General features: G+C 35.9%; 1 protein-coding gene across 2 annotated transcripts; it reads right to left on the bottom strand.

Annotated features, from left to right (window-relative positions):
- Positions 1-27,519: 27,519 nt before the first annotated feature.
- Positions 27,520-31,322, bottom strand: LOC112790516 (cinnamoyl-CoA reductase CAD2). 2 transcript variants are annotated; one of them, XR_003196660.3, is made up of 7 exons: positions 30,435-31,012; positions 30,180-30,349; positions 29,897-30,088; positions 29,518-29,686; positions 28,862-29,048; positions 28,224-28,283; positions 27,520-27,912 (listed from the first exon to the last, which is right to left on the bottom strand). XR_003196660.3 is itself a non-coding variant. In XM_025832955.3 (6 exons), exons 1-6 carry the CDS (start codon positions 30,553-30,555, stop codon positions 27,768-27,770), a joined length of 984 nt encoding a protein of 327 aa, XP_025688740.1. In that variant the 5' UTR covers positions 30,556-31,322; the 3' UTR covers positions 27,520-27,767. The 2 variants fall into 2 exon arrangements, 1 of the variants encoding a protein (XP_025688740.1); XM_025832955.3 differs by lacking the exon at positions 28,224-28,283 and having other exon boundaries at positions 30,435-31,322.
- Between the last annotated feature and the right edge of the window lie 32,351 nt (positions 31,323-63,673).

The raw sequence follows: 63,673 nt of genomic DNA, 5'->3' as shown, positions 1-63,673 counted from the left end.
TCCATTGGTCTTAATAGTATCACAGATATGCAAGAATTCAGTTAAGAACTAAAAAGGATCTTTTGATGGAAGTCCATGAAACTTGCAATTCTGTTGCATCAGAGAAACTAATTGAGGTTTTAGCTCAAAGTTGTTTACTCCAATGGAAGGGATTGAGATTCTTCTTCCATGAAAGTTGGAATTTGGTGCAGTAAAGTCACCAAGCACCTTCCTTGCATTGTTGTTGTTTGGTTCGGCTGCCATATCCTTTTCCTGTTCAAAAATTTCAGTTAGGTCTTCTTTATAGTACTGTGCTTTAGCTGCTCTTAGCTTCCTCTTCAAGGTCCTTTCATGTTCAGGATCAGCTTCAACAAGAATGCCTTTTTCCTTATTCCTACTCATATGAGAGAGAAGAAAACAAAGAAAGTATGGAATCCTCTATGTCACAGTATAGAGATTCCTTTATGTAAGTAGAAGAGAAGAAGAGTACGAATGAGGAAAAGAGAAAAATTTGAACACATAGGTGAAGAGAGGGTTCAAATTTTAAGATGAAGAGAAGTGTTAGTAAATAAATAAAATAAATAGAAAGAGAGAGAGGGAAATTTGAAAATTAGAATAAAAGAAAAGAAAAATATTTCTTTTATTTTAATTATTAGTTAGAATTCAAAAATTATGAGAAGAAATAAAATTAAAATTCAAAACAATTAGTTAATTAAAAAGAATTTTGAAAAAGGGTGAGGAATTTTCAAAAATTAGAGAGAGAGAAAAGTAGTTAGGTGGTTTTGAAAAAGATAAGAAATAGTAAAACAAACAAAAAAGTCAATTAGTTAGTTGAAAAAGATTTGAAAATCAATTTTGAAAATATAGGAAGTTAGAAAAGATTTTTGAAATCAAAGTTTGAAAAAGATATGATTTGGAAAAGATATTATTAAAAAGATATGATTGAAATTTATTTTGAAAAAGATTTGAAAAAGAAATTTTAAAAAGATTTGATTTCGAAAATTGAAGTTGATGACTTGACTAACAAGAAACTAAAAGATATGATTCTAGAATTTAAAGATTGAACCTTTCTTAACAAGAAAGTAACAAACTTGAAATTTTTGAATCAAAACATTAATTGTTAGTAATAATTTTGAAAATTATGAAATAAAGATAAGAAAAAGATTTTGAAAATCAATTTTAAAAAATTTTCGAAAGTATATAAAAGAAAAATGAAAAAGATTTGATTTTTAAAAAAGTTTTGAAAAGATAAAATTTTTAAAATTAAAATCTTGACTTGACTAACAAGAAGCAACTTATTTTTAAAAATTTTTTACTAAGTCAACCTAAAGATTTCGAAATTTATGAGAGAAACAAGGAAAATATATTTTTTTATTTTTGAATTTTTAATGAGGAAAGAGAAAAAAAAGATATCATTTTTGTGTTTTTCTCTTTTTTTTTCAGTAAACAACAAGATTGACACAAGACATGAAAAATTAAGATCAAAACACATAATGCATGCAAGAACACTTTGAATGTCAAAATGAACACCAAGAACACTTTGAAGATCATGATGAATACCAAGAACTTATTTTTGAAAAATTTTTAAGAAAAGAAAAACATGCAAGACACCAAACTTAGAAATTTTTCATGTTTAGACACTAAGGATTCAAGAATGCATATGAAAAACAAGAAAAGACACAAAACAATAAAATGTAAGGATTAAATAAGAAGACTTACCAAGAACAACTTGAAGATCATGAAGAATGTAATGCATGAATTTTTTCAAAAAATGCACAAATTTTAAAAAACATGCAATTGACACCAAACTTAAAATTTGACACTAGACTCAAACAAGAAACACAAAATTTTTGGTTTTTATGATTTTATTAAATTTTTTGGATTTTTCGAAAATTATCTTTTTGGAAAAACGAAAAAAAGAAAAAAAATTTTTGAAAGATTTTTGAAAACTTTTTGAGAATAAAATAAAGGTTAAAACAAGAAGAAAATTACCTAATCTGAGCAACAAGATGAACCGTCAGTTGTCCAAACTCGAACAATCCTCGGCAACAGCGCCAAAAACTTGGTGTATGAAATTGTGATCTCAATGGCGCCAACAACTTGGTACGCACAATTGTAATCTCAACTCTTTTTCACAACTTCGCACAACTAACCAGCACGTGCACTGGGTCGTCCAATTAATAAACCTTACGTGAGTAAGGGTCGATCCTACGGAGATTGTCGGCTTGAGGCAAGCTATGGTCATCTTGTAGATCTTAGTCAGACGGATTCAAATGGTTATAGAGGTTTGATAATTAAAAGATAAATAAGCATAGAATAAAGATAGAGATACTTATGTAATTCATTGGTGGGAATTTCAGATAAGCAAATGGAGATGCATTGTTCCTTCTGAATCTCTTCTTTCCTATTGCCTTCATCCAATCCTTCATACTCCTTTTTATGGCAAGCTGTATGTTGGGTGTCACCATTGTCAATGGCTACTTCCTGTTCTCTCAGTAAAAATGGTCCTCTACAGTTTCTGTATGGCTAATCAACTGTCGGATTTCTTGTCTCGGATGAAAAATACCATGCACAGATATCGTATGGCTAATCAGTTGTTGGTTCTCAAATATGTAGGAATAGGATTTACTATCCTTTTGTGTCTGTCACTATGCCCTACAGTCGTGAGTTTGAAGCTCGTCACAGTCATCCCATCCCAGATCCTACTCGGAATACCACAGACAAGGTTTAGACTTTCCGGATCTCAAGAATGCTGCCAATGGATTCTAGCCTATACCACAAAGATTCTAATCTCAGATTCAGATGCCCCATTATCAGAGGGGAGTCGATGTGAATCGTTGATTAGAAACACAAGAGATATACATTCAAGCTTGTTTTCATGTAGAACGGAAGTGGTTGTCAATCACGCGTTCATGAGTGAGAATGGTGATGAGTGTCACACAATCATCACATTCATCATGTTCTTGTGTGCGAATGAATATCTTAGAATAAGAATAAGCATGAATTGAATAGAAGAACAATAGTACTTTGCATTAATACTCGAGGAACAGCAGAGCTCCACACCTTAATCTATGGTGTGTAGAAACTCCACCGTTGAAAATACATAAGAACAAGGTCCAAGCATGGCCGAATGGCCAGCCCCCAGAACGTGATCAAGAGATCAAAAGATGATCAAAATATGTCTAATACAATAGTAAAAGGTCCTATTTATACTAGACTAGTTACTAGGGTTTACAGAAATAAGTAAATGATGAAGAAATCCACTTCTGGGCCCACTTGGTGTGTGCTTGGGCTGAGCACTGAAGCTTTCAGGTGTAGAGATTTTTCTTGAAGTTAAACGCCAGTTTGTAACTTGTTTCTGGCATTTGACTCTTGCTTGCAACTTGTTTCTGGCGTTTAACACCAGAATAGTGCAGAAAGTTGGAGTTGAACGCCAGTTTGTGTCATCTAAAATCGGGCAAAGTATGGACTATTATATATTTCTGGAAAGCCCTGGATGTCTACTTTCCAACGCAATTGAGAGCGCACCATTTGGACTCTTGTAGCTCCAAAAATTCTATTTTGAGTGCAGGGAGGTCAGAATCCAACAGCATTTGTAGTCCTTTGTCAGCCTCTGAATCAGATTTTTACTCAAGTCCCTCAATTTCAGCCAGAAAATACCTAAAATTACAGAAAAATACACAAACTCATAGTAAAGTCCAGAAATGTGAATTTTGCTTAAAAACTAATAAAAATATATTAAAATTTAGCTAGATCCTACTAAAACTATCTAAAAACATTGCCAAAAAGCGTATAAATTACCCGCTCATCAGTAACACTTTACTGATTAAATAGAAATCAATTATGTTATTATTTATAAAATAGTAACATGCATGAGTATTAATTCAGCTTGCTAGCATTAGGAGAAATATATGCTTTTATACATTTGTTTGTTCTAGACAGAGATTTATTATTCCATCTTATTTTTATATCATAAGTTTCATACAAATTGAAATTCTTTATTTGTCATGCAGGTTTTGCCACCATCAACAGGGCCAAAATTTCCTTCATTTGGAACGTTGAAGCATCTGGAGCTTGACTTAGTTGTTGGTGAAATTTTGTTAGTCATACTTCTGAAGTCACCAATTTTCAAGACTTTAATTTTAAAGGTTGATAATTATTTTAATTAAAATTAGAGACACTATTCTACACTCATATAAGTATCACAATGATTATGTATCTCCTAAATAATAGATTTTATTAATTTGAGAAAATGTTTGGTTTATCAATTTTACTTTGATTCTCATCTGGACTTTGTTTAATGATTGATCATCATCAGGGACTAAAATCTAAATTTGACAAAGAGCTTTTTAGCTCTACTGATGTGCTTTAAGTGTTTACAAAATACCTTAGAGGTTGTGAAATTTGGAGAAGTACATGGACTTGAGCATGAGTTGTGGTCAGCTAAATTTGTGATGGAAAATGGTTTGGTCCTGAAGAGGATGAGTTTCTCTGTTCCTTCCTGGTTAGGCAATTTTAATGCCATTGAAGAATTTAAAGAGAAGCTATTCTCTTTCAAGAAACCTTTTAGTTTTGCTTTTGTTGAATTCTCATATCCTCAAGGTTAGATGAGTTTGTAATTACATTTTGGTTTAGTTTTTAAAGTAAGGTACCTTTTTTTATTAATATAATTATATGATTATTTTGATTTGAATCTCGATGCTGTGAATATGAATTTTTCTCTTTTAAATTATTATTATAGAATTGTAATTTTTTAGTTATTATTATGCATTCTAATTTTCTCCTTTTTTTTTTAAATTGACAAAGGAATAGGCCACGCTTTGAAAGCGTGGCTGTATGTGCTCTATCGGCATGCTTTCAAAGCGTAGCAAAAACCAACTTTCTTGGCACGCTTCAAAAGCGTGGTGATATGTGAACTTTTCGGTACGCTTTTAAAGCGTACCGATAGATTAACACCTATGGCCACGCTTTTAAGCGTGGCAAGAGTTGAAAGAGTGGCCAAAAAGAAAGCGTGTCGATAGATCTGCAAAAGTGTGGCGATAGAGCAACCGGCACGCTGGCGGATGTGACCCTTTCAAAAGCGTGCCAATAGCTCAAAAAGTGTGGCGAAAAGCTATCGGCACGTTTTTTTTGCATTTTCGGCACGCTTTTAAAGCATGGCAGAAAGCTTATTTTCTTGTAGTGCATGTTTAAAATAATTTCTAAAAGGTTACTGTGTATTGGTTTGGCCTTCTACATATTAGATGTTTCAAATTAATTTTAAAAAGATATAACAATAAATAAAATTGCTAGTGTGAATTAGATTATAAGGCTCATAATTATCTATGACATGTGATTATCTAGATGATAGAATGACTAATATAATTATGATTTTATTTTTTAGGAGAACTAATTTGAGGCTCTAATCTTTTTATGATTAAATTAATCATTCTTTGATTGCAATTTTATCACTAAAAATAGGCATATCATTATTTATATGTATAGGATAAACTTGATGATCTCCAAAAAGTTGAAAAAACTCCTACTAATGCATTTCAAAAACTGTTTGGTAAAGAGAATTTAGGAAGGGTTCGATATTTTGGAAGAACTGTTACAAAACTTCTCTTAAAAAAATAAAGAAATAGATGAAATCAAAAAACAAAGTGAAGACAAGGTAACAACTTTAAAAACTGAATTAGACGACCATAATAAGCAACGGCTGCAAGGATTGGAAGATATGGTGAAACTTATATTGCAACAAACTTCTCCTGGTATGAATGTTGATGAAGCGCTTTCTCTCTTGCGATCTAAGCAATCGTCTGCAAATAGTGCCCAAGATCCAAATTTGATTCCTCGACATTCTCTTCGAGCGACTCATATACCAAATCATGATTAGGTATATGTGTGCTAAATTGTTGTAGCACTTAAATATACATGTTATTGTTAAGCTGATGTTTTGACTATATTTTTTTCCATTTAGATTTCACTACAACTTTCTTATGGTTGAATGAAGTTTTCTGAAGAGATAAGGGTGACTCTTGACACAATGGTGAAGCACAAAGTCTTTTTGGTTTCAAATAAAAAAAAACTAGTTTCTTTTTTGTTCAATTTCATCATGAGAAAAACATGTATTTTGTTTACTTATGTTTATTATTTATTTGATTTGGTAACTAGCAAGTATGTTAATTGGTACTTGGAAGACCTTTCTATATATATGCAATATATATTATTAGCTTATTCTCCTTATATTGATTAAACTGAATTTAAATATTTAAATATTATTAGTGTGTGCTATATATCCTTTAAATGTCATATAAATATAATAAAGATAAAAAATATATTGCTTTATATATAAAAAAAGAGAGAATTTAAGAAAAACTCAATATACTTTAGGTATTAGAAAAAGACAACTGCAAATAATCTTAGATAAGTGTTGCTTTAGGTCTATGAAAAAGGCAACTTAAATAAACTGGACAAGTGTTGCTTTAGATATATGAAGAAGGCAACTTAAAAAAATCTGACCAAGTGTTGTTTTAGGTATTGAAAAAACAACCAGCAAAAACTTATACAAGTGTTGCTTTAGGTATATGAAAAGGCAACTTAAAAAAATCTGGACAAGTGTTGCTTTATATATTAGAAAATACAACTCGTAAAACGTGTTGCCTTAAAGTCTTATCTAAAGTGTTGTCTTTTGGTGCTCTAAGGTGACCCTTTTGTAGAGTTGCTTTTTTGTAGAAAATGCAACATTTTTTGAAGATTTCCATAAAAAAGGTTCTCTTTGATACACAAAAGCGTTGCCTTAGACCAAAGGTAACAGCCGTATAGCCAACCCCCCAAAAAACGTTGCGTTTTGTCAAAAAGTGTTGCCTTTCATTAAAAGAAACACTTTTTCTTATTATAGGCAATGTTTTTAAAGGGTTGCCTCAGTCTGAATTTGTTGTAGTACTAACACTCTCAATATAGCACACACTATATTTCTAGCAAGGAGTGCTTTGTAAGACAGCCCTAAAAATACCCCATATCCTAGCTAATGTTGTGTTGTGTTGTTCAGTTTTATTTGTTGTGTTAATGTTATTTGAAAACCAAACTAATTCTAACCAATATCATATATTAAATTACTTGTACGTATCATTATTTGCTTTTTTATCTTTAAATTTAAAAGTGTTTAACTCGCTAGGATATCTTTTTTTTTCATTTTAAAACAACAGATTCTATTGTAGATAAATAATAGTTGGTTTTGTGTGAAAGTAAAATGAGAAACAAAAGATTTTATATAAATATCTAATTGTTTTGAAAAGATTTTAAAACAAATAGTATGTGTTACTTAATCACTTAGAATCTTAGATACAACTTGTTAGAATATAATTAGGATCAATTAAGATCAATTAGTATCATTCATATTTATATAACATATCTGTATATTTATTATAAGATTTTATGTTTTTATTACTTTGATTATTCTAGCATCTATATATACTATGGTACATTGTACCTTTGAACATACACTTAATAATACACTCTTCAGATTACTCTCTTCTTTCTAACATGGTATATATTAAGAGCATAGGTTTTTTTTTCCATAGAAATTCAATCATAACCCCTGGTTTTTCTTCTTCTGGTAGTGTTCTTTGCCCTTATTTTTCGATCATTTCCCGACGCTTTGTTTCCTCATAGCCCTTACCGCCGTCTTCATCTCGTCATTGCGAGATAAACGAGTCTAACATCATCGCTAGAAACCACCGGACACACTACCTGAAGCTCACTGTCTGCTTCAAGTTCTCCCTCCCCTGCAGATGCCTCCAGTACCATTGGATCCACTCCCAGGGTCAACCGCACCGCAGTGCACCACGTGTCCCGCCAGCAAACCCATGGACCCGCTTTCCCCTGTGTCACGCTCGACCCGAGCCGCCTCCCAATCCGCGTGCCACCCCCTCGCCGTGTCAGTGCTGACGTGTTTTGCTCTTCTTCTCACGCATTGCCACGTGTCCTTCCCCTGCTAACGTGGCGGCTGACATGGCAGACAGTGGGATCTTTCTTAAGATTTTTTTGTGAGATCTTTTCGATTCTACCCTCCATTTTCTCATTTTCTGTCCCGAATTTGCAGTTTCTTCTCTTTTTCATCTTTATTTCTGTTGTTATGGAAAATCTGAATGTTTTTTAGCCTATTCATGTTATCCTTAATGGATCCAACTATGCCCATTGGGTTAAAGCTATGCAAGAATTTTTTAAAGGACGAAAATTATGGCGTTATGTAAGAAAGATGTTGAGAAAGACTTTGCGGAGTAAGTAGAAGATTGGGATAGTAAAAATCATCAGATTTTCATTTAATTTTGCAACACTTCTACTCGAGGCATTCATTTATAGTTTGAGCATTTTAAAATTGCTAAAGAGGTTTGGGATCATTTGGCAAAACATTACACTATTTCTGATCTCTCACATTAGTATCAACTGCTAAAAGAGCTTCACAGCCTTAAGCAAGAACGTGGACTAGTGGTTTTTGATTTTCTTGCTCAGATGGAAATTATTTGGGATCAATTGACCTCCTGTGAGCCTGTTCTTAAAGATTTCACTAATGCTAAGGCATATGAGAATTATCGGAACTGAACATGTCTCATACAGTTTCTTATGGCACTTACTGATGACTATGAGCTGGTTAGAACTTCTCTTCCTTATCAGAATCCTTTGCCCAGTCTTGAATATGCTCTTCCTCGTCTTAAGTCTGAAGAAACGCACTTGGGATTGACTCACCCAAAGAGTGAAACTTTCTTTACTGCCACAGACAGAAAGGGTAAATTTTATCGGTTTTAATGTCAATTTCTCTATTTCTGGTTGTCATGGTAGGATCGTCGGACGAAAAAGATCATCGGGACTGGATATAAGATCAAAACATCGTTTGAGCTTAAGCACCTTCATGTTCCTTCTCTGTTAAATCTCTGTTCTGTTTCCTCTCTCTCTACTCTTTGCTTGTAGCACTACCATCTTGCCTATAGCGCCTTAGAAAAATTGCGAACTCTTATGTCTACGAATGTTTTAGGTCAAGTTAATAATGAGTCTTTTGATTGCATTTCTTGTTAAACTGCAAAACAACATGTTTTATCTTTTTATAATAATTCCTCTCTTGCTTTCTCTCTTTTTGATCTTATTCATTCTGAGGTTTAGGGCTCCACTCCCACTACTTCTATAGGAGTGATTCAATACTTTGTAGTCTTTATTGATGATTATTCATGTTTTACTTGATTTTATTTGATGACTAATCATCATGAGTTGCCTCATATTTATATTAACTTTGCCTCATATTTATATAAACTTGAACCTCGCGCTTGTATGTGTTGCTTTCTTGGTTATGGCACTGAACACAAGGGTTATCGTTGTTAGGATCCTATCTCTCGACATATTTGTATATCTCATCATGTTGTATTCTAGGAGCATCACATGTTCTCTAGTTTTTCCTCTTTTGAGTCCATTCCTTCTACTCAGTCACCGTTTTTCACTAACCCCAATGTTAATCTTTTTCCTAGTGATAATACTATAGGTTCTATCTCAAGTCTATCCCTCGAGTCCCCTCCTCTTCCGTCTTCTCCATCTCCTAATGATTCAAGACTGGACGATGCTCCTACTCTTGCTGTCATGCCTCCTCCCTCCACTCGTTCTTTTTGGGTAAGAAACCCACCTCCTCATCTTCTTGATTATCATTATTTTTTTACTATTCTTCATCACCATTGTAAGATACCAAATTTTCCGAAAATTAAATAATAAATTATTTATTATATTTATGCGAAATTATATTTTCGGTGATTTTTATATTAAACTGGGCATTTTCTTTTTTATGATTTACAACTTTATAAAATTAAAAAACAAATAATGAGAGTTTTATATGCTTTAATTTTAATATTTTGATTTTGAACTTTATTTATGATTTTAAAGGAAATTAATTTAATTATCTTTAATTCTGGAATTAGAGTATTTATTTGAAAATAATAGTATTTTTATTTATAATTGTTGTTGGATTATAAATTGATTTTCAATTACTACTTTATACCATAATTATATCATTAATTTTCCCTAAAACAAACCCTAATTTTATACTCACTTACCTAAACCCTAACATCCACACACTACCGCCGCCACCCTATCCCTTTCTAACACATACACATGGCTAGGAACCAAAGAAAAAGAAAAGGCGGAAAATGGGAACAGAAAAGAAAGAAAGAAAGGGAAAAATGAGAGAGAGACCCGAGAGGGAAAAGGAGACGGGAAGAGAGGGAGGGTCGCGATGGGAAAGAGAGAAGGAGAGGGGCGAGACGCCATAGCCATCGTCGCCACACAGCAGTCGTCTAGTCACTGTTGTCGTTGTTCCAGTGTCACTATCTGAGGAGCTTCCATGGCTGCTACTGTCGAGCTCGCAGGTGAGAGAGAAAGAGAGTTCACGGGTGAGAGAGGAAGGTGTCGTACTAATTTTGTCAGATCTCTGGCGTCGAACTCGTCATCGCTGCTGCAATGGAAACGCGAACGGAGGAAGTGTGAGAGGGCGCCGTCGTGGAGTTTCGTCACCATCACATTGCTGGGCTCACCGTCGTCGCATCTATGTTGTTGTTACGCCACCGTTTGTCGCTGCTCAGTCGTTACCGAAGCTTCGCGTCGCCTATCTGACCATCAGAAACTGCCGCTGGAACCCCTGTCTACTAGGGTCGAGTTCCGATTCTTGCATGCTGAGATTTATGGTTGTTGCTTGCGACATCAAGCTGCTACGTCGTCACCAGAGCTGCTGCTGCTCCATTTTCTCGGTTATTCATAAGTCCGGTAAGTTGTTCCTTGTTCCTAGTCACTATTTTTGTTATATGTTGCTGAGAAATTTGTGGCATTATTCGGATAAGGTTGAGTTTTCGTGGTTGCATGTAGCGATTAGAGTTGCTGTGGTTGTTGCGAAAGTGGAATGAAGCTATGGTTGTGGCTACCACTGTTGCAGGCTGAGAAAAAGGGTTTTTTATAGGCTGTATAGCTTTCGAATTTTGACTATTCGAGATAGAGATTTTGCTTAAAACTTATTTTCTTTTACGGAATTGTTATAAATAAATTAAATTTGATGTGAAAAATATATTTCTGTGATTATGTGAGTCTTATGGATGTGATTGATTGCTTGATGGAATCATTTGCTTGAGTGGTATGTGGTTGCTGATGAAAATAAATTTGGAAAGTTGATTTGATTGAGTATTATGAAAAGTAGTTTTCTTGGTTTTAGAGTTGAATTTATATTGAAGAATGAATTAATACTAAAAATGGTTGAAATTGAAAGTGGTTTGATATTGAACCTGATTTGATGTCAGAATTGGTTTAAAAATTGGAAAGGATTTGATATTTGAAAATTGTTTGATATTGAAAATAGTTGAGAATGGTTTGGTTTTTGGTTTTGATGGAACCCGTAAGGGTGGCAAAGTTCAAATTTTAGAGGGGATGCTACCGAAATTTTTATAAAAAATGGAGGCTTCATTTGAAATGGTTATTTAAAAAGATTTGAATTTAAGGGTGATACGATTTGATTTTGAGCTATTAAGAAAGTGATTACGTTTTGAGTTTGATTTATTTAGAAAAGAATGAATTATGTTTTGAGTTTGGATTATTGATGAACGGAATGGGAGGTGTGATGAGGATGAGTGTGACAATAAGGAATGATGATGATGGAATTTGAATGAAGGATGATAGTATTGATTTTAAAGTATGATTTTTAAATGAATGGAATGATATTGATAATGGATTTGAAAATGAAATTTGAATTTGATTGAGATATATGTGACCGGGTAAGAGGAAATGGCGTTGTCCACTTACTCCGGATAAAAGTTCAAGACACCGGGTAAGAGGCAAAGGATGAGTTCTGTCACCACTTGCTACAGGTTGAGAATTCTAACACACCTGGGTAAGAGGCAAGTGGTGAGGTGGTCCCCTTACTCTAGGTATTCATGTCAGATGCAAGAATTGTGGTTTGGTCCTACTTGCTCCGTGTTTGGTGTTCCTATCCAGTGTTCGCTACCGGACATGTCGGATTTGGCTATATAACCGACAGATGAGACTCATCAACCATAGGGCAGACATGCATCATATGCATTTGTATACTTTGTTTGGTTTTGAATTTACTTTGGTTTGCCTAATTACTTAACTGTTATTAACTACTATCTGAGCTATTTGCTATTCTATCTCGTTTTCAAATAAAAAGTATTTCCGGTTTATAAAAGAATAGTTTATACGGTTTCGAGTTTTACAAAGGCTCCTATTTTATTATTAAGTATATGAACGTCATCGTAATACTCCTCGCTATTAGAGTGGCACAGCCAGAAGTATGAGATTCTGGTAGTAAGGGTGTTACAACTATGAACCTAAGTCATTCCGAGAAGCCTCTACAAATCTAAGTTGGCAGCAAGCAATGCAAGAAGAGATCTAAGCACTTGAAAAAGCACACACTTGGGACTCCTCTTTTTTATCAGGAAGTTGTAGATAGTAAATGGGTATACAAGATCAAGACTCACTTTAATGTTCTATTGACCGTTATAAGGCACGATTGGTTGCTCAAGATTGTACCCAGGAGTATGCTATTAATTATGAAGAAACTTTTGCTCATGTTTCTCATCTCGCATGTAACACCCTCACTCCCAGAATGTCACGCTTCCGGCTACGCCACTCTGATAGCAAGAAGTATTACGACTACTTTATATACTTAATATTAAAATAGGGGCCAGTGACTTGACGATGTATCGCTGACTTAATTGAAAACCGAAAATAAATTCTAAATAGAAAAAAAAACAAACAAGCATAGGTTTATATACAAGACTTCTTACATAATAGCTGATAACATAATATACATATAAAACATACAACTCCTACCCCTCTTACAAAATTGTAATAAGATAGACGAGGAAAGAACAATTATCTAATTAACACAACATCATATAAACCAATACGCGATATAACTCTCCATAATGCTCCTTCCTCCGATTCCTGAAAAGGTAAAGCTATAGGGGGTGAGAACCCAACCACACGGTCTTACCACGGAGTTTTAGAATTTTCATAAGAAGATATTTAATAAGAAAACTGTTTTCAATCTCAGTGATTATCATTGCCTTATGAATCTTTTAAAAACCAATAGCTAATCATTCAAAACCTTTTCAAAGAAACAATGTTTAACCTTTCAGAAATCCAAAACCTCTCTTTTCTTATAAGAAAATCTTAATCAGAAACCAACCACACAATCAATCAACACAATCATTAATTCAGCACCAAAGTCCATTCTCAAATGTAGCACATCAGGACAAACATAGGTAAAACAGACAAGGAAAACACAAGTTTAGGTAGCAGTTACAGCAAATAGTTCAGGTAGCAGTTAATGACAGTTTAACAACTAGGCAAAGCATACAAATGCATATGATGCATGCCCGTCCTATGGCTAATGAGCTCATCTGATCGATTATCCAGCCAACCCGACAAGTCCAAAAACCTTAGACTGTCCCCCAACGTGCATCCCATGAGTCTATACATAGCTTTTTCTCATATATATATATATATATCAAATCGCTTAAAGGGGGTTACCATTTCCAGGAATTTATAGTGCCCAGTCACTCTTATGTCGTAGGGTCAACAGAGTATCGAGTCTCAACCTGGAGCAAGTGGTGGCAAGCCACTGCGTCTACCCAGGAAACCCGTGTCTCAGATAATTCAAATTATATGAATAATCCATTCATCATTCATCGATATCTAAGCCATTCTCAAAATCATCACCATTCGTCAATCCATATCTCATTTCTAAATTCATTCAAAAGTCATATTTCAAATCAATCCTCATCATCCTTCTTTCCATTATTCAACAATCTCAATCTAAAATATAGTTCTTTCTTTTCTAAATAAATCAATCTTAAAAATATAACATTTAAAAACTAAATCTTTTTAAATAATTACTTCAAATGAAACTTCCAATTTTATAAAATTTCAGCAGCATCTCTTCTAAAACTTGGATTCTGCCACCCTTTTTGGGTCCCAACCAAACCAAACCAAACACCTGTTAATCAGTCAAATAACTTCTAATAACCATTATCACAATAACAACACTTAACCCAAGGAAATTACAAAATCCAGAATTCAATCAACCAATCCTATCAATCGCAATTTTAACCAACTTCAACCAACAGCATCAATGAATAATTAAGAATTCTTGATCTTCTCTAAACAGTTTCAAACCAAACCGTTCCTCAAACACTTTTTGATTCATTTCCAAAATAGCAAATCATTCTCAATAGACAAACTGTTTTCAAATATTAGGTATTTTCTAAATTTGTTTTAAAATCAAATTCCGATATTAAATCGGGTTCAATATCAAATCAAATTTCAATATTAAATCTTTTATAGAACCAAATCATTTCCAAAATGAAACTAAATGCCAATATTAAATCTCTTCCAATAATTCAAGGAAAAACACTTTAACAACATCAGTCAACCAGTTAGAATATTCAACTTTCTCATTTGATCAATCAATCAAACTAACAATCTCATTCATCCAAAACAACTCAATTCAATTCATAAGACTCACGAAATCACAAACATGTATTTTACGCATTAATATTGATTTATAACAACTCTGAAAAGTAAAACAAGTTTAAGAGAAATGCCTCTACCTCAGTTAGTTGAACCTATCGAATTTAAATGCGATGATCCCATTTTTGTTAATTTCAGCAGTGGCAGCAACTCTAATAGCTCATTAGTACCATTAATACTATCACCTATGATAATTCCATCAGAAAACAGGGAAGGTAGAGCAGCGGTGTAAAACAGAAACATAGGTTTTCTTTACTCAGAATAGAAAAAGACTAAGAAACAAAATGGAATCAGAGTAAGGATTAAAACTTACAGGTTCAAAAATAGGAGAATCAAAACCAGAAGAAGAAGGTTGGTGCTACCTTCGACTCTGATGGCGGTGCATGACTCACCGGCGACCGTGGCAGCAACAGCAAGGACGACGATGAACCTTCTACGGCAACAAGTAGAACGGCGGCAGAGAAACTCGTGGTGACCGTACAACCTGGCACAGGCAATCTCAGCGACAACTCTCACGGTAAAGGTAAACTTAACGGATAAAGAAGCTAAAGCAGGGTTAGGGCTTACCAACAGATACAGGCTTGAAAGGTGGTTTCCAGCACCAGTAGCGGCGCCGAGGAACTTTGGCAATGCAGCAGCCATCCGGCAGAACGACGGCGAGCCCATCAACGCGGCGGCAACGACAGCTTCGCGACGGTTTCCTTCGCGCGCGTTCCCTATTCGTGACTCCAACGGCGACGGATCTGAAGATGATAACATGTGGTGGTTATAGCGGCTTTCAAGCTTCAGCGACGACGTGGATGGACCCTCAACGGCCATGGTTTCCCCTGCGCGAAGCTGACAGTGCAAACGGCGGCAACCCTCCGTGGACCCTCTCTCTCTGTCCCATCTTTCTTCCACGACGGCGCAGCTAACAGCGTTGAGGACAGACGGCATAGGTGGCGAGTGCGGCGGCGACCAGCTGGTAGCGGCTCCCTCACTCTTCTCTGCTCCCTCCAATCTCCCTCTCTCTTCTCTTATCAGATCCCTATCTCTTTCTCTTTTTGTTTATTCACAGTCAGTGCTGTGTTGTATTTGGGCTGAGGGGGAAGTTGAGTGGTGAGTGGCGGTGAGGTGAGGTTAGGTTAGGTTAAGGTTAGGGTAGAAAATTAGGGTTTCTGATTGCGAATTTAGGATTTGATTTGGGACAAATTGGGATTTTGTTTAATTTTAATAAAATTAAGAGATATTATATTAAATTAAATTCTACATTAATCCTTTAAAATTATTTTTGAAAATATTATTTAATTATCAATTTGTTAATTGACTTTTAATTAAATATTTTAATTTAAAATATAAAATAATATAATTAATTTTCTTTGTTTATAAGAATTAAAGTATTAAATTCTAAAATCTAAATTATTTAACTAAATCGTATGAAATTCTTATTCTTTTACAACTGTTAAGTTGTATAATTTAAATATATAAAATTATTCAATAATTATAAGATTAAGTAAAATTTTTAATTTAATTATCAAAACTTGATTTAATTACTTTTAATAAAATAATTTCTAAAAATAAAGTCTTTAATGAATAAATAAATTAAAATTAACTCAAAATAATATTTTTTTGAAAATTATGGGTCTTACATCGCATCTGTTCGAGTTCTTCTTGCCATTGTTGAGGTTAAGAAATAGCCTCTCAATCAGATGGATGTGAAGAATGCAATTCTTAATAGGAGTTTGAAAAAAATGGTCTATATGAAACCACCTCCAAGATATCCTTGTCCTTCTGGCAAAGTCTGTCTCCTTCGCAAGGCACTTTATGGTCTTAAACAAGCTCCTCGTGAATGGTTTGATAAGTTTAGCACCACTATATGCAATTTCGATTTCACTTGCAGCCCCCATGAGAATGCTCTCTTTTTTCATAAAAGTGAACGTGGAGTTGTTCTTCTAATTTTGTATGTTGATGACATGATCATTACTGGAGATGATGCTGATGGTATCTCTGATCTCAAAGCCTCCCTTCACCATACTTTTAAAATGAAAGATCTTGGTTCTCTCAGTTATTTTCCTTGTCTAGAAGTTATATCCACAGATGACGGTATCTATATCTCTCAAGCTAAGTATGCTTCAGATCTTCTTGCTCGGGCCAGAATTACAGATAGTCACACTCAGTCTACTCTCCTTGAGCCTAATGTTCGATTTACCCCTATGGATGGCGCTGTTTTGGATAATCCTACTATTTATCAACAGTTGGTTGGAGGTCTCGTCTACTTGACTATCACACCGACTAGACATCGTCTATCCAGTTCATGTTCTTAGCCAGTTCTTGTCAGCTCCTCGTACTACTCACTATCTGGTAGTTCTTCACATTCTTCGCTACATCAAAGGCAATCTATTTCATGGTCTTCATTTTTCTGCCCATTCCTCTTTATCCCTTCAGGCATGCTCAAATGCTGATTGGGCTGGTGATCCCACTGATCGTCGTTCTACTACTGGTTATTATTTGTTTCTTGGTGACTCTTTAATTTCCTAGCGAGCCAAGAAGCAAACGTTCACTACTCGATCAAGCACAGAAGCTGAATATCATGCTCTCGCTGATACCACTACTAAGGTTGTCTCAATTTGTTGGCTTCTCAAAGACTTAGGTGCTCCTCAGTCGTCCTCGACTGATTTTTTTGTGACAACCACAATGCTATTTTGATTGCTCATAATGATGTTTTTCATGAATGCATCAAACACATTAAGATTGATTGTCACTTTGTTCAACAACATCTCCTTATTGATGATGTTCATCTCATAACTGTTAGAACGCTGAATCAGACTATTGATATCTTCACGAAGGCTCATCATCCTACTCATTTTCGAACTCTAGTATCCAAACTCAAGATGGTATCTTTAGCTTTCACTTGAGTTTAAGAGGGGGATGTTAGAGTATAATTAGGATCAATTAAGATCAGTTAGTATCATTTATATTTATATAACATATCTGTATATTTATTATAGAATTTTATGCTTTTATTGCTTTGATTCTTCTAGCACTTATATATATTCTTATACATTATATTTTTGAACACACACTTAATAATACACTTTTTATATTACTTTCTTATTTCTAACGCAACTGAATCTATCTGATTTTCTACATTTAACAAGAAAATCTATCCGATTTTATTTTTAGCTTTTTAGTTCACAATATATAACATCCAAAATTATATTAAAGAGAAGTATGCAACAAGTCACTTGAACTAATTAGTTGATATTAAATCCATGTTTAACATTTTCAAAACTCAAGACAAAAATATGTAAGTATTTTTTCTGTTAAATAGAATTACAAATGTGATCGTATTGTATAAAAACTTATTTTGTATTACATGGTATTTTTTAAAAAGGCTTTAATTATATAAAACAGTTAATATAAAATAAAATGGTTACATAAATTATTAGTAGAAAATATATTTGAATATTTTATGTTAATAATAGTTTGTAGAATAAATGACCATTTGTACCCATGAGAGATGAAAACGCTGACATTTGTACCCATGATAGCTTGAAACTAAACTTATACCCATGATAGATGGCCTCCGTGTGACAAAAGTGTCCTGGCTTGGATCTGAGCTTGGTTCGTGGGAATCCAATACTAGGTGGCACTCCCATCCCCCCCAAAGCCATATCTTACGTGGATTTGAACGTTGGTATATGAGAGGGGGAAGGTTGAATGCATAAAATCGAAATCCTAGGTAGCTTCCTCCTCCAATACAAACCATACTCTAGAAAATCGATGCTTGTTGAATCTCATTAAGTGTGAAGTGCACCCACGGTGATAAAGAATTAGCTTGTACCCTCCAATGTCTTTTCACAGATTTAACTCTGTTGCAAATGATGGCAGCCACAGTAGTTCTTCAAGTTCGAAGAAGATAAAGGCGAAGAAGCTGGACGGCAGATGCTTCTGTGGCAGAGAGGTTGCATTGATAGAGTCTGGCACGATTACAAACCCTAATAGATGGTTCATCATATATCCTCTATGGGCTGTAATGGCCAGACGCTGTTGGAGTTCAGGTGAGAAAGTTTTCTTTGAATTTAAGTTGACCCATGGGTGTGTTTGTTTTGTTTTGTTAGACAAGAGACTGCAAATATTTTATATGGGTTGATGAAATAGAAGAAGGATGGGAGGGCATAGCAAGATGTTTGGCCAAAAGACATTCGGAGACTTCTTATGCAAGGCATGATGATGGGTTCACTGTCACTGAACATGAGAAAAATCAGCAAGCACTGTCAATCTTGGCGAGAAAGATAGACAAATTTAGGGGTGAAATTAGGGGAATTAGAGTGTTGCTTTTATGCATTGCGTTGGGGGTTGCATTTTGTTTGATAGGGAGATGTATTTCATAATGAAAATGTAAAATTTGTATGGAGTTGGGGTCTTTGTAAAGCATGAGAGAGTGAATGTATTTCCTGATTTTGACATAGACACTTTAAATCTGTTGCTGCCATGTAAGTTCCTTTTGATAAAGTTTATTGCTAGACACATGGATATGCATATGAATTTATGTTTTCTACTTAAAGAATCATAATTAAGTTGAATCTGTGATTTAGAAATATGATGGTTGTGGTTGTGAATTATAAAATCAGAAGTAGGTGTTGTTCGAATAATGATAATGTTAACCATAAAAGAGTTGGGAATAGTTATACATAGATGCTGCAACTTAAAGCATAACCTGAAAGCCAGCATAACTAACTCAACAAGTGGACTGACCATGAAAATGCATAACAAAAAAATATAGTTGATTACAGCAAGAATAGCAGAACACAGTCAGAACAACCAAAATAGCACTGTTGATTACACCAAAATAATAAACTAAACCAACCAGTACCCAACCGTAAGTAGTCTATCAGCAAAGTTGATTACATCAAAATAGCAAAATATAGTCAAAACACAGTTTATGACATTGGTGTTAAGTTACTGCTCCCGCTCGAGACACCTTATTTGGCTCCGCTTGATGCACCTCTCCTGCCTCGACCTCTTCCTTCACCTCTGCCTCTAACAGCTGTGTCTCGGCCTCTAGAACTTGCAGCCATACCAGGTGTCGGCATGAACTGCATGAACCGTGTGGTTGTACTTGCACTAGCACCTTGCAGTAGATGAGGGGTTGTTTGAGAGTTGTGTGTGGAAGGGGTTGTGGATGGATTCTTGGGAGAAGGTGCAAATGCTTGTGGTGTATGTGCAGTCGGGGGAGGTCGCTTGACACTTCTCTGTTTAGGTTATTTCTTGGCTGCTCCACTGGTTGTTGGAGTCTGCGGTTGTGTGCTTGCTGGTGGTGGCATCGAGGGAGGTTGCTGGATTCCAAAGAAGAACCAAAGCAAATGTATTAGTGATTAAACAAGTGTAATTAAGGAAATGAATAATGCTATGAACTAACCTGTGCAGGTTGGGGTGCTGTGGAATCATTTCCTACTTCAGTTGTTGCTGCTTCAGCCTTTACAACTTCTAATGTCTTCTCATAGTACATTTCAGCCAGTATATCCTCATCCTCATCACTTGCAGGGACTTGGGGTGCAGCACTCCCTTCACCCATTACTTCCTTTCTCTTCTTACAGCTTCTCTTGTTGTGACCAGCCTACGTAAAATAGGTAATAATTAAAATGTGGCACACATGAAGTTAAACAGATGTGATAATATACTGAACACACCTGGAAACAGTATTTGCATACAATGGTGCCAATCCTCCTCTTTGTTCTCTGAGGGTCACTCTTCTCCTTAGGGACATCGTTTCTTTTGTCACTTTTGGTTGAAGGTCTTCCGATTGGTTTTTTTACCGGGGTGGCAGAATAGGTAGGGTGTCAATGTGCTCCCAGAACTCTTGGCTTAGAACTGGGCGCATTGAAGTTTAATATGCAACATTATAAGCACCCATCGTGAGCCAGTTATATGCTTACTCTTTGGGTCTTCTGTTTTGGTAAGCTAAAGCAGCGCATGCATGTCTACAAGGTAGCCCAGTCAATTGTTAGAGTCTACAACTGCATGTACCTTTGCCCAAGTCCACACTGACCTTCATGGGAAGACATTGAACTTCATATACATTTCCCGCGTCATCTCCGGTAGGAAGTGGTCTCCATTTGTTGCTCTCTCTCTCTTCTCCCTTTCTAATATGCTCTGTTGAGTAGGGGTTAACCTTCCACTGTATCCAACCAAAGCCTTTTTATTCCTTGCCATGATCCGGATTACGTAGCACCTCATTTCTTCCAGCATGGTTATAATCGGTTTCCCCCTCATCTTCTTCACCTTGGCATTAAACACCTCACAGTTATTATTGGTGTAGTTGTCCATCTTAGGGTATTCACTAAAATGTTCTCTGCTCCACTGTTTTGGACTAATCTTGTCCAAGTATTCCCAAGCCCCAACATCTATCTTTTTTAGCCTATCCATTATAGGATTGAAGTCCTGTGTTGTAGTGGCCTTGCTAATCTACCTTAAGAGGTGGCTGGGAAGGTTGGGACTGAGTTAATGGTGGTTCATCTGGTTGGACAGGTGTTAGAGGAGGTTGGGAAACATTAATTGCTTCATGTGTTGCTGAAGGTGCTAGATTTGGTATCTGTTTAGGCACTATCAAACTGACCTCATTTTGGGCAACAACATTAGCTGGGTTATTCTCTTGATGGGCCTCATCCATGGGTTGGGCCTCAGCACTTATTTGGGCCTACTTCACAACTTGGACATTACCAGCTATCTCAGCATCGTCATCATCTTCCACTACTGCCGATCTTCTTCTTGGAGTCTTCTTTGGAGTTGGTACCCTTTTAGCACAGACCTTTCTTCTCATCTTTGATGGTGTCAATTCTTTCTCCTCAACTACCACAGGATGATCCACCAGATGCTCTGTATACACATTAATTTTGTTACCGTTCTTCATGGCTGCCTCATACATTCTAACTACATCCATATCAACCCTTAGTAACCTCAATCCATCATCAAGCTCTTTCCCAGGTTCTAGCCAGTGAAACTCAGCAATCGACGTATATTCAATGTCCTTCAGCAAGTCAGATATGAAAAAACCATTGAGGGTATCAACGTTTATCCTCTCTATCTCTGTCACTTCTCCACTAATGTAGCTAACCTTCCCACATGGCCCTCGCTCAAACCTTCCTCTATGATGAATGGACAGAGTTATGTGGATGGTGGCCATCCCTGAAAGTAAAATTAATCAAAACAATAAACAAACATTCTATGTAACTGATGCTAACACAAACCCTCAACCAACTACTCTCTATCAATTCTGAAGGAAATAAAGTTACTCATAGGGTTTCATTAGGTAACAACATCTGTCTAACTAGTGGCAACGACATATGAAATTAATCACTAGTGGCAAACGACGTACCTCTGTTCCTCAAAGGGAGTGATCTCCTCGATGTCGAAGACGAAAGGACTGGTATAAGGCTCTGCTCGCTACTCGATTTGGAGTAATCCGATCGTCTTCTCCGACTTGGAATGGACCAACAGCGACGACGAACCTCTGCTAAGGCACGTCGGATTCTCGCGGGAAGTGTCGTTCCTTTTTCCACACTCTTAGTGATACCAATGTTCAAATCCATGTAAGATATGGCTTTGAGGGGTGGGAGTGCCACCTAGAATCGGATTCCCACGAATCAAGCTCATATCCAAGGCAGGGCACTTTTGTCATACGGAGGCCATCTATCATGAGTATAAGTTTAGTTTCAAGCTATCATGGGTGCAAATGTCAGCATTTTCATCTCTCATGGGTATAAATGGTCATTTATTCATAGTTTGTAATATAATCAAAAAAATAATGAAAAAAAAGACATTTAAATATTTGAATATTTTCTGTTAATAATAATTTGTAATGTAATCTAAAAAAATGCATGAAAACAAAAGACATTTGAATTCTTTTAGCACAAGAGTCATTTTTTTTTCTTTCTTCTTTTAGGGATACATGGTGTTCCAAAATAAATGTGGGATAAATTTATAAAATTAATTTTCTCAAAACTAATGACAATTTTCCTCTTTTCTCAACTACTTTTTAAAATAATTGCAAAAGACACTTATTGTTTTCCTATTTTTTTACAAAAATATATAGAAACAATTTAAAAAAAAACTAAAAGTATTTATTTTTAAAGAAATCAATTTTAATTTTATTTTATGCTGAGCCAAAAACAATTTAAACAAACTAGTCCATTTTTAATTTTTTAAATTTGACAAACCTGTCTTTATAATTTTTAAGTTTATTTGATTTATAAATTATTACAATAATAATTTTACCTAATTTTCAACAATATTGATACATATTTAAAATTAATCAAATTCTAGTTAGAAAAAAAAATAGATGTGTAACATTATAGACGTAAAACTTTAGACCCAAGGTATGATTGGCTTAATACGAACAAGTTTAAAGAATCTAGCCTTGGTCTAATAACTTATGTGCAACGCTCGAATAATCGATAAAAATAGACAGAGTCAAGTGTAATATACTCGAAACTGATTCAACCTGTGAGTAAGTCATTATCACCCTCGATGGAGGAATCTTGCGCTTTAAATGAGATTCCACCTACGCAATTTGGCATTGTCACCATGGTTTAATCCCCAAATTGGATAACCACCTATAGCCAATTATAGCCTCAAGTCTTTTGATGAAAAGCTTGACTTAAATCATCATGAATCTTTTCAGAATATATTAGAATCAATTAGATCAATTAGCATTATTTAACATATTTGAATATACATAAACTTTTTCTATACTGCTCTCTCTTACTCCTTTCTAATATGGTATCAGAGCCATGGTTATTCTTCTTGAAGAAGATATGTTTTTTTTTTTTTGATGAAATCACCGTATTTTTCACATTTTTCCTCTATTTCATGTTAGAAAGATAAGAAAGAATAGTAGAAAAAAAATTATGTATATTCAAATATGTTAAATAATACTAATTAATCTAATTGATCCTAATATATTATGACAAATCTAAAAACTTTAGATACTCATATTCTTAAAATTAAATCTTCTCAGGTATCACAGTAACTTAGATCAACAAAATGATCTAAAAACCTTAAATATTCTTGTCTTAATGGGTAAGCTTGATCAACGATAAACCAGACTACAAATAATAAAAAAATGTGTATTAAATACACTTTATAACTTTTGAAATCCATGTTACAAATTATATAAAGTGTAAAAACTAACTTAAATTGTATTTGAATCTGGTATGTGATAAAATAAATAAGATATAGATTACAAACTACGTAAATTATCTCTTTTAGGATATAAAGGGTGTATAATAAACAAAATAAAAAAAAAAACACAAACTTAAAATGAAATAAGCATCGGTTAATTTTAATCTTGACTATTTGTTCTTCAAAAGTTCTCTCAATTTTTATTTATAACTTACTTGATAAAAGCAATAGAACTTTTAAGTGAATAACAAAAAAAAATATATATAAAAATTTTAATCATATAATATAAAAATTTTAGTTGTATGACACAATAATTATTTTAAATTGTGTAAATTTTTAATTGAATAATAAAAAATACATAAATTTTAGTTGCATAACATAAAAACCATGTTTTCTTTCTTTGTTTCTCTTTTAACAATTTGTGTTTTATTCTTAAAAAATTTATGTGTTTATTGTAAATTTTTTATTTTTTTCCTTTGCAAACTTTTTGGTTTTTTTTTTATGTTTCTATTTAAAAAGTTGTATTTACCTTAAAAAAATTTCTGTGGTTATCATCTTTAATTTTGTATATTTTTGTCAATATATTTTTGTGTCTTTTCTTTGTTTTTCTTCAAAAATTTATGTTTACCTTTAAAAAAAATTTCTGTGTTTATTGTCATAAAATTTATATATTTATAGTCAATAAATTTTTATTTTTTTTACTTAAAACTTTTTTAAAAAGTTGTATTATCTTAAAAAAATTTTGTGTTTTTGTGATAAAAATTATTTTAATTTTTTTTCAAAAAGTTATATTTATTTTTAAAAAGGTTCTATATTTATTATAAAAAAATTTCAGTATATTGTATAAATAACTTTTATATTTTTTTATGTATCCTGCTCTTTTTTTTCATAAAATTTTTTACAATTTACAATGAAATAAACAAGAAAAAAAGAGAAAATATAAAAGAAGAATAGAGAAAATTGAAGATGTAGGAGAAAGAAAGGAAGAAAAATTAAGAAGAAAAAAAAATGAGTAGACAACGTTACAAGTTATTTATATGAGTAAGATAAATAAAAATATATTTGTTTTGAGATATTTAGCTGAATTTAGTTATAAAAATTATTTGTTCGTTCAGTATTTTGAGTGATAAGTTTTAAAATATTACTTTCATTTATAATTTATTTTTTAAAATAAAATTATCAATGTCAGTAATAATTTATTTTCAAGTTTCAACTTTTACCCCTTATTCTTTGATAAAAAAAATTTTTCTAATAATTATAAAACATGTTATTCATGCATTGTCTACAATTCAGTGAGGTCTAAAACGAATAAAATCCAATCGAATCATACTTGTCTAAATAAATATCTGACTCATAAGATATCTCTAAATAATCTAAAAGAAATATTTTAATAACTTTTCTAACAAAAGAGAATGGTTATTCACTGATAAACCACTATTTTATGCTTTATCTTATGCTTAATTGAGTGATTTTTATCAACTCTTTACTCACTTATTCATACAATTCGCATGTTTTACATTTTCCTTCCTGATTTTTTGCTATGATTGAAAACATGCTTCTTTGATCTTATATTTGCTTATTATTAATCCTCTCTTATTACTATTAGATGCATTGATATGTGTGTTAAGTGTTTTCAGATATTATAGGGCAGGAATGGCTTGGAGGATGGAAAGGAAGCATGCAAAAGTGGAAGGAATACAAGAAGTTGAAGAAGTTGTTAAGCTGTCCAGCCTGACCTCTTTGCACTCAAACGGCTATAACTTTAGCTACAGAAGTCCAAACGACGCGGTTCCAGTTGCGTTGGAAAGCTAACATTCGGGGCTTCGATTTGATATATAATTTGCCATAGCTGCCCCGAATTTAGGCGACGCGAACGCGTGAATGACGCGCCCTTGTCGCATCTGCGAACTGCAATCCGTGCGGACGCGTGGATGACGCCTCCGCGTCACTTGGCCGCGACCTGTACGGACCAAAAAGTGCTGGAAGTGACTTCTGGGCTGTTTCTGACCAGTTTTTGACCCAGAGAACACAGATTAGAGGCTATAAAGTGGGGGAATGCATCCATTCATGATGATGCTCTGATAATTCACAATTTTAGTTTTTAGATGTAGTTTTTAAAGAGAGAGGTTATCTCCTCTCTCTTAGGATTAGGATTAGGATTTTTAGAACTTAGGAATATTTTTATCTCATCTTTTTATAAGGTTCAATATCTTTTTATTTCGACTTCTCTTAATTGTTGATCATTGATGTTGCTTATTTGACTTATGACTCTTCATATTTGGATTGATTTTATTTTATTAATACAATTGAGATATTTCAGACTTATATGTCACTGATGCTTGGGCTCTATCCAAATTATTTTCATTCAAGTATATTTTATTCCTTTTTGGCTTTGGTTGATTAATTGGTAACTCTTGAGTTATCAAACTCATTGTTGACTGAAAATTGGAATTCTTCAAGAATTAATTCGAGATCCAATAACTCTAACTTTTCCCAAGGAAAGACTGGGACTTAAGGATTCAAATTAATTAATTCACTTAACTTACCTTCATAGTTAGAGGTTAACAAAGTGGGAGAAAAATTCAATTCTCATCACAATTGATAAGGATAACTAGGATAGGACTTCCAGTTCTCATATCTTGCAAAGAGTTTATTTTATAGTTGTTTATTTATTTTAATTGTCATTTGAATTACTTGTCATACTTCTTCCTTATTTCCAAAACCCCCAATTTTACCTTTTTCATAGTCAATAATAAGAACATACCTCCCTGCAATTCCTTGAGAAGACGACCCGAGGTTTAAATACTTTGGTTATCAATTTATTTAGGGGTTTGTTACTTGTGACAACCAAAACATTTGTACGAAGGGATTCTTGTTGGTTTAGAATCTATACTTACAACGCAATTTTATAAAATTCTTTACTAGCAAAAATCTTAACGTCATCCACCATCAAAGATAAAACTACTCTAAAAAGTGATTATTAATTCTATTGTAAATACACTAATATCTTCAAGTATATTCAAGACTCAATCTATTAAAAATTTGCTTAAAATCCTTGCTAACTTAAGTATCAGAGTTCCTTGTAGGTACCACCCCCACCTCCTCACGAGGAACTCAGACTGAGACATCTCAGTACCAATCAGAAGTCGAATGCTGCCCAAAAGGAATTTGGGCTTCACGTTCAGACCCAAAAGCAATCCAGTTTTAGGTAACTCTCAGAACATATACTTTAAGAGAGTTTAATCATTTTTAACCCAGAAAAAAAAATATATTTACAAATGGTAAGTTTTAAAATATTTCTTTCCGCGTAATTTATTTTTTAAATTAAAATTATCAATTTTAAAAATAATATATTTTTAACAATTACCCATTATTTTTTTAAAAAATATATTTTTTTTGAAAAAAAAACTTCTCTCGATGATTATAGAACATGCTCTAAGAGAATTTAATCTGTTTTTTAACCAACCACGTATATATATATATATATATATATATATATATATATATATATATATATATATATATATATATATATATATACTTGCATAACTTTTTAAAAAAATTTTCACCAGATATTTAATATTTTTTTGAATGAGATTTTAATTTCAGCGACAGTTTTCATACTGAGAATATATTTTTTTAATTTTAAAAATAGGTCATTTGAGCGTATCTAAAATTCTAAATGGATTCTTGAATGAGTCTCTCAAAAGTCTATTGTAAATAAATAAATTTTTGTGCTATGTTTTCGAAATTTGAAGATTGACATTCTATTACTGTCATGTTATCCGATTAAAGAATCTCTTTCTAATGGAACAATTATAAAACTTTTTAAAAGAAATACTGAATTTTATATATATATAAAGATACAGTTCTATTATATCCAAAGGGAGTTAATGTAAGCATCAACTTGTCAGACACATCAGCATCCCTTCCAAACTTTTATTCCATTATCTGCAACTTGCAGTACGACTACTGTTTCCTCCAATCTTACTCGGCAGTACATTCATTCTGTGTCATGAGTAAGAACATTCAAGTAAACAACTAAATATTTTCTCCTCTACTAATACTATGAATTAAAAGTTGGTGAATTTCTTTTCTTTCAAACTTTCCACAGTCTCCTTGAGGCTCACTTCCAAAGGAATAAATTGAAGTCCCAAGCTTTTTGCCTTTTCTTTTGAAACTTGATATGTTGGCACATACGGCTTATCATCGGCGGGCCTGATGACAATGATGATAATGTGAAAATGGTATATGAAAAATCAACACAAGAAAAATTAGGATTTAAATTTTGTGAATGTACAACAATGGAAGTGGAAAAAAATATCATATAAAACATATATGTAATCAATTAAGGAGTTTTGTATGAATAGTATGCAAATTAGAAAATTCTTTTAAATATAAATTAGTTACTAAGGTGTGTTTTTCAAGAAAAAAGAGAAGTGAGATACAGATTCTTCAGCTTGCATAATAAAGAACATGCTAAGAAAAGAAAATAAATGAATGCTTAGAGATTAGAGTTATAACACCACCATTGAGAGTTGAGATTCTGCACGCTGAATGACTAACAGTAATACCACAAATCACATCACCTACAAATTTTAAATTTAAATTTGAAGCAATGTTGAATTAAAGCAAGAGAGTGCTACACCCCAGACAAGAAAAAGAAAACAGCTATAAGTAAACAACTGAAAAGTACATGTTCATTACCATATCAGAACTTACAGATAGAATAGATCTGATAAGAATGAAATTTATACGAGGTATCCTTATGCCCATGCTTGACAACTAACTTCATTATTCTCACATACAAAGTTCATAAAACCTAAATCCAGCAACATTTTAATTTCCAAATTAATCCTTTATTCGGAAATACAAAGGCCCTTTAGAACACAGCTCTTCATTTGGACTGAGATATTCAGTCGTTAAATTATCACCACAAGAATTACGAGTTGTACTAGTTTTTCTACTTCTGAAACTTCTACACCAGATTTCCTAGACTTTTTCAATTGCATTTTGAATGACAGTAAATAAACACTATATTGAAATCAATGATGAATCCTTTAAGTAGATTTGAGTTTTCAAACGAACAATGAAAGTATCAAAAGCAATTAATTCAGGAAACAGGGATTATATGCATTCTTGAAGGTAATCAAATAATTAAACTTACTCCTCTGGAAGGGATAACGTTGGGTATAAATCACGTAAAAGTTTCACAATCCCTGAGAAATGTTCTACTCTCTCTACCATGCAATATCTCCCACTAGCTGAAGGAATTTCATAAGCCTGGATATGAGCATTTGCAACATCTTTCACACTGACCCATCCAAAAGTAGCATTTGGAAATGTCTGTGCACCTGCATCAAGGATGTTAATGATTTTCTTCTATTCAGCACATGGAAAGGTCTTATCAATTGGAAAACCAAAAATAACTGAATCACACGAACAACTAATATTCATAAAAGGCAACCCGATGTACAATCTCACTTTAGTGGAGGGTTCGGGAAAGGGCCACACCCAACGGTATAATGCACCCGGCCTAATTTGAGGTCACACAAAGACAACTCAACCATAAAGTAACGAAATAAATAAACATCTCAAATACGAGGATATTCTTATTTTCTCAATCTTTGTTGTCTTACTCTGCAACTTTTAGTTGCTATGCATCTAATTCAATCAATTAGATAATCATAGACAGAACATATTGTCAACAAAGTCAACAAATATTTCGATTAAATTCACACATTATATATTGTACTTTTATTTCCCTCCTTTAGTATTTCAATTTTCATTTCCATATGCAGAAAACAGAATTTTAAAAATTACCATTAACCACATTCAAAACTCCAGCAGCACTTGTGTTAAGAACTGGTTGCAAAAGAGGTCCAATCACCATTGCTGGGTTAATAGTAACCAAGGGGATGTTGTTTTCTTTTGCAAATTTCCAGGCAGCATCTTCAGCCAATGTCTTTGAAAGCACATACCAGTACCATGACTGAAAACACAAATAGAAAATGGTATGTGTAAGCCAGAAAAAGAAAGGGAAAATGGGAAAGCAAATTGCGCTGCAGAGTCTCAAATTTACAAGGAATTGAGCTTATTCATATGAAACAAAATCAAGTTAACAACACATGAAACTAATTCCACTACTTCTACTAATTTGGCCTAATTAATATGATAACAATTTTGGGGACATGGCACATACCTTCGACTCCTTACAGAGTTCTAGATCGGAAAACCAAGTCTCATCAACTACTACCTCAGGAGTTAGAGGCCTTCCATTAAATGTAACTGCAGCCATTGAAGAGGTCAAAACGACGCGCTTCACCGACTGCGATTTCACACATGCTTGAAGAACATTGAGGGTTCCGTTAACTGCTGGATCCAAAAACTCAGCCTGAAGAAACAAAAAGAAATGCAACGTCATGAAGAGGAGATAAGAATAAAAGACATAGATGAAATGTATAACAGAACGAATCGAACCGAACCTGTGGATCATTGACATCATGATAAAAGGGAGATGCAGTATGAAAGACACCATCACAACCTTGAACTGCAGAATCGAACGAACCTTCTTCTAGAAGATTTGCCTTGAACAGCTGTAGTCTCTCTTTGGCGCCCTCAAGCTTAGTTAAGTGCTCTACCTTTCTCGGATCATCTGCATGTTTTTAAGAGAAACACATTTAAAGAGATAAATATATAAATAAATAAAAAGAATTGATGGTAGAGTAAGAGTAACAGACTTGTGTCACGAACGGTGGCCCTGACAGTGTAACCGCGATTAAGAAGAAACTTGACGATCCATGAAGCAATGTAACCTGAAGCTCCGGTGACACACACCACCTTGCCGACACTGCTGCTCATTCTTCAATATTCTCTTCGCTACTTTGTTGCTTGCTCTTTATGAGTTGCATTCACTTGGGTTCTTTATACAGATACAAATTCTAAATCTACTTTACGACTTCACAACTAAACATGACGCATGCGCTTACATGTCTCTCACGAATGCAGATAGCCATTAACAGTCCTAAGCACTTGTTACAGTTCAAAATTCAATGAATAAGGGTGAGTTCGTGTTAAATCATTCATATAGATTTTTCGAAAATAGGAACAGGAATCCATCTTTCATAAATGTAAGAGGAAATTACATCTTCCTCCTCTAAGATACTTTAACATAATATGACTATTTTTAACATGACAGATGACACATGCCTCGTGTGAAATATCCAATTTACCCTTTCCCTTAAAAGTATTCTACTGTTCTTTTATCTTCCAGTAATGTTGTCTCATTCGGTCATTGTCTGACAAGTTACAGATAAACAAAGGACACTGACAAGAGAAGGCAAAGAAAAGAGAACTATCAAACCCGGACTGGAACGACCCGAGAAGTTCGACCAAAAATCCGGTGAATCAAATTCTGAATTGGTCCAGGTTAAGCGGTCAAACTGAATTGAACCGGATCTATATATTGACCCGACGGATCGACGACTTCAGCGCGCTTCCATGGTGCATGTGCACTGGATCACTACAGGAGCCAACTTTTTGAATTAATCCAAAAAATTGACCCAAAGAATGCTCGAATCTGGGACCTTCAGAAAACATTCACATTAGTTTTTGTTACCAATGCATCCATCATAATAATTACTAAAGAATATATATATAAATTAAAGCAATGAAATTTAAATAATACAAAATATTATTTTTATTCTTCGATAATAATATTGTATTTATTTATTTTTATAATTTAAGTTTGATATGTTAATATAAAATATTTTATAAAATTATTCAATTATATTTGTTCTTTTGAATAATTATTTAGATAATTAATATAAAAAATAATTATTTTTATTAATATAATATTATATAATTAAATATAATATATGAAAGTTAAATTCATATTTTTATTATTCAAATTTTAATTTTATCATAATTGTATATATTTATTTAATTATTATTGAGTCAAAAAGTTTGCCGAATGAGATATTAATTGAACTATCAATTGAATAATCTTATAATTTAGTCAGATCAATTATCAATTTAATTCTGATAAGTGATAACTACTAATAACTAAAATACAATTGAAGCTGAAATATATACTTGCATCAAATTATACTAATTATAACAAACGCTAGACAACGAAGCAAGGATAAATTGTTTAGCATAAAAAAACAAAAACAAAAAAGAATTTAAAACTTGAGTAACACTCTCAATACAGCACACACTATATTTCTAGCAAGGAGTGCTTTGCAAGACGGCCCTAAAAATACAGCACACACCATATCCTAGCTAATGTTGTGTTATGTTGTTCAGTTTTATTTGTTGTGTTAATGTTAGGATTAATTATTTTGTTGGTCTCTATAATTTTATGAAATTTTCAATTAGATCTATATACTTTTTTTCCTTTCAATTGAGTTTTTATATGTTATTTTTTTTAAATTTAGTCCTTATTAACGTTAAACGTCAAAAAAATGTTAGTGAATCGTGAAATTACTTGTATACTCTTAGGCACCCAATTGTAAAGAAAAAAAAAATATAGGGACCTAATTGAAAATTCGATAAAACTATAAATATTCAATTAAAGATATTCCTATAATCCCTATTTAATGATTCTACAACATTATAATACCATACAATAATCTTTAAATAATAAAAATTATTCTTAAACAAAATATATTTATATAATGAACCTTAAGTATTAGAATGATCATAATTTTGAGTATTCATACATCTTGATCTCACATTAAAGTAAACCTACTCATTAAAATACGCATGAGACCACTTAGAGTTTACTATTAATAAACTACAAAAACCAAAATATTATATCCTAGTATCTTTTAGTAAAAGACATTATTAATCAACCGTATGTCTTCAATTTCCAAAACTCCATCTTTATCAATAAACCATCATGATAAACATCTCAATCTTCATTTACACCTCTAAAATTATTCTGCATAATTATATAAAAAAATAATTATGATTTGAACAAAGTGCAACAAGAAAAAGAATAATTATCCTAATCTTCTATTGGATTGAATTATACCAAGTGCAGCAAATAAAAAATTACAGCAAACAAATTAGCTAAAAATAGAATTGTAAAAATTAATTGTGCAAAATAGAATTGTAAAAAATAGAGTTGCAGTAAACAGATGTTCAGAAAACAAAATTGCCTGGATTATATTAGTTTCATTTAAACATAGTTGTAGTAAATAGAAGTTTAATTATTATAACCAAAAAGAACATTCCTTAGTGCTATAGATATAAGTCAGGGATATTAAACAAAGGGTAAAAACATATCTGCAGTGCACACTCATTGATTCTTATATATTAAAAGACTCGTTCCTTTGCTTCAAAGTAGGATATTCACCAAAGTCTGAGCCATCGAATTCTTCAAATCTACTTATATTTTTCTCATAGATATAAGTTAAATTCTTAAGAACTGGTGAAGGTGTGGGTGACTTTCGCATCAGCTCAATAGTTTCTTCCACAAGAAGGTAACATACCCGGCATGCTGCACATAAACAACTCAGAAATATACATAATTAGCCTAGATCTATATTATCCCTCATCCTTTGCATCATCATAAATTACTGAAGTTTGAAGAACTGACACAAGCAGGGATAATGGCTGCAATTCCAAATTATTTAAACACAAAATTTTCTATAAATTCTTACAGCACACAAAAATTGTAAAATAAGACTTATGCAATGGCCCGGTACACTTTGGGTCAGAAATATTCTTAAATTAAAAGAACATTTTTAAATTTATAAATCATAACCATGTTCTAGCAACACATGCAGAATTCAATAATGCAATCTATTTCTGTCCGGATCCACCAATGACATTATTTACCGTTCACATATAGCAAATGCTTTCACAAAAATACTACCCAACCAATGTATCCACAACCATAATGCAGGGGATAATAGTGTAACACACTACATCTGACTAGTTTCCTTCCCACATGCCACCTGGTCCCTTCATCTCCTCCGATCCAACAGTTGAAAAACTAAAATAAAATTCAATCATCACCTGTTGTTGCAGAACCAGTCCAGACAGCAAAATGGAGTCGAGGAGTGGCAACTCGAGACAAGGCACCCGAGGCGCGGTGAGACACGGAACGAGGGGATGCAATAGGCAAGGCGGACGAGCGGAGCAGAACACAGCACCCGTGGGCGACGCAGAGGGACGACGACCTTCCAGCGACGGACGATGACGATGCCATGGAAGACGGCAGCAGAGTGCGACGGAGGAGAAATCCAATTGAAAACTTAGGAGAATAACTTAGGGGCAGTTAGAGTTCTCTGATTTTAGGGGACAAAATATAAAGGGTATTTTTGGTATTTCAAAAACATAGAGATGTTTTTAATTAGGTTTTTTAACTAAATTATGAGATATTCGATTTTTTGATGGAATATTCTGTTATTTCAAATGGTTTTATGACGGTAGGGACTAAATTGAAAAAACAATTAACGTACAAGGACTCAATTGAAAGGAAAAAAAGTATAGGGACCTAATTAAAAATTTCGCGAAACTATAAGACCAACAGAGTAATTAAACCTTAATGTTATTTGAAAGTTAAACCAATTCTAATCAATATCACATATTAAATTATTTGTACGTATCATTATTTGCTTTTTTATCTTTAAATTTAAAAGTGTTTAACTCGCTTGGATATCATCTTTTTTCATTTTAAAACAAAAGATTCTATTTTAGATAAACAAAATTCTGATTTTTTACATTTAACAAAAAAAATCTATCCAATTTTATTAGTCTTTTAGTTCACAATATATATTTTTAGGTTTATTTGATTTATAAATTATTATAATAATAATTTTATCTAATTTTCAATAATATTTGTACATATTTAAAATTAATCAAATTCTGGCTTAAAAAAATAGATGTGTAATGTTGTAGACCTAAAACTTTAGGTCCAAGGCATGATTGGCCTAATAAAAGCAAGTTTAAAGAATTTAGCCTTGGCCCAATAATTTATGTGCAACGCTCAAGTAGTCGGTAAAGACAGACGGGGTGGGCAAGTTATATGTGTTGGAATTTTTAGAAAGGAAAAGTCTAGGGGCCAGCAGTTTTATTGAATTTTGGCCAGCATGTAACCAGCAGAGAAAGGTGAGTCATTGGATAAAATCTCATACCAATCTCACACCATCAAATCATTATTGATGGCTAGTTAATGGCTAACAATCACAAAAATTGCTGGCCCCCTAACATTGCTCTTTCAGAAATGCGGGCAATGACTGGATTTATGAGTATGCTAGACGTCTGACTTATGCAAAGGCAATAGAAGTGAAGCTTACAGCAATATGCGGGAGAGATTGGAGATAGCATGGGAGAAAGGATTTGGAAGGATTGAGCTAGAAACAGACTCTCAAGCAGCTGTGAATTTGATGGAGAACCCTCCAAAATGCCACCCAACTCTAATTTTCCCAATCAGAAGAATTAGAGAGCTTCTCAACAGGAAATGACAAGTGCACACACATATATATATATAGGCTAATCAATTAGCTTATGGTATTGCAAAAATTTGCTAAGTGCACACATATATATATATAGGCTAATCAATTAGCTTATGGTATTGCAAAAATTTGCTGCTAAATCAGAACAAGGAGCATGCTACTTGGGATCATCCTCCCAAGAAGACCACTCTAATTTTATTTGCTGATAGAAGTGGAGTTTCTTTTTCTGTTAATTTGTTTTATTTTTCGTTTTGTTTCTGACCTTAGGGCCTCTAGTGTACTAAAAAAAAAAACAGACAAGGTCAAGTACAATATATTCGAGACCAATCCAATTTGTGAATAAGTCATTATCACCCTCGATGGAGGAATCTTGCACCCTAAGCGAGATTCTACCTACATAATTCGGCATTATTACCAAGGTTTGATCCCCAAATTGAATAACCACCGATAGCCAATGAAAATGGCCAACTGACAATAGGAACTCAATAACTTTAACACTCAAGCAGGTGGAATCATTAGCCTCCAAAAATTATCCTTGAGTTTGAGTTCATTTAGATCGACGCACACCTACTTATTGAAATGGCTATAGTTGTGCACAAGAAGGAGTGAATTGTATTTGTATACTTTTTTAAAAATTTGAGAAATAAAAATAGCTTATCAATTACATCAAAATATGATTTGGCAAACGTAAAAACAACTTTTGAGGTTTATAAACTACGCAAATAAAATAATTCAAAGAAGGGGGCAAGGTTGAGGAGATGAAAACAAGATGTATAATGGCTCGATTAACAATGTCTACATTCAATGCACAACAAAGTTGTGAATTTTACTTTTCAATAGGTATTTACAAGATATATATTCTTCTCTCAAGATTTCTCTGACTAAGATGAATTATATTACAAGTTTACAACTGATCAAAGAAATATTAAATATTATAGCCTCAAGTTTTTTCATGCAAAGCTCGACTTAGATCACCATAAATTTAAAAATTTTAGGATCGGATTGCAAATTTTATGTAAAAATCTGCATATCTGTAGATCCGTAAAAATAAATAAATAAATAAATATTCTTTTTGTGTTTTATTTCAACTAATAATTATCATATATGTTGTATTATTTTATTTTTATTATTTAAAAATATATGTTTAATAATATTTTAAGAGTAAACAAGTTAAAAAATAAAAAAAATTATTGATATTTTTAATCAAAATAAGTTTTTAAAATATTTTTTATGTTTTGCGAATATTTTTTAGATCTAATCTGATTCGATCCGATCCCATCCAATCCGATATACAAATGTACAGTTAAATTAATTTTAAAGATAAAAATATAAGTTCAAAAAATTGTGTTTTATATTTGTATTTAAATTCAGTTTTTTTCTTATTATATTTAAATATTAATAAACCCCAAACATGTACATAATAAATGAATATGTTGAGTTAAGAAATTAATTAAATTAATTATTGATGACAAACATTATTTTTGGGTAAAATAAATAATTAGTGTTGAGTAATAATAATTATATGTTGCTAATTATTTATTAAACATTATAGGCTAAAACTTTTTCTAGCAGCCCAAAATGGAATAAAAATAAAACATCAAGGCTAATGGGCTGGTTAGTCAAGTGGAGCCCAAAAGAAACAAAGCCAAAGAAAACAACGGGCTGAACTTAAGAAGAAACTGATTGACGTGGCGGAAATTGGCGAGTTAAGAATTCATTAATAGGGACACGTTGCAAGTACAGTCCTTAACCAGCCGAAAATCCGCTTATCAATTTAAAAAAGGGTTGTCACAATAGTGAAAATTAAAATACTGGGAGTATGAATCCCAGGTCGTCTCCCAATGAGTTGCAAGGAGATGTGCTATTTCATCAATCGGGTGTTTTCAAAAATGGTTGAGTTGATAAACAGAAATTTAAATTAGAGAATTTAATTAATTTTAAATAAAAGCCTTGACTGGGGGTAGATTAGTTGGAAGCCCTATTCTTGTTGAAATACTCTCAAGATTAATTAATAATTGGAAGTTACTCTGCTTAGTTAACCCTTACTAGGTAAATGAAAGTCAAGCAAGTTGGAAATCGATTTCTAGTCATAAGTCCTAATCCTCTCCCTTGGGAAGGAATAGAGTTAATGATTAGAGGGTGATTCAACAATAAACCCAATTATAATTTCTCTCTTGAGTAGTTCAACTCAAGGATTCCTTTCAATCATTCCCAATCAAGTCATGGAACTACTCACTCATCATAATTATAAAATTCACAGAATTAATGGTAAAAATAAAAGAAGACATGATAAACAATAATGAAAGGATTAATTGAAAATAAAAATAGTCTATATTAATAACTTGTAAAGATAAGCCAAAGTCAACTATAGAGGGATTAAAAATATGGAAGAATAAATATAAAAAATAAATAACAAAATAAGATGACTAGTACCGGAGGTAGACTCTTCTCAAAAGTTAAAGCCAAAATCTTCCAATGCTAATTATGAATGCTCAAGTGGGTGAAAAAAACCTAGGGGAGGAGTAAATTCAGATCTAAAACTAAAAATTATGCAGAATGAATTGTTATCCCTCGTTTCTGCATGTTCCCTCTCTTTAATCTGTAATTCCGGGCCGAAAACTGGGTTGAAATCCGGCCCAGAAACTCTGCCAGTGACTTCTGAAATTCTGCAGATCGCGCACGTCACGCGGCCGCGTCATTCACGCGGACGCGTCATTCGGCGTTTTGCTTTTCCATGCGGGCGCGTCGTCCATGCCTCCGCGTCGCTTCTGTTTTTCCAATCTGTGCGTCCGCGTCACTCATGCGGCCGCGTCACTGCGATTTTCTCTTTTCCACGCGGTCACGTCGCTGACGCGTACGCGTCACTTCTCGCTGGTCATCTCCTCCATTTCTTGTATTCCTTCCATTTTTGCAAGTTTCCTTCCCAATCTCCCACTCATTCATGTCCTGTAAAGCCTGAAACACTTAACACACAGATCACGGCATCGAATGGAATAAAGGGGGATTAAAATACCTACTTAAAGGTCTCCAGGAAGTAAGTTTTCAATCATGTAATAATTTTAGGAAGGAAATATAAATGCATGCTAATTATATGAATAAGTGGGTAAAGACCATGATAAAACTACACAATTAAACACATTGTAAACCATAAAATAGTGATTTATCATTGATCCAAGCCCAAGTTGATTTCAAATCTCTCCATCTTGCTTCCAAAGCAATGTTCCTCTCTTCTCTATCTCAGTCAAATCACAGAACTCAGAAAAAGTAAGAAAGAGAGCTTAGTTCCTAAGCTAGTCATGAAAGAAGAAAGAAAGAGAAGGTTAGGCAAGAAAGGCTAAGGTCAAATCAGCAAGTTCAAACCAAATCAAGCTTAGAGTAAAGGTAACCCATTTTCTTTTACATGCATCACACTTTCTTCTCTTCATCTTCAACTCTCTGCCACTCCGTTTTGAGCTATATGGAAACGAAGATTTCTGTTCCTCACTGCTGTGCATCAACGGTTGAGAATATGTCATGGGGACCAAGTTGTGTTTCAATAGTCAAGATCTGGATTTACCATTGAAAAAATTATTTTCTGCTGATAATGTGGCTTTTGATCAAGATAGAGAAGTCAGAAGCAAAGTCCCATTTTGAAGATTACTGGGAAAAAATGAACGGCTGGGTTGGTGAGCTCAAGGCTCAAGAAGTTGACCTAGGGAGAGCAATCAAGCAACATGCAAGGAGATAAAAGAGGTTTGCTGTTCATTCAGTAACCAAGGAGAGAAAACCAGAGCTTGGTGAGTTGTGTTCTGTGAAGAAGTTCCTCTACTTGGATAATGCTTTCTTTCAAAGAAGCATTCAGCCAATACTGAAGAACTTAATCTGAGGTTTGCAAATCTGGTTTATCACATAGCAAGGAGGCTATTGATGAAGTCAATCTCCTTCATGTTTTACAAATTGTAATGTAATTTTCTATGTTTATCTTTCTGTAATTTCTTGTGAGAAAAGGCATAGTGAGAGAGCTCAAGTAAAATCCATGAGTGAAAAAAGGCTAAATGATACACTTGAGAGAAAAGTCTAGAGTTATTTTCTGATTTCTTTAGGTATGTCTATGTCTTGTATTTTGTACCTGTAAGGTATCCCTTTCTTAGTTGGGTTAGCACTAAGGTATTAGCATAGCCAATGTCAAGTTAGGTTAGAACTTGAGTGTAAAAGGATTGGGTCAATCCTGTGGAATTGGTGTATGTAATACTTTTAACTATAGTGAAAATTCCTCCATTATTATGGAGGAGACTGGACGTAGGTTGCATAGCACACGACAACCGAACCAGGATACATGCTAGTGTTAGCTTTTCTTTTCTCTGCTGTGTTTTATTTTTTGATATTCATGAGACAAAAATAAATTGTCTCATAAATTTCTATTGCTGAGTACAAACAGAAGCAGAATTAAAAGTTTGTCTAAAAAGAGTCATAACAGCAACTGAAAAGGAAGGCGTAGATTCAACCCCCCTTCTTTAGGCCTACCACAGCCTTCAATTGGTATCAGAGCTAAGGTCTCAAGAATCAAACTTAAATTCTTGGAGCAAAGATACAATGGCGAGCAACTTGGGCACAACCACAGTTGCCAACACCCTCACTAAAGGCCAGTCAAACAACCGGCTACCTTTCTTCAACGGAAAGAACTATGCCTACTGGAAAGAGAGGATAAAGATCTTCATCCAGTCCATTGACTACAACATATGGAAGATTATTGTGAGCAGTTCCAAGATCCCAACAAAAACAAGTGCTGATGGAGTGGTGACTCTAAAAGAAGAAGCTGAATGGAATAAAGACGATAAGAAGAAGATGGAGCTGAATGCTAAAGCCATCAACCTTCTTCACTGTGCTATTAGCTTTGAAGAGTACCGAAAGGTGTCTAGATGCAAGACAACTAAAGAAATCTGGGAAAAACTCCAAGTTACACACAAAGGCACTAAACAAGTCAAAGAAACGAGGATTGATATGCTACAAAAAGAGTACGAGATGTTTAATATGAAGGATGGAGAAAGCATTGATGAAATTTTTGAGAGATTCTCAATCATAATCAACAACCTTGATGCTATGGGTACAAACTATACAGAACAAAACTTGGTGAGAAAACTTCTCAGAAGCCTCACAAAAGAATGGGAAACTACTGCCACTGTTCTAACCGAGAGTAACAACCTAAGCCCAATAACCTATGATGAGCTGAGAGAAAAATTTCTTGCCTATGAAACCACACACACAAACCCAAACTCAAAGAAAAAGGGAATAGCCCTCAAGTCAAAAATAGAGACCAAAGAAAGTGAGTCTAGTGATGGTATTTCAGATGATGAACTCATGTTTTTTTGTTAGGAGATTTAGAAGAATGATGAAGAACAAGGGCAAGCACAAGGGTTCAAGCTCAAAGGAACACAAGATGGACTTGAGCAAAGTGACGTGTCATCATTGCAAGGAGGCTGGACACTTCAAGTTAAACTGTCCCAAGCTCAAAAAGGAGGACAAAAGCAAGAAAGAAAGGAAAAGAGTGCTCATGGAAGCTTGGGAGGATCTTGAGAATGACTCAAATGAAAAAGAAGAATCTGAAGGTGAAGATAAAGACTGCTTCATGGCTGGAAACAACAATATTGATGAGGTAAATTATTATGATTTAACCATTGATGATTTACATGCTATTATTGATGATCTCACTTTAAACATCTCAAAACTGCTTGACAAGTACAATGAATGCAGATCTGAAAGAGATGTGTTAAGAGCTAAAAATGATTTTTTAAAAGAAAAAGTGAAGGAAACTGAATGTGCTTTGGACATTATTAAATGGTTTGAAGCACAATCTTTTGAGTATAAGTCAGCTGTGTGATTTAGGATATTTAGTGACTTTTAAAAGACTTGAATACTGTGTTGTAAATAAAAAGATCAATGAAGTGCTTTTTGTTGCCAAGCATTTTAATAATGTGTATGGACTTACCCTTGATGAACTAAACGATCAAAATGTAGCTTGTTTTCATTCTAAAGATTCTGAAAAGTGGCTATGGCACAAGAGATTGGGCCATGTAAGTATGTTTCAAATAAACAAACTTGTAAAGAAAAGGGTTAGTAAGAGGTCTTCCTTTGATAAGGTTTGACAAAGACATCACTTGTGATGCTTGCCAAATGGGAAAACAAACAAAAAATTCTTTTAAACCAAAGGAAGACATCTCTACTAAAAGGCCACTTGAGTTGCTACACATTGATTTATTTGGTCTAACAAGAACTCAAAGCCTAGCTGGTAAACATTATGGTTTAGTGATTGTGGATGACTATACTAGGTTTGGTTGGGTTTTATTTCTTGCACATAAAAATGAAGCCTTTTCGGCTTTTGAACCTTTTTGCAAGAAAATTCAAAATGAAAAGGATTTAAAGATCTCTTCTATAAGAAGTGTTCCAAGGGTTACCTGAAATTGTAGGTCGATCTCGGACGAGATCTTCTATGCTGGTCGGAGCTGTGGAGTCCGATCTGATGGACTTGGTGGTGGTGTTGATCCTTCGTCCCCGGAGGGTGGGGGGTACTTGCAAGGGACTCCAATGCTTAAGTTAGCAAGTGTATTAAGCAGGTATTGAGTAGAATCAGAGTATGAGTTATACCTGGGTGCTCCAGTGTATTTATAATGGTGTAGAGTGACCTTTGCAGATAAGATAAGTTAGTTATCTTATCTTTTATCTTTATCTTTATCTTTCACGGGAACCGCCCTTATCTCTATAGGCTTGGGCTGCCTTTGGATTGGGGTCGTGTTCCTCTATTTGGGCCCTTTATTTGGCTTTCTTGTGATTTGGCCGAGCTCTTTGAGAGGAGGTCGGTTTGTCCTGACCTGAAAAGGTTGGTCGCTTTGTCTGTAGAACATTCCGGGTCAGACAGCTCGACCCAGGGTATGAACAGTGCCCCTGCTCGAGCTCGGTCCTCTTTTGGAGGTAGAGTCTTTAGTTTTTTGAACCTTCTCGGGTGGAGCCTAACTCGAGCATTTTGTCGACTTCATTTTTGTAGAGTTCCTTTTTGAATGCGGAACATTTTGCTTCCTCTAAGAGCGTGCGCTTTTGTATTAGCGTCCTAGCCTTGGGAATGTGCGAGGGTTTTAATGCCCTCATTAATTGGTTTTTAATGCCCCTATTTTCTCTTGGTTTCCTTTTTTCAAATTTTATATCCAAGAGACGGTTTTCTTTTTTCCCGTAACTTCCCTTCTTTTTCGCCGTTTCCTGTCCTGCATTTCTCATTCTCTCTCTTGTGACATTTTGGCATTCGCTGGTGCTTCTGCTTTGCGGTCGATCCTTGCTGCTCTACTATGCTTTTCAGCTTTTTCCTTCAAAGCTTTCCTCCTTCTTCCAGGTTGGTTTTGCTTTCTCTTCACCGTTTATTTCTGCTACTTTGTTTTTGATTCTTTGATGACGCTCTGATTTTTGTACGTCGGAAAGTTTGAACCTTTTCCTTAGTTTTTGTACTTGGTTTATTGCTGTGATGCCTATTTCTTGGTCTTTTTTTCGTCCTTATGTATGCTTTGGGTGATTTTCCTGGTTCTGGCTTCTTTTTAGGGCTTCGTGTGTTGTCGTTGATTTTCGTACTGCCGTTTTCGAAAAAGGTTGCTCCTTTGATAACTTGCTTGCTCCATTGATGATTTTGTTTTTGTTGATGACTTTTCTTCGATAGAGATGATGGTTTTTGATGACTTTCTTTTGACTTTCGCCTTGCGGGACGCTGTTTTGTTTGAAAGAGGGTTTTATCTTTGTAGCTTTTTCTGGGACTTCACTCTGTCATTGCCTCCAAAGGATGTCCCTGGACCTTGGTGTGCGTCTTGGGGTTTTCCTTTTACTGTTTTGTGTGCTTAAGGTCTCATTTGTCCGAGTTGCTTCCATTTTGTCTGAACTTGATTTTTTGGGGTTAGTAACCCGTTTCCTTTTCTTTGTAGGATTAGTTGGCCATGTCGTCTCGCAAAAATATTGTCGAGGCGTCGTCTAAGGTTCCTGAGGGGATGTCCGACTGGTTGGACTCCCTGGTGTTGCTGTGTGTATCCCTAGCTAATGCGGAATTCTGCACAGAGCTTAGGAAACACCATCGGATATGTAGTAGTGAGAATCAAGAACGCAACTATGAGTTGGTGGCTCCCGATTCTGATGACAGGGTCTATTTTCCTACTTCAACCTAGGGAGAGCGTCCTTTCTTTTATGCATACGATTTCTTCTTTAGCCAGATGGATATTACCCTTCCTTTTACTTCCTTTGAGACCGACCTATTGTGGTCTTGCAACGTGGCCCCATCTAAGCTTCATCCGAATTCTTGAGGTTTTATTAAGATTTTTTAGATGGTTTGTCATGAGTTTGGTGTTAAACCCTCTTTAACCCTTTTTCTGTATCTTTTTGTGTTGACCAAGCCTGGGACTACCAAAAAGAAAGCTTCTTGGATTTCTTTTAGGTCAGCCTAGGGACATAAAGTCTTCTCCATGTATGTTGAAGGAGCTCATCCTTTCTTCCTGGATGAGAATAGCGAGCCTCGTTTTCCTTTATAGTGGCAGAGGAATGTAGTTGTGTCTAAGTATACCTGGGAGATGTTAGACGAGGTCGAGCAGGCCTTCATTGCTGCTTTAGAGGATATTTGGGGGGATCCTCCTCATCTTGAGACCAAGAAATTTCTGGGAGATCTGTCCTTGATTCGTGCTGTGCTGGGTATTCATAAACTATGTTCCCATGTCTTTTGTTCTCTGCTTTCTTTTCTGGGTATTCATAAGTTGTTGTATTTTTCTTGTTTTTCAGAGATGACGAAGAATAATGATTCACTGAAGGCTTTTAAGAAGGCGAGGAAGGCTACCGCGGCTCAGAATGTCCCGGCCAAGGTGGTCGGGGAAGGGTCCTCCTAAGTTTTGTCGAGACCGTCTGTTCTGAGATCTCCTGGGCCGAGGAGGATGATCCCGACTCCCCGGGTTGGTTTGGTCGACCCGCCTCAGACTTCAGTGGGTACCTCTGCTCCTCCAGTTGCTCCTCCTCCAAAAAGACCTCGGATTGTCGAGCCGTTTAATCTTGGTGCTCCCGATTTTGATGCCGTTGGGTTTGTAGACCAACAAAATGCTTCCTATAGTGTCATGCCTACCGACGATGTATCCATTCTTCGTCATTTAGAATTTATTACTCGGAGTGGTATTACTCTGGCACACATGGGAGCGGCTTTATACCCGAACTGCTCAAGATCTTCCTATTCATGCTACCAAGGCTTTTATGGAGGAGGAAAAATCAGAATTTGATAGAATTAAGGGTTTGAAGGAGGAGCTCGAGGTGGAAGTGGCCGAGCTAAAAAAGAGCTGAAGGGGGAGAAGGCCCGGGCTGTTGGTCTGGTGGCTGCTGCGTAACTGGCCGAGGATACGACTCAAAAACACAAGGACAGCTATGTTACTACTTATAGAGAGGTGATGGAGCTCAGGAGTAGGTTGGAATCTGTTCAGGCCGATTACTCTGAACTTCAAAGTCATCTCGTAGGTAGTGTTACTGCGGCTTATGAGAGTCTAAAAGAGCAATTCCGAGTTTTTGTGCCAGATCTCGACATTTCCCTTATTATTCTGGACAATATTGTTAGGGATGGTAAGATTGTCCCTAACGATCCTGATGATGATGATGATGTCGTCCCTCCTCCAGTTACTTCTACCAAAGCCTCTGTTGTCCCGCCTTCCTCAACCTCGGCAGTTGAAGCAACTCAGCCAGAATTTGATCCAGACGTCCAGATTTTGAACCGGGATGACGGGACAGTGGATGCAGTTCCCCTTCAGACTCGCCCTCCTTCTCCCCAAGATGCTGCTACTGGGAAGCCTTTGGATCCTCTATAATTTTTCTGATATGTTTGTGTATAGCCCAGTTTTTGCGGGCTTTTGAACTCTTTATTTTTGTAAGTTTGTGATCTCTGACTTTGGATACTCCAGTTGCTACTTTAGCAACTTTGTTTTGAAAAACAAAATAGTTTCTCTTGCTCTTGGGGTCGACTTCAAGCGGCCTCTTGAGTCTTGTTTTATGGTAACTGCATTGTTTCTTTGTGATACGCTTGCCTGCAGCTTTCTTTAGCACTTACCGGGAATCTTTAGAGTGTTTATTGTCCGACCTCTTTTGATTGCCTTTGTGCTTTGTTTATTTCTTGCCTTAGTTGAAGTGTCCCTTTTAAGGCTAGTTGTTTGTTTGAGTATTCTTTAATAGAATACTTTGTAGATTGATTTTGGCGAGGTCGTGGTCTTTCGGGTCGAGTTATCTCCCTTTTGACACGCGCCTTCTGTTGGTTGATTCTCTTAGTTGATCGTTTCTTGAGTTATTTCTAGTAACCCCTTGGGTTTACTTTTTATAACTCTGTCGCTTTTGGTCGCCATGGGTTGGCTTCTTCATGTCGGTTGGTCTGCCCCAAGTTATTTTGAGTAATCCATTTTGTTTGGACCTTGTCTGGTCTCTTTTATATGGATTACTTTGTATAACTTTTGTAGCTTTCTGGGATGACTTCGTCAAGTCGGTCCTTTTGGAAGTTATTTCTAGTAATCCGTTTTATTTGGACCTTGTCAGGTCTCTTTTTTTACAGATTACTTTTTATAACTTTTTGTAGCTTTAGTCCGACTTCTTCATGTTGGTCCCTGTTCCGTTACTAGGTAATCCTTTTTCTTGGATCTTGTTCAGATTTCTTTTGGGGATTTACCTTTTGTAGCTTTACATCTTTCTGGGCCGGCTTTGTCATGTCGGGCCCTGTCGAGTTACTTGATAATCCTCTTTCTTGGACCTTATTTAGGTCTCTTTCAGGGATTATCTTTTGTAACTTATCTTTCTGGGCTGACTTTGTCACGTCGGGCCCTGTCGAGCTACTTGATAATCCTCTTTCTTGGACCTTGTTTAGGTCTCTTTCAGGGATTATCTTTTGTAACATATCTATAGGAGTCCGACTTCCTCATGTCGGGCTCTTCGAAGTTATAGTAATCCTCTTTTATAGGGTTGGCCAGACCTCTTTCCAGGGCTTTACTTTTAACTTGAGTTGTTGTGGCTGGTCCGACTTTTTGTGCCGGCCAGTCTTTAAGTTATTTTATAGCAATCCATTTTATTAGGACCTCGTCAAGTCCTTTCTATGGATCACTTTCTATAACTTCTTGTATTATTCTGTTTTCATCTTTGCCGATTTTGTAGATTTTGGGTTTTAACCCTCGTTTTTACCGTGATCGCTCAGTGAATTTGGTTTTCACTTTTTGTCGATTTGTAGCTTTATAATCGGGCGATGAATGTTTTCAGAATAATACGACTTGAGCGTTTGTAGAGAATCTGAACCAATTTTATTAAAAGAGAATGCAAATATACATGAGGAATTAATTTCCTAAGTCGGGTGATTTGTAAGTCTTGGCAGGGCGCCTCGTTAAAAAAACTTTTTCAGGAAAAAAAGTGTGCCTTGTCCAAGATCTTTTATCATCCCTAGCTATAGTACCTTCTTAGGTTGCATGCGTGCCATGTCCCAGGAAGCTCTCGCCCGTTGAGTTCGGAAAGCTTGTAGTAGCCCTTTCCCAGTACTTCTATGACTTGGAAGGGTCCTTTTCAGTTTGCTGCCAGTTTTCCTTCTCCAGGTCGAGTTGTTCCTATGTCATTTCGGATTAGGATGAGGTCGTCTTCAGCAAAGGCCCGCTGTATTACTTTTCGGTTGTATCTGGAGGTCATTCGTCGTTTCAACGCCTCTTCCCTTATAGGAGCTCTTTCTCGGATTTCCGGAAGTAAGTCGAGCTCTTCCCTTTGAAGTTGGGAATTGGCTTTTTTGCTAAAATGGATTACTCTGGGTGATCCTTCTTCAACCTCCAATGGGATCATTGCCTCCATTCTGTAAGCTAATCGGAAGGGTGATTCATTTGTCGTGGAATGTGGAGTCGTTTGATATGCCCATAGGACTTGCGGATGCTTCTCAGCCCAGGCTCCCTTTGCATTCTATAATCTTCGTTTTAACCATGCTAATATAACTTTGTTAGCAGCTTTAGCTTGCCCATTGGCTTGGGGGTGGTCAACAGATGTGAATTGTTGTTTTATATTCAGGTCGGCCGCTAGTTTTCTGAAGCCTGCGTCTGTGAACTGGGTACCATTGTCTGTAGTGATGGGGTATGGAACTCTGAACCTTGTGACGATGTTTCTATATAGGAATTTCCGACTTCTTTGAGCTGTGGCATTGGCTAGGGGTTCTGCCTTGATCCATTTTGTGAAGTAGTCTATTCCTACTATGAGGAATTTGACTTGTCCTGATCCTTGAGGAAAGGGTCCGAGGAGATCGAGTCCCCATTTTGCGAATGGCCAAGGTGAGGTTATGCTGATGAGTTCCTCTGGCGGAGCGGTGTGAAAGTTGGCATGCTTCTGACATGGTGAACATGTCCTTACAAATTCTGTGGCTTCTTTTCGTAGAGTTGGCCAATAAAATCATGCCCGAAGTACTTTTTTGGTGAGTGCCTGCGCTCCGAGGTGATTGCCACAAATGCCACTGTGTACTTCTTCTAGGACATCTTTTGTGTTGGAAGTCGGCACGCATTTTAGCAGTGGTATTGAAATCGCTCTTTTGTATAGAGTATTATTTGTGATGGTGCAGTATTGTGCTTCTCATTTTAACCTATTTGCCTCTTTCTCATATGTGGGGAGAGCTTTTGTTCTGAGGTAGTTAATTATGGGAATCATCCATCCCTGATCATGACCTGTTATGGCTAGGATCTTTTTTTCTTCTGAGATTGATGGATTCTGTAGAATTTCTTGTATGAGGCTTCTATTGTTGCCTCCTGGTTTGGTGCTGGCTAGTTTTGAGAGTGCATCGGCTCGGGCGTTTTATTCTCGGAGTATGTGATGAGTCTCATACTCTCTGAGTTGTCCAAGCTGTTCCCTGGTTTTGTCCAAGTACTTTTTCATAGTGGGATCTTTGGCTTGGTAGCTTCCTGCTATTTGTGAAGTAACTACCTGTGAATCGCTGAAGATGATAAGTTTTTGAGCTCCAACCTCCCTAGCCAGCTTCAAACCAGCTAGTAGTGCCTCATATTCCGCTTGATTGTTTGAGGCAGGGAACCCGAATTTGAGGGAGAGTTCGATTTGAGTTCCCTGATCGCTTTCAATTATTATGCCTGCGCTATTTCCTGTTTTATTTGAGGAGCCATCCACATATAGATTCCATTCTGTGGGGATTTCCGGTGTGTCTGTAAATTCCGCAATGAAGTCGGCCAGATATTGAGATTTGATGGCCGTCCGAGCTTCGTATTGAAGGTCGAATTCGGACAACTTGACTGCCCATTGCAAGATTCTTCCTGCCAAGTCTGTTTTCTGTAAGATCCCTTTTATGGGCTGGTTGGTCTGAACTTTAATGTTGTGAGACTGGAAATATGGGCGAAGTCATCGAGATGTTATTATGAGAGCGTAAGCGAACTTTTCTATTTTCTGGTAGTTCAGCTCGGATCCTTGTAATGCTTTGCTGATAAAGTATATGGATTGTTGGCCACTGTTGTTTTCTCGGACCAGTGATGAGGCTATTGTCCGATTTTCCACTGCGAGGTACAATATGAGTGGTTCTCCTTCCCGTGGCCGACTTAATATAGGTGGCCGTCCCAGGAATTTTTTGAAGTCTTGGAAGGCTTGCTTGTATTCTGCTGTCCATTCAAACTCCTTTCCCTTCCTTAGAGTGGCGTAGAAGGGGAGAGATCTTATTGCTGATCCAGTCAGGAATCTGGATAAGGCTGCCAACCTCCCATTGAGTTGTTGTACCTCTTTGATACAAGTCGAACTTTTCATGTCGAGTACGGCCCTGCACTTGTCCGGGTTTGCCTCGATTCCTCTCTGTGTGATCATAAAACCCAAGAATTTACCAGCTTCTACTGCGAAGGTACATTTTGCGGGATTGAGTCACATGCCGTGTCGTCTTATAGTGTTGAATACTTGTGTCAGGTCGGATAATAACATCTCTTCATTTTGCGTCTTCACTAGCATGTCATCTACGTAGACCTCCATGATCTTTCCAATGTGATCCAAAAAAACTTTGTTCATTAATCTTTGGTAAGTGGCTCCTGCGTTTTTAAGACCGAAGGGCATAATAATGTAGCAGTAATTTGCCTTTGGGGTTAAGAATGAGGTTTTCTCTTGGTCGGGTGGGTACATTGGGATTTGGTTATATCCTGAGTATGCATCCATGAAGGAGAGGTATTTATATCCGGAGGAGGCATCTACCAGAGCGTCGATGTTTGGGAGCGGATAAGGATCTTTCGGGCAGGCTTTGTTGAGATCGGTATAGTCAGTGCACATTCTCCACTTCCCGTTTGACTTTTTTACTAATACGACATTAGCAAGCCATAGCGAGTATTTGACTTCTCTTATGAAACCTGCCTCCAGTAGAGCTCGTACCTGTTCTTCCACGGCTTGAGAGCGTTCCGGTCATAGCTTTCTGCGCCTTTGTTGTACCGGCCAAGATCCTGGGTAGACTGCTAGCTTGTGGCACATTAGTTTGGGATCAATGCCTGGCATGTCTGCAGCCTTCCACGCAAAGAGGTCGGCGTTGTCTCGTAGAAACTATATGAGTGATTCTTTTATGTCTCCTTTTAGAAGTGTGCCGATGTTGGTTGTTTGGTCCGGGGTGTCCCCGATCTGGATTTTCTCTATTTCTCCTTCAGGTTATGGGCAGAGCTCCTCCCGCCTCTGAACTCCACCGAGCTTAATTGTGTGGAATTCTTCTCCTCTGCCTATGAGGTTTAGACTTTCGTTGTAACAGCGGCGCGCCATCTTCTGATCTGCCTTTATCGTGGCTATTCCTCCTGCAGTTGGGAACTTCATGCACAGATGTAGAGTCGAGACTATTGCGCCGAGCTGATTTAACGTTGTCCGACCTATTAGGGCATTGTAAGCTAAACTTACGTTGACTACGATGTAATCTATTTTGAGTGTTCTTGACTGACTTCCTTTTCCAAAAGTTGTGTGGAGCGAGATGTATCCCATCGGTTGAACTAGGGTATCTCCTAGCCCGAACAGGTTGTTCGGATATGCTCTGAGTTCTTTTTCTTCCAAGCTGAGTTTGTCGAAAGCAGTATTGAATAAGATATCGATGGAGCTCCCCTGGTCTATCAACGTGCGGTGAAGATTTGTGTTTGCCAGCATAATAGTGATGACCATGGGATCATCATGCCCTGATGCGACGCCGGATGCGTCTTCCTTGGTAAAAGTGATCGCTGGGATGTCGGGTGCTTCCTCCTTTTCTGCGACGTGATATACGTCTTTGAGATGTCTTTTGCGAGATGATTTGGATATTCCTCCCCCGGCAAATCCGCCGTGTATTATGTGGACATGTTTTTCTGGCATTCGAGATGATCGTGCGGTTGGTATGATATCTTCCGCTCTTCTTCTTTTTCTTTGTTTATCATCATGGGTGGCCAGATATCGATCTAGCTTTCCTTCTCGTACAAGCTTTTCTATGACATTTTTTAAGTCGAAACAGTCATTGGTGGAGTGCCCGTGGATCCGATGGTATTCACAATATTCAGCCTGGTTTCCTCCTCATTTTTTGCCTTTGAGAGGTTGAGTTGGTGGTATTTTTTTCGTGTTGCAAACCTCTCTATATACATCCACAAGAGACACCCAAAGAGGGGTGTAATTGTGGTATTTTTTGATTTTCTCTCCATGTCGATCTTCCTTCTTTCTAGAATCTTTGTCTTTATCCCGAGGGGTGAACCCGGCCTTCGAGATCTCTCCTAATCGGGAGTTTTCCTCCATGTTGATGTACTTTTCCGCTCGTTCCTGCACCTCGTTCAGAGATGTGGGGTACTTCCTTGATATAGATTGACTAAAGGGCCCTTCTCGCAAGCCATTAATAAGGCCCATAATAGCGGCTTCTGTTGGAAGGTTCTGTATATCCATGCATGTCTTGTTGAATCTCTCCATGTAGTTATGCAGGGTTTCCCGTTCTCCTTGTCTGATTCCCAGTAAGCACGGAGCATGTTTAGCTTTGTCCTTTTGGATGGAGAATCTGGCCAGGAATTTCTTAGTCATGTCGTCGAAACTTGAGATGGACCTAGGAGGGAGGTTGTCGAACCATCTAATTGTTATTTTTGTTAAAGTAGTTGGAAAGGCTTTGCAACGAACTGCAACTGAGGCGTCGGTGAGATACATTTTGCTTCTGAAGTTGCTGAGATGATGGCTGGGATCTGTAGTGCCATTGTATAAGGTCATGTCTGGGAGTTTAAAGTCCTTTGGGATTTTTGTCTTCATGATCTCCTTGGTGAATGGATCTCGCTCCTTGTCTTTTATCTTTATCTTTATCTTTCATGGGAACCGCCTTTATCTCTATAGGCTTGGGCTGCCTTTGGATTGGGGTCGTGTTCCTCTATTTGGGCCCTTTATTGGGCTTTCCTGTGATTTGGCTGAGCTCTTTGAGAGGAGGTCGGTTTGTCCTGACCTGAAGAGGTCGGTCGCTTTGTCTGTAGAACATTTCGGGTTGGACAGCTCGACCCAGGGTATGAACAAGAAGTGATCATGGAACTGAATTTGAAAATAATTTATTTGAATCCTTTTGTGAGGAATTTGGAATATCTCACAACTTCTCTTGTTCAAGGACACCACAACAAAATGGTGTTGTGGAAAGAAGAAATAAAAGCATACAAAGAGATGACAAGAGCTATGCTTTGTGAGAGTAATGTTCCGAAATTCCTTTGGGCTGAAGCAGTCAACACGGCTTGCCACATTTTGAATAGAGCAATCATAAGGAAATTTTTGAAGAAAACCCCTTTGAACTTTGGAAAGGTTACCCACCAAACTTAGATTACTTGCACATCTTTAGATGCAAATATTTTGTTTTAAATAACAAGGATAAATTGGATATTCCACAACTAGTAAAGCATATAGAGTTTACCATCAAGATGCTAGGATTATTGAGGAGTCCGTACATATTACATTATGTGATACTAACTTGGTTCAAAGTATTTTAGAAGATTGTGATGCAGGGAATCATGTTCAAAAGGACAATGAAACTGCTCAAAATCATGAAAATGAAAATTCTGGACAAGCTGAACCAGAAACTACAGCTGCTGAAAATTCGAGAGACAATTCCATTTTGTCTCATGAATCTGAAGGAGATCTTGAAACCAGTAGTACCCAAAATCCCTTGGTGACTGATTCTGCCTCCGGTCAACTAGACCTCGTGAATGGAGATTCTTGAAGAATTATCCTGATGAATTTGTTACTGGGGACGTCTCTCATGGGGTTAGAACTCGGTCCTCAACTAGAAAGGCCAATGAAGAGATGATAAACCACTATTTTATGGTTTATCTTGTGCTCAATTGAGTGATTTTTATCAAGTCTTTGCACACTTATTCATACTAATTGCATGAGTTTACGATTTCCTTCTTGATTTTGTGCTTTGATTGAAAACATGCTTCTTTGGACTTTAAAATTGCTATGTTTAATCATCTCTTATTACCATTCGATGCCGTGATCCGTGAGTTAAGTGTTTCAGGTTTCATAGGGCAGGAATGGCTTAGAAAATGGAGAGGAAGCTTTCAAAAATAGAAGGAACACAAGAAGTCAAGGAGATGACTAGCGAACACCAACGTGGACGCATGGCTCACGCGACCGCACGAAATGGAGAAATTCGCAGTGACGCGTTCGCGTGCCTGACGCGAACGCGTGGATTGAAATCTACATGGATGGCGCGAACGCATGGACGACGCGTACGCGTGGCGAGGAAAAACCCTGGATGACGCGATCGCGTGGACGACGCGTACACGTGACATGCGCAATCTGCAGAATTTACAGAAACCGCTGGGGGCAGTTTCTGGGCTGTTTTTGACCCAGTTTTCGGCCCAAAAAACACAGATTAGAGGCTATAAAGTGGGAGAATCCATCCATTTATTCAAAAATTCATACACAACATTCATTATTCACAATTTTAGTATTAGATGTAGTTTCTAGATAGAGAGAGGCTCTCTCCTCTCTCTTAGGTTTTAGGATTAGCTTTTCTTATTTAGTTTTCTCTTCTACTTTTTCTTCTAGTACTTTAGTTTATTTACTTTCCCTATTTGGTTACTTTATGTTGCTATTTGGTTTATGAATTCTCATGTTTAATTCTATTTTTTATTTATTGCAATTTGAGGTATTTCATATTTATGATTTTAATTTAGCTTTTTACACTCTTCGCTTTAGTTGAGTAACTGGTGACACTTGAGTTATCAAACTCAGCTGATGATTAAAAATTCGAATTCTTTGCTGATTGATTTGAATTCCCCTAACTCTAGTCTTTTCTTAGGAATTGACTAGGACTTGAGGACTCAAATTGATTTATCCACTTAACATACCTTCATAGTTAGAGGTTGACTAAGTGGGAGCAAAAGCCAATTCTCATCACAATTGATAAGGATAACTAGGATAGGACTTCCTGTTCTCATACCTTGCCAAGAGCTTTATTAGTTATTAATTTAATTTCTTGCAATTTACTTTTCTTGTTCAACCTATTTAAAAACCCCAAAAATTTTGCACGAAAGAATTCTCTGTTGCTTTAGAAACTATACCTACAACGCGATTATATTTTTGTGAAATTCTTTACCAGCAAGAATCCGATCGTCAAAAATGGTGTCATTGCCGGGGAATTGCAAACGTGTGCCTTATTATTGGTATTATAAATATTTTTCTTGTTTGTTTTCTTTGCTTTGATCTAAAAATTCTAAGTTTGGTGTCATTTTATTGTTTTTCTCTTTCCTCATTAATTTCAAAAATATCTTTTCTCTTTATTTTAATTTATTTTTTCAAAAATTATAAAAAAAATTCAGATTTTTATTTTAAAATTTTTTATCTTATCTTATCTTAGTTTCAAATTTCAAAATTCAAATATTTTTCAAAAATCATATCTTTTTTAAAATCTTATCTTATTTTATTTCAAAATCAAATTTCAAATTTCAAATATTTAAATTTCAAAATTCAAAATTCAAATTTCAAAATTTAAATTTAAAATTTTAAAAATCAAACCTTTTCAATTTAAACCTTTTTCAAATTTTTATCTTATATTGTTGTTAGTATTTCTAGTTTTAGGAGTTTATTTTCATTAATTTTTTTTAGTTTTTATTTCCTTTAGCTACCATGAACTCTCACAACTTTGACTATGAGTCTGGTTACAATTAGGTTTGAGGGAGAGGAGATTACAATGAGAACATGCATCAAGGATGGGACAACCAAAGATGGGAGGAGCCATAAGGATTTGATCAACCCTCTTGGCAACAACCTCCACCAATATAATATAACCAAGAGCCCTTCCAAGAGGCATACCAAGATGACGGCTATGGTGAGCACTCTTTTGATTATCAACAACCACCACCATATGCTTATGAGCCGCCTCCCCAACACACCTTTGAACCACCATACTCACAAGCCCCCTACAACCAAACACTTCAGTATGACCCTAACCCATACCCACCATACCAACCACCCTATGAACCATATGAACCATATATAGAGCCACCCCAATTCCAACCCAATTACTCCCAAGAACCACCACCTCAATATGCACCATGTCCGTATCCATCAATCCAAGAGCACTATAGTCCTACTTATGATATCCAAGCAGAACAAGAGTCAAAGGATCGTCTCAAGGAAATAGTGGATCAATTTCAAGCAACCCTTCGTCAATTGGACCAAGCGGTAAGCCAAATGACACCCGAACCTCTCATGGCTAAAGAATCTCAATTTGAGAACAAGGAACTGAAGTGTGTGGTGTAACAAGTGGAAAAGATGGAGAGTGATAAACCACCATATCCTTATCATGAGGAACCACCCTCTTATCATGAATCCTTCCTCCCAAGTAATGAACCCTCATATCCACCCCAATCTCTAATAGATGACATCCTTCGTGGTCTTCTTCAAGGGCAAGCGAAGATAAAAAGGGATGTACTAGAATTCGCGACTGCCTTAACCAAGGTAGTAAATCAATTAGCTTCCCAACATCTGAGCACTCAAAATACTCCCATGGCTACATCTGGAGAATCAATAGAAGAGCGTAGCATGAAGGAGACACTAGAAACTCCGGTGGACAATGAGGAACATCGCTTTGTATTGGAACAAGTGGAGGAAGCCATAATAGTTAAAGAGGAAGAAGTGGTTGAAGACTTAGGAGATGCAGAACCTCCATGGGAAAGTCAGGTCATAGAGCCTCCTTCCAAGGCGATTGAAATTGATGCTGAGGAGGGTGTACAACCTCCAAGGCATATCCTGGTTAAACACTTGGAAGAGGTTGATCAAGAGATGGAGATTCAAGAAGAATAAGCACAACCTCCTATGCCCATGGTAAGCAATAAAGAAGAGATTGAATTGGAAGAAAGCTACCAAGAGGAAGAGGTTGATATTGTAGAAGCTTGCAAAGAGATGGAAGAATTCAAGGAGGAGCACAAGGGAGGGGAGCTTACAAGACCATTGGAAGTACCTCTCCCAAAGCCATTACCGTCCAATACAGCATTCAAGTGGGTAAAATTCTTATCTTTAATCTTTACTTTCCCACTTGAATATGGGCTACTAGAGATGGATGGTCAACTTAGAGCTCTTTGTGGCATTGAGAGTAAAAGGAAGATGGTTAGTGGTTGGAGTTTTCAAGCAAGGTTCAACATGGTCGTGTGCTCAAAGTTTAAACGCAAAGGATGGTGTAGAGCTCAATTGAATGGGTCTAGGATGTTGTTTGACTGCTTCAGTGAGAATTTAGATTGCTTGCCACCCAGATGGAACAATATTGCTCAACAAGAAGACCGGTGCAAAAGCAAGATTTGGGACCCCGGAATTCAGTCTAGCAATCAATACTCTTGGGGCCTTGTCACTTGCTTTAACTTGCTTGAAGGCTTTCTGCGCCTAGTTTGGGATCTCGGAGGCTACTAGAATTCCAAATATTGGTGGAGATTTTTGGATGAATTCAAGCACAAGCCACCATAACAGACAGCTCAATGTCCAACTTAAGGACTTTAACTAAAAGTGCTAGGTGGGAGACAACCCACCATGGTATGATCATTCCTTTTTCAATTTCAATTTTTATTTTGTTTTTTTTTAAGTTTTATTTTATTTTATTCTATTTTATTGAACCTGGAATTATTTATAACATCCATATCAGTATTGCATTCTGCATTCTGCATATTAAAAAAAATCGCACGCGACGCGACAGCGTCGCTGACGCGTCCGCATCAAAGGAGAATTAGCAATAAAGGAGATTAAACAAAAAGTCACACGGGAGCATGGCTGGAGGCGTACCTCAGGCACAAACTCGCTCACACGAACGTGTCCCTGACGCGTCCGTGTCCTTTGCGAATCCAGCCATCCACGCGTGCACGTCACCCACGTGCACGCTTGACCCCGCGAAATCGATGTAAATGGGTGTATGGCAACAAGTTGTGCTGGAGTGGGGCTGGAACCATGCTAGAAGCACAAGCCCTACCACCCGAACGCGTGTCCCACATGTCCGTGTCATTTTAAAAGAAAGGCCATGCACACGTGCACGTCACCCACGCGCACGCGTCACCCAAATTTTTGGCAATGTGCATTTAGAACAGAGAGTTGTGCGTACGCAAGGCTACACTCGCGCCAATAGCACAAATCAGGTCACGCGTGCGCGTGACCCACGCGTGCGCGTGACCCAGGCGTTCGCGTCACCTGAACTTATCACCCACCACGTGATCGTGTGCTCCACGCGTCTGCGTCGCCTGCGCCGCACATCCTATCCAGATCAGCGCCAAAAATCTTATCTTTTCTTCCCCAATCCTAATTTTTCCTTCCTCTGTTCTTACTTACTTCTTCTTTATCTCTTTAACTTCTCATCCTTCTTCACTTCTATTCTATTTTATTTAATTTATTTACATACTTTCATTCATTATATTTTAATTTTGTGCATATTTTTATTTTCTTTTCTAAAGTTATTCTTTTTACATTGGTGTTACTTGTTCATATTCAGCTGTTATATCTTTTCTAGTATTATTTTGGTGCTTAGTGACTTGTTTTCCATTGTTGGGTAATATTATTTAAGTCAATGTTCATCTGTTATGATACTTGTATTACTTTTGCATTGACATGAGCTTATACTATCTTGCATTACCCACACTCTTTGCCCCTTTGTTGCAATTCTTGCACTATTGATATGCCATGTGCTTCTATTGTTCTCTCACTTGCATGTTGTAGCTACCATGTAATTGAGACCCTCATTATTTGGCATTAACCTAACCATACTTTATTTGTTTTCTTATCTTTATTTCTGGGTTACTTTTCTTCCATTTCATCTTCTTTTAGGCTGGCCACCAAAGAGGGGTACAGGAAGAGTCTACATGGGCGACAAACAAGTCCATCTGCACAATCATTGGAGAAAAGCATCAGTTGGAGCCACCCATCCACTTGTACATCTCTGCATGCACCAAGGACGGTGCAATCTTTAAGTGTGGGGAGGTCGATACCGACTTCCATGGGTTAGTTATTTTCTTCTCAACACTAATGTTTTATTTTCCTTGTTAGTTGTTGCATTTGCATTAATTTGATTGCATGTTGCTTGATTTTGTGCATATTTTATCACTACTTGGTTAAAGTAACAAATTTCTTTTCAAGACTCCATTTTATAATATTTTACTAATTTAAATTGAATTTTTTTTTGAAAAACTTGTTTGAAGAAATATTATTTTGGAACATGGTTTAGAGCTCTAACACACAAAACCCGTAAGATTTTGAGCTTATTTGATTGGTTGCATTTTATCAACCAATATTTTATTTTTTTGGTGTGTGTTGTTCTCTCTAAAATTGTGATCCATATCTTGCTTAATTCTATATTTCCATGGTTTAATGTATGCATATACTTATATGATTGAGGTCGTGTTTTACTCAGCTTACATACCCATATGGCCTTAACCTTTCATTATCCTTTGCAAACTAATTTTGAGCCTATTTTACCCCTTTTATTCTTTATTTTACCACATCATTAACTCTAAGCAGAAAATAATAATGTCCTTAATTTGAATCCTTGGTTAGCTTAGACTAGTGAGAGTGCTTATGATTTAAGTGTGGGAAAAGTGGGTTTGAAAACGTTTGGTTTGGGAATTGAGTATGTTAAACTTTATGTGAAAATGTGAAAAATGTCAAGAATATGTTCATGCATTCAATACCTTAATCATATGCATTGAAAAAGGAAAGAAAAAAATAGATTAAGAAAAGAAAAAAGAGAAATAAAAGAAAAGAGAGTAAAAGAAAAGAAAAAAATAATAATAAAAAAGGGGACAAAATGCCCCAGGTTAAGTAATAATATTAATGCATATGAGTTGTACTTAAATTTGGGATGCATGAATATGTGGTAAACATAGTTAATAGGCAGTTAGATCTTGTATTGTGATTACATAGATTGTCTTAAGTTAGGTGGGAAAAGTTTAAGTTAATTAAGGATTCAGATTTTAGTCCACTTAACCAAATACAATCCTACTTTGACCCTAACCCCATTACAACCCTTAAAAGACCTCTTGATATGTGTATTTTGTGCATTAAATTTTTGTTGATTGTTAGATGAAGAGCAAGCCTTAGAAAGCAAGGTTAGTAGAGAATTGAGAGATCGAACCTTAAACACCTGAGTGATCAGAGTGCATACACTTCCAGTGAGGGTTTGATGCCCGATTCTTTATTCCCGGCTTTCATGAGCTATTTTCTTTTGCAAGTTTACTTGTACTTTATTTTGTGATTTGAATTAGTGAAATCCCGTTCATATCTATTCTTGAAAGATTTGTTTACTTTTTACCAAGTAGGTAGAATCATTTTTGCATGTAGTTGCATTCATATAGATAGGTTGCATTTCATACTCTCTACCATTCCTCTTCACTCATATAGCTTTTCTTGAGCTTAGCATGAGGATATGCTAATGTTTAAGTGTGGGGAGGTTGATAAACCACTATTTTATGGTTTATCTTGTGCTTAATTGAGTGGTTTTTATCAAGTCTTTGCACATTTATTCATACTAATTGCACGAGTTTACGTTTTCTTTCTTGATTTTGTGCTATGATTGAAAACATGCTTCTTTGGACTTTAAAATTGCTATGTTTAATCCTCTCTTATTACCATTCGATGCCGTGATCCGTGTGTTAAGTGTTTCAGGTTTCATAGGGCAGGAATGACCTAGAGAATGGAGAGGAAGCTTGCAAAAATGGAAGGAACACAAGAAGTCAAGGAGATGACCAGCGAACACCGATGCGGACGCATGGCTCATGCGACCGCGCAAAATGGAGAAAATCGCAGTGACACGTTCGTGTGCCTGAGGTGAACGCGTGGATTGAAATCTGCACGGATAACGCGAACGCGTGGATGACGCGTACGCGTGGCAAGAAAAACCCTGGATGACGCGATCATGTGGACGATGTGTACACGTGACATGTGCGATCAGCAGAATTTATAGAAACCGCTGGGGCAATTTTTGGGCTGTTTTTAACCCAATTTTCGGCCTAGAAAACACAGATTAGAGGCTATAAAGTGGGAGAATCCATCCATTCATTCAACAATTCATACACAACATTCATTATTCACAATTTTAGGATTAGATGTAGTTTCTAGAGAGAGAGAGAGGCTCTCTCCTCTCTCTTAGGTTTTAGGGTTTTAGGATTAGCTTTTTTTATTTAGTTTTCTCTTCTACATTTTCTTCTAGTACTTTAGTTTATTTACTTTCCCTTGTTGACTACTTTATGTTGCTATTTGGTTTATGAATTCTCATGTTTAATTCGATTTTCTATTTATTGCAATTTGAGGTATTTCATATTTATGATTTTAATTTCACTTTTTAGACTCTTAGCTTTGGTTGAGTAATTGGTGACACTTGAGTTATCAAACTCAGCTGATGATTGAAAATTAGAATTCTTTGCTGATTGATTTGAATTCCCCTAACTCTAGTCTTTTCTTAGGAATTGACTAGGACTTGAGGAATCAAATTGATTTATCCACTTAATATACATTCATAGTTAGAGGTTGACCAAGTGGGAGCAAAAGCCAATTCTCATCACAATTGATAAGGATAACTAGGATAGGAGTTCCAGTTCTCATACCTTGCCAAGAGCTTTATTAGTTATTAATTTAATTTCTTGCAATTTACTTTTCTTGTTCAACCTATTTAAAAACCCCAAAAAGATACTTTTTCCATAACCAATAATAAGAACACCTCCCTGCAATTCCTTGAGAAGACGACCCAAGGTTTGAATACTTCGGTTATCAATTTTATTAGGGGTTTATTACTTGTGACAACCAAAACTTTTGCATGAAAGGATTCTCTGTTGGTTTAGAAACTATACCTACAACGTGATTATATTTTTGTGAAATTCTTTACTAGCAAGAATCCGATCGTCAAGAGACAAACATTATCTTTCTCTCTCAAATGGAGCTTCAGAATGTCAAAGAATCCCTTAGTGACCCCTCTTGGGTAAAAGCAATGGAGGATGAGCTTCTTGAGTTTGAGAAGAACGAAGTGTGGACTTTGGTTCCAAGGCCGAATGGAAAGAAAGTGACCGACACCAAGTGGATATTTCGGAACAAGCTAGGAGAGGATGGTAGCATTGCAAGAAACAAAGCAAGGCTAGTGGCACAAGGATATGACCAAGAAGAAGGGATAGACTTTGATGAATCCTTTGCCCTTGTTGCCCGAATGGAAGCCATAAGACTTCTCTTAGCTTATGCTGTATTTTGTGGTTTTAAATTATATCAAATGGATGTGAAATGTGCATTTTTGAATAGTATGATAGATAGAGAAGTGTATGTGGAGTAGCCACCTGGTTTTGAAAATAAAGAGCATTCCAACTATGTTTTCAAATTATCAAAAGCTCTCTATGGTTTAAGACAAGCTCCTAGAGCTTGGTATGAGAGGCTTAGCTCTTTTCTTTTGAAAAATGGTTTTCAAAAAGGCACCACAGACACAACTATATTTATCAAGAATTCTAATGATTCTTTCATTCTAGTCCAAATATATGTTGATGACATTATCTTTGATCAGCCAATGAATCCCTTTATTTTGAATTTGGAAAACTCATGACAAGTGAATTTGACATGAGTATGATGGGTGAACCTAATTTTTTCCTTGGGCTGCAAATTAAACAAACTGAAAATAGTATTTTCACTCATCAAGAGAAGTATGCCAAGGAACTAGTTAAGAAATTTGGTATGGAAAATGCCAAACCCATGGAAACTCCCATGCACCCTAGTTCAAAATTAGATAAGGGAGAAACTGAGAAAAATGTATATGAGACTAGGTATAGAGGAATGATTGGCTCTCTTATGTACTTAACTTCCTCTAGACCCGATATTGTGCAAAGTGTTGGAATGTGTTCAAGATTCAAATCTAAACCTAAAGAGTCTCATCTTTCTGCAATTAAGAGGATCATTAGATATGTTCATGGCACATCCAATTTTGGTCTATGGTATCTTAAGATTGATGATTTTTCTGCAGTTGGTTATTGTAATGCAGATTTTACTAGTGATAGAGTTGATAGAAAGAGCACTTCAGGCTTTTGTTGCTTCCTTGGAAAGTCCTTAAATGTTTGGTCAAGTAAAAAGCAGCCAACAGTGGCTTTATCCACTGTTGAGGCTGAGTATATAGCTGCTTCTTCATGTTGTTCTCAGCTTATGTGGTTAAAAACACAACTTGCTGATTATAAGTTAAATGCTGAAAATATACCCCTATTGTGTGATAATATGAGTGCCATTAATATTTCTAAAAATCCAGTCTTGTACTCTAGGACTAAACATATTGAAGTGAGATTTCACTCAATAAGAGAATATGTTCAAAAGGGGGATATTAGCATTCAATTTGTTAAATCGGAGGTGCAATTAGCAAATATTTTCACAAAATCACTTGCTGAGGATAGATTCTGTACTCTTAGGACTAGTCTAGGGATTTTAAGCTATGATTCCTTGTTTACAAGTTGCTGATGTGTTTGTTAGAATTTTTTTGTCTCATAAAAAGGTGTGAGACAATTCTGGGCAAGTGAAGATTAGTTCCCTTCAATCAGCATGTTCTGGGCTTGTTGCAAGTGAAGGTTGATCTAGGCCAACCTCAAAATATTCAGATCATGGGTGGTCCTATGTGTTTCCTTAATTCAAACCACCTCTGGGCCCAAATATGAATGTTACAATTTTTGTTTGGTTGATATTTTTTGGCTCGAGTGTTTAAATTTTTTTGATATGGTTTCATTTAATGTTTTCTAGTCCAAAAAGATTTTCAGGTTGATTTAATTTTTTTTCAAAAAGGGTTTTCAAAACTTAAAATTTATTTCCTATTTTATTTTAAAATCAAATAAAATCTTTCTTTTATGAGGTCATGTCTTTTCAAGTCATTTCAAAAGGTGATGCAGTTGCATGGTTTGTGAAAAACTTCTTTTGGGTACGGTTACCAACACTCTCCCTCTTCCCTTCATTAACTTCTCCTCAACTCCTCGGTTTCCTCCACTATCTTTACTACTTCTCTTCCCTCAAAAGCCTGAAACTAACCAAATGAGAAAGAAAACCATTGCTAAAAGGCCTCCTCGTGAAAAAGTTTACAAGCTTCCCACAAATCCTTTAACTCGCTCCCAAGACCAAATCTTCACACCCTCACTTTCTCCTCCTACCTCTCCTCCAAGAACCGATCCCATGGCTCGCACTAAGAACCCTTCAAGGTTCCCTTCTTCAGCCAAGTCAACGCCAAACCCTCCACCTTCGAAGGAGCCAACATCCAAACCAGGGTCGTCGAAGCCGAGTTCATCCAAGGGGAAGCGACCAGCCACGCCTGAACCTCCATCTGAGCCCATACAACCAAAGTCTAGGTCTGTTCCATTACGTTCTTAGCGAGGTAAAACTCGAGTTCCTCTTAAATCAGTTAGAGAACCAGACATTGGTCCTTTTGATCACAAATATCATTTTTTGACCTCTCATTCGAACTATAACCCTTATAGATTCAAATCTACCATGAATAATGACTTTTATGATGGAGTGATTAAATATCGTACCCTGTGTCCTTCTTTTCTAGCCGATTTGCCAACTTTGAAAAGAAAAGATTTTCCCTTTGTTGAGAACTTGGAATTTCTGGACTGGAATCATCTTTTTGACATCAAAAAGCCTATTTATCCTCTTTTGGTCAAAGAATTTTATGCTAACATGATATATCATGAAGGCATTGTTCACTCATATGTAAATGGCCGAGACATAGTTCTAAATAATGAAATAATCAGTGATTCATTGAAGTACACTGATGTTGGGCCTTGTGCTTATGCGTCTGTTAAGTGGGATGAAGGAGTTGGTATTTCCTACCATGATGTTTTGACTAATATTTATGAACATGTTTCCTTGATTGATGGCATTACACCCACTCACAAAGCCCTTGGATATGAACGTGCTCAGTTGCACCGAATGGTCAACCACATCATACTTCCTCAAAGTGGTTCATGTCAAAGAGTTTCCTACACTAATACTCTTGTTTTATATGCCCTTCTCACCAAAACTGAAATTTCATTTGCATATTTGATGGTTAGATACATGTTTGACTCTGTTAGGAGTGAAAA

Source organism: Arachis hypogaea, chromosome 3 (assembly GCF_003086295.3).
Source record: "Arachis hypogaea cultivar Tifrunner chromosome 3, arahy.Tifrunner.gnm2.J5K5, whole genome shotgun sequence".
Lineage (NCBI taxonomy): Eukaryota > Viridiplantae > Streptophyta > Magnoliopsida > Fabales > Fabaceae > Arachis > Arachis hypogaea.
The sequence above is the reverse complement of the archived record's forward strand: the minus strand, read 5'-3'. Positions and strand labels throughout refer to the sequence as shown.

Coding starts and splice junctions, on each gene's coding strand:
- LOC112790516 (XM_025832955.3), bottom strand. CDS start 30,555: ATGAGCAGCAGTGTCGGCAAGGTGGTGTGTGTCACCGGAGCTTCAGGT. Junction 29,687..29,896: donor AACTCTGTAAGGAGTCGAAG/GTATGTGCCATG, acceptor TTGTGTTTTCAG/TCATGGTACTGGTATGTGCT. Junction 27,913..28,861: donor ACGTTATCCCTTCCAGAGGA/GTAAGTTTAATT, acceptor CATTGTCATCAG/GCCCGCCGATGATAAGCCGT.